Source organism: Bos mutus, chromosome 13 (assembly GCF_027580195.1).
Source record: "Bos mutus isolate GX-2022 chromosome 13, NWIPB_WYAK_1.1, whole genome shotgun sequence".
In the NCBI taxonomy this organism is placed as follows: domain Eukaryota; kingdom Metazoa; phylum Chordata; class Mammalia; order Artiodactyla; family Bovidae; genus Bos; species Bos mutus.
In genome coordinates, this window is record NC_091629.1 from 70416186 (window position 1) to 70488274 (window position 72089).

At 38.5% G+C, this 72089-nt stretch overlaps 2 protein-coding genes and 1 non-coding gene across 5 annotated transcripts; 1 reads left to right on the plus strand and 2 right to left on the minus strand.

Annotated features, from left to right (window-relative positions):
• Nucleotides 1-3349: 3349 nt before the first annotated feature.
• On the minus strand, nucleotides 3350-19853 carry THNSL1 (threonine synthase like 1). Of its 3 annotated transcripts, none has more exons than XM_070381948.1 (3): nucleotides 19393-19853; nucleotides 13521-13686; nucleotides 3350-12281 (listed from the first exon to the last, which is right to left on the minus strand). In XM_070381948.1, the coding sequence occupies exon 3, from the start codon at nucleotides 12231-12233 to the stop codon at nucleotides 9987-9989; it is 2247 nt and encodes a 748-aa protein (XP_070238049.1). In that variant the 5' UTR covers nucleotides 12234-12281; nucleotides 13521-13686; nucleotides 19393-19853; the 3' UTR covers nucleotides 3350-9986. The 3 variants fall into 3 exon arrangements, with proteins under 3 accessions (XP_070238049.1, XP_070238050.1, XP_070238051.1); XM_070381949.1 differs by having other exon boundaries at nucleotides 19635-19676; XM_070381950.1 differs by lacking the exon at nucleotides 19393-19853 and adding an exon at nucleotides 16352-16372.
• Nucleotides 19854-20042: 189 nt separating this feature from the next.
• ENKUR (enkurin, TRPC channel interacting protein) lies at nucleotides 20043-57924 on the plus strand. The gene is made up of 5 exons (XM_005905238.3): nucleotides 20043-20339; nucleotides 28870-29015; nucleotides 38249-38472; nucleotides 44230-44376; nucleotides 53879-57924. The coding sequence occupies exons 1-5, from the start codon at nucleotides 20254-20256 to the stop codon at nucleotides 54053-54055; spliced, it is 780 nt and encodes a 259-aa protein (XP_005905300.1). The 5' UTR covers nucleotides 20043-20253; the 3' UTR covers nucleotides 54056-57924.
• LOC138990586 (U6 spliceosomal RNA) lies at nucleotides 45672-45778 on the minus strand. The gene has a single exon (XR_011466713.1). It is a non-coding gene; the product is annotated as a U6 spliceosomal RNA (small nuclear RNA).
• Nucleotides 57925-72089: the final 14165 nt, after the last annotated feature.

Genomic DNA, 72089 nt, shown 5'->3' on the forward strand with positions numbered 1-72089 from the left:
CACATCCAGACATGACTACTGGAAAAATGGTAGCTTTGACTAGATGGACCTTTGTCGGCAAAGTAACGTCTCTGCTTTTTAATATGCTGTCTAGGTTTGTCATAGCTTTTCTTCCAAGGAGCAAGCATCTTTTAAGTCTTTAATCAGTGCTAAATCAAACCAAAGATTGATTGAAACAATTTCTGGATATAATGTCCATGTCATTCCACATCACTGACATTATGAGACACATTTGGGACCAATAAATAAATAAATAAATAAAACATAGTTTGAAACAAAAGTGTGCATTAAGATCATCTTGTCCCATTCTGTTTCAGTGTCAAAAACTGGCATTCATTTCAGAAATCAACCTAAAAGGATTGCAGGGATTCTTCATGAATATATTAAATCATTCTCAGGAAAGAAAACTACTACTGAAAAAAAATCAGTATTTTCCTTAGTTATCTCAAAATTTAAGACAGTGTCAGTAATAGCACCCTAAGAGTTGTTTTTGGTTTTTTTAAGCACACCACACAGCTTCTGGGATCTTAGTTCTTGGACCGGGGATTGAAGCCAGGCCCATGGCAATGAAAGCTCAGAGTCCTAACCCTGTACCACCAGGGAAGTTCCTGTTTTTTGATGTCTTTTTTAAAAAAATGACACCCTAAGAATAATGTATACCTTAAAAAATCTTCTCACACACATCATTTTATTAGATCGCTGTAACAAATATATACCAATTTTAAGATTAAGAGATTAAGAAATAGATTAAAAAAGAGACGCCTGTACAGATGAGAAAAGTACTCACTGATACTCTAATAAGAGTATCTTTTAAATGTAAGCTTAAGTACCCTAAGAGTTAAACAAATGTCTAATGCCTAGTTCTCTTACTATTGGAAGTGGAGATCACGACATGTGGGCATAGGCAGCACTAAAACATGGGGAAGTGGGGACACAGCGCTGTTCCATATCCATTTAGAGTACAAATTTCATGGGAATCTTTCAGCCATCTATCAGATTTCTGTCATCTTTTGTGATAACCAAAGCACTAAGATAACTCCTTTTAAAGGGAAACCATTTCCTGTGGCACTCGACCCTAGAAAACAAACAAAAATTTTGTGAGTAGATATTAAACAAAAATGGTACCCGCAGGGACTTCCCTGGTGGTCCAGTGGTTAGGACTCAGCACTTCCAGTGCCAGGGCACGAGTTTGATCCCTGCTCTGGGAGCTAAGATCCTGCATGCCGCATGGCGCCACCAAAAATAATAATAATAAAATAAAATTAGAGATTTTTAAAAATGGTACCCACAAAGAAACTGAAATATCCTATAATACTATGCACCTTAGGAAATGACTACAAGACAAAATGTTATATTACATGAAAAAGGCTGCCCAACAAGCTTAGAATTCAATCATTTATTGTGGTATCTGTTTTATTGTCCATTATCAGAATGAGGTGAATGAAGTATATCAAGAATTCAATTAACAAAGACTTCATCCTTTAGACAGTAATGTACTGATACTTTGTCAGATATCAAAGAATTTAAAATTGTAAAGAAATTTATAGTTAAAATTTTAAATGATAAATGTTTATAATAAAGCAAGATAGTATTTTAGTGTGTTAACTACAGAAGAACATATAAATGCTAAGGCTAAAATGAACAAGAATGGTGGTTGCTCAGGGGATAATTTAAATGAAATAAATTCTGATTTGCAAATTGAAAATGCTAACAAACAGATAGGTAGGATTTAGGAATGTTTTTAGTATAACATGATAAGAAAAGACAGGAGGAAAGAAGAGCAAGACAGGTTTGGGAGTTAGGGGAGAAATAGAGATGCACTTGTTTGGAGGTAAACTTCAAACCTTCACGTGCTTCCATTAGTAAGTGAGTCCGTTTACTTTCTCTTCTTTAACGAGGGTTTGGAGACTAAGATGTGATGGAATATTAGAGTGAAAATTAAATGTCCAGTGAGATGAGAAAAACAATCACCAACTCCTCTCCACTCTATTCATCACCAATTCTGCACAGCTTTCTATATTCTTGATTTCTGTGAATAGTAAAACCATCCAACTAGGTTATAAACCCTAATCCTTCTCCATGCCCCCTCCTTTAATCTGTCATCAAATCCTATAAAGCAATGTCCTAAGTATTTCTGGAAACTTCTCACTCCCTTAGGTTCCACCACTGCAGTCCATACTCGGGCCTCCTAATGAGTCAGGTCTGTGAGTCTAATCCCTTCCATCCACCCCACACAATTGCCAGCCCGATCTTTCTAAATCTTGTGTTGATTATTACTGTAAGTTTATGGCAAGTAAACTTACGTTACCATAGGTGATATCTCTTAGCTTTCAGACACATGAAAACTCATGGATCATGCCTGATTTTCTAGCTTCATCTTCACAGACCCATACATACACATTTTGTTCCAGGCAAGTTGAGTGATACATCCAGCACTCTGCACCATGTTGTTCCCTCTGCTCACCAATTCACCTATGTCAGCTGTCACCTAACCTTTAAACTTTGACTCATGTGTGAGCCTCCACCTAACCTTTAAACTTCGACTTGTGTGAGCCTCTCCTCTAGAATGCCTCCTTTGATCCCTCAGTCTGATCTTTTTCACTTCCATCCCATAGCCCCAGGTCTAAAACATGACCGTGGCCTGAAGTGGATTAGGGAAGAGCCAGCCAGGCAGTGGTCCAGGACACCAGTCTTCAAAAAGATTTACATGTTAGGAACACTGCAGGGCTTCCTTGGTGACTCAGCAATAAAGAATCCACCTGCAATGCAGGAGACACAAGAGACAAGGGTTCAATCCCTGGATTGGGAAGATCCCCTGGAGAAGGAAATGCCAACCCACCCTAGTATTCTTGCCTGAGAAATCCCATGGACAGAGGAGCCTGGTGGGCTACATACAGTCCATGGGGTTGCAAAGAGTTAGACATGACTGAGCACATTCACACAGGAATATTGCGGGAAGAGAAGACAGTGTTTATCAATACCATTGGTGCTTAGGATTACTGCAGCAAGTTTCTAGGAATTAGAGGGTGAGAAGACCCAAGAATATGCTTGAATAGCAATAAAGTGTTTCTAAACTGCCTTTGCCGGAGAAGGCAATGGCACCTCACTCCAGTACTCTTGCCTGGAAAATCCCATGGACGGAGGAGCCTGGCAGGCTGCAGTCCATGGGGTCGCTAGGAGTTGGACATGACTGAGCGACTTCACTTTCACTTTTCACTTTCCTGCATTGGAGAAGGAAATGGCAACCCACTCCAGTGTTCTTGCCTGGAGAATCCCAGGGACAGGGGAGCCTGGTGGGCTTCTGTCTATGGGGTCACACAGATTTGGACACGACTGAAGCGACTTAGCAGCAGCAGCAAACTGCCTTTGCAGAGAAGCCAATGGCACCCCACTCCAGGCCTCTTGCCTGGAAAATCCCATGGATGGAGGAGCCTGGTAGGCTGTAGTCCATGGGGTCGCTAAGAGTCAGACACGACTGAGCGACTTCACTTTCACTTTTCACTTTCATGCATTGGAGAAGGAAAAGGCAACCCACTCCAGTGTTGTTGCCTGGAGAATCCCAGGGATGGGGGAGCCTGGTGGGCTTCTGTCTATGGGGTCACACAGATTCGGACACGACTGAAGCGACTTAGCAGCAGCAGTAGCAAACTGCCTTTGACTGAAGTGACTTAGCAGCAGCAGCAGCAAACTGCCTTTCAAAGAGGATGTTTGGTTAGTTTCCATATTTTTGTTTTGCTAGTAAGGTTTGTCCTTGGAGTCGCAAAGAGTTGGACACAACTGAGCAACTTTCACTCACTTCTCTTTGCCAGAGCTGAGCTACTTAGGACAGCACAGGACAGCACAGGAGAGAGTCACCTCTGCTAGAAGGTGTCCCTCTTTGTCCTTCCCTGCAGTGTGCTTGTGGTGTGGGGGTCTGTGAGAAAATTGTAGTCATGCTCCAAAAGAAAAGTGCAACACATACGTAGAGAACATCAATTTGAATGGGAACCAAATATCTAATCAAATATCTAACTTAGCTTTCTCAGGGTACACCATGTTTCTGGCTGGTCCTGATGAAACTGTATTTACTGTATGCTCTGGTAGTAAGTTGAATTACTTACCTAAGTTCTCTGTAAGCTTCTCAGGGATTGAGACTCTGAATTTTTTGCTTTGTAACAAATCTGAAAAAGGTGCATATTCACCCCAAGTGTGTGCTCTTGCAGAGTAATGATCCAAAGATCAAAAGTTGGCAGTATATATTTAGCACTATTCAGAGAAGAATCACCTTGAGTCAAACAGGGAAGAATATTCTGTTTACTCAAGAGGTATTCTATGTTGTTGGATAAATCAGATAATTGTGAGTGAAATATCCCTGAAAACTATCCTTCTCTCTGTGGTTTGACTTCATATTTGCTAAATGAACTACAGTCTCCTAGATATCTTCATGTAAGGGATGAAGAATCTTGGGTAGAAAAGACCAAATCTGTGGTCACCGGAAAAACGCCAACAATTATAAATGTACATTTTAGTTTATATTAACTCTTGTGATTAGCAAAAGATAAAAATCTCTAAATCTGTGCAATTTTGTGTACATGAACAAAATTTAATTTCTGGACCTCTCACTCTGGAGACCACATCTAGGTACTCTCTCCCTTTCCGAGGCCTTGAGAAAAATCAAACAATTTGTAATCATTTTACAGATTACAAATCTCCTACATGTGGTTTTTCCCTCTTTGACAAGAATGACCTGCATATTTCAAAGGATATTTTAGCTTTGTTTTCTCCCTAAAATTTTGTTTCATTTCAGTATGACTTTTTTTTTTTTTTGGTATGACTTTTGGCCAGTAGAAATTGTATGCTCTTGACCCAATTTAAACTAATATTTTCCTTCTTTCTGCTGCCAGTAAAATAATTATACTCAACTTTTCTCAAGAGAAAGATGTTCTGTATTTCTTCATAGTAGGCTACAACACTGAAGGGGAGAGGGGGTACCTTTTGACCTGATGACTCTTTTTCTGGAAAATATACAGAATACTGTGAATAAATGCACTATTTAGATCTTTTAGGATTAAATTACATGACTTTAATAGAGAAGAACCCTACACAGATGTGAAATTTACAAGAAATGATGTATTTTCTGGTATGACCCATGTTGATTTGGAAGTTGTTTAAATATTATGTCAGTCAGTTCAGTTGCTCAGTCATGTCCGACTCTTTGCAACTCCATGAACCGCAACACACCAGGCCTCCCTGTCCATCACCAACTCCTAGAGTTCACCCAAACTCATGTCCATTGAATCGGTGATGCCATCCAACCATCTCATCCTCTGTTGTCCCCTTCTCCTCCTGCCCTCAATCTTTCCCAGCATTGGGGTCTTTTCAAATGAGTCAGTTCTTCGCATCAGGTGGCCAATGTATTGGAGCTTCAGCTTCAACATCAGTCTTTCCAATGAAAACCCAGGACTGACCTCCTTTAGGATGGACTGGTTGGATCTCCTTGCAGTCCAAGGGACTCGAAAGAGTCTTCTCCAACACCACAGTTCAAAAGCATCAATTCTTTGGCGCTCAGCTTTCTTTGTAGTCCAACTCTCATAACTATACATGACTACTGGAAAAACCATAGCCTTGACTAGATGGACCTGTGTTGACAAAGTAATGTCTCTGCTTTTTAATATGTTATGTAGGTTGGTCATAGCTTTCCTTCCAAGGAGTAGCATCTTTTAATTTCATGGCTGCAATCACCGTCTGCAGTGATTTTGGAGCCCCCAAAAATAAAGTCAGCCACTGTTTCCCCATCTATTTGCCATGAAGTGATGGGACTGGATGCCATGATCTTAGTTTTCTGAATGTTGAGCTTTAAGCCAACTTTTTCACTCTCCTCTTTCACTTTCATCAAGAGGCTCTTTAGTTCCTCTTCACTTTCTGCCATAAGGGTGGTGTCATCTGCATATCTGAGGTAATTGATATTTCTCCCAGCAATCTTGATTCCAGCTTGTGCTTCATCCAGCCCAGCATTTCTCATGATGTACTCTGCATATAAGTTAAATAAGCAGGGTGACAATATACAGCCTTGATGTACTCCTTTTCCTAATATTATGTCAGCCAACTATATTTAAAGCCTCAAAAAGATTGGAGAGAGTCCCAGAAAAAAAGGTAGCATCAAGAGCAAGTAAAATTATTTTCTGAAAACTTCAGCTATTTGATTTGAGCCTTGTAAATAAAATTCAAAACAAATAATTTCAGGGCTACATCACCAAATATAAGAATTGATTTAAGATAGCCCCTTGTGGATTTAAGTAATTTAAAATTATAAACCCTCCTAATATTTGTAAGTGAAACTCAACCTGCCATTAGCAACCGTGCATTGTATAGGCCATTACAATCCCAATAAAGTCTATGATGATAACTGAACAAGTAGTGCCATGTCTGAACATGGAACCTCAGCTCAAGACAATTGTTACCACCACTGAAATAAAGAAAGACCCAAGAACTCAGACAGCAATAAAGAGTTTAGATAGAAAAATAGCTGAACTGAGAAATACACCTTCTGTAGGAAGCAAACAACTTTTTGATACAGGCCTCTGGTCTAAATCTTGCCAACTGAGCAGAGGACTGCTGTACATGATGTTGGTTTGGTTTCCTATGTTTGACAGGTCCCTTCTCCATGACACTGACAGATCGCTTGGCTTTGCTTTCTTTGAACCAGAGGAGCTTATTCTACCTCTGATTTTAAAGGAGGCTATTTGTTTTTAAAGTTTTTAAAGTTTCAAAGAGTGGCTGGAATACACAGACAGGGCCCACACCAATAACTATTTCATACACAGGCTTTGATCATCAGGCTTTAATCATCTTCCTGCACAAAACTCTATTACTTATGTTCCCATGAGTTTGAGGCTCATGTGAAAACAGCTCATATGAAAACAGCTACTTCTTTTTCTTAATGCTTTAAGTAGTTTGAATTAGAAAATGTTTTAAGTGATCTAATGGATTGAGAGAAACAGTATTTGTTGTGATTGTTTTTGGAAGTGAATTGCTATTAAAATCTAACAGAAACTTCAAACAGAACAATTTATTACTTTCTAAAGTCTATTTTGATGAAAAAATATTTTACTATTTTCACTGATATCCAATTAAAAATCTCATTTCTTTTTTCTCAAAAATCTTACAAATTCACCATATTTTTGACATTGTAAAATAATTTCAAAGATTGGAAAAGGAAGAAATTACAACCATTGCTCAAGAACTGATAATTTTTCATATTATAAATAAACCACACATTTTTATTTTAACACAGCTAAGATATGAAATATATTTTTATATACCATTAGAAAGAATCACAGATGTTTGTAAGTTCATTTTCACTAGCCTTCAATACAAATTTTATGAAACAGTATACCTATTGGACACAAGTACAGATAAATATTAGACCATTTAAATGTCCACTAACATAAATGGATAGATTGTGGCATTCATTCTATAGAATATTATACAGCAATTAAAATTAATGAACTTTGCCTTCTGTCATCTGCATGGTTAAATTTTAAAATTACTGAATAAAACAAAGTCATGGAAGAATATGTATGATTCCATTTACATAAAATTTAAAAAGAGGCAAAACTGTACATATAAACAAGGAAATGATAAAGAGAAAATTTAGGATAGTGGTTACTTCTGAGGGAGAGAAGCAAATGTAATCAAATAGGAGCCACAACAGGTGTCAAACACGAGGCATGTTCTACTCCTAAAGCAAAGTGGGGAGCAGCACATTTATTTCTGTTTTATTACTCCTCCCTGAACAGTACACACACTTTACACATTCTGGAGAACACGAGAGGCAAGGAAGTGGAGACCACACACGTAGACAACTGTTTTCGAAGAGGCTTGGTCTTGAGTGGAACATAAATAAAAGAGTGAATGGTGGGGGAATGTGGATGTTGACTTGTTTTGCTCTTACACTTTTTAAGATGTGAAAAGAGAGCATCTGAATGGTATAGAAAGGAAGGTCCCGTGAGAGGGGAGAAGCTGAAGCAGCACTAGAGGAGAGAGTGGATGAAGCAAGTGATGGGAGTATTCCGACAGGATCAGAAGCTAAGACACACGGGAAGGAATATCATCCAATTCAATCCAGGGGAAGCAGGTGAGGAGACAAAGAGTCCAGCAGATTTAGACACTTGGTGAGAGGAAGCCATGTCTTCACTGATGGCTTATTTCCTCTTGACTGAGGCAAGGTCATTAGCTGAGAGGGAAGGGCTAGACTTGGTATTGAGAAAAAGTGAAAGCATGAAATAAGAGAACAAATGAACTGGAGATAAAGGAATGTGCTCTCTTGAGCAACTCACTGTACCTATTTCCCTTGTCTACCTAGAATGTACTTCCCCTTCCTTTTCACCTAGAAAATCTTGCTACCCTTCAGGACTCACAGAAGCTTCTGTGTCTTCTGTGACATCTTTTCTAATTGGCCCATGGTAATCCGACAGCTCTTGACTGTATCCCTTACTTTTTACTTTCTCATGAACTGTCTTGCAATAACTCTTCTATGTTGAACCTGATTCAATTTTACATATTGTCTCCTTCACTACAGTCTCGTGGGCAAAAATCATGTCTTTTAAAAACAAAATTGTCCCTCCCACTTTCAGAAAAACAGTGCATTCTCATACACACAGGAAAATTTACATGTATTTTCTAAACATATCGGTTATTGAAACACTTATCCTTAAAAGCAAATGATAAAATAACTAGGACATACATGAATAAGTGAACTTTGAATCCTCCATTATTTTCTGGTAACTGCTCTTGGTTTTCAAGTTTTGGTTTTAGAATGTACTTTTTAGAAGCTGGAGAGCCAAAGTTACCATAGTTGGTTTAATTTTTTAAATTTTTAAACAAATCATTTCTGCTCATTAAACTTTTACAATTTTTTCCTTGACAACCTGCAATATGTTTCTTTATGGAGGTAGTTCTCCCAGAAAATGAAACAGAATATTATCAGCAAAGACAAATTATGTTAGGAATGCCATCTTGTGGTTGAGAGTAGTCCATTACACTAACAGGTCCTTTCAGTGACAAATCTTTTAATTCAGAAATAAAACATTCAAGAAATTCACAAATGTAAATCATGATTATAATGTATTGTTACTACAAAGAAGGAAACACTAAATATGTGCATCAATTGTATGTACTTTTAGCTGCCAAAAAAGACAACGTTCACTGAAAGAAAAGACAATAGACAAATTATATAGGAATAGAGTCCAAATAATACAAGAAAACTGCTATAACTATAACCATACTTAAGACTATTCAAATACTCTGAATTTTGGAAAGCTTTTCTCTTGAAACAGATATGCAATTTTATTTCTGTATCTACTACTAGGTAGTTCTGTTGATGATCACATCCTAGATTTAAATCTTGTGTCTTGATTTTCAAACTACATCACCTTAACTATACACATCCCAAGGGGAGTGAAGGCTGGAACACTTATCTAATCTGGATGGTTTAGGATCCATTTAATTAATTATAGTCCAAAATGGAATTTGAGGAGAGTCAAAAATGCCAGCCATTTCTTAATAGATGTGTTTACTACTTCTTCTAAATAAGTTAACCATTAGAGTGTACATTATCTTTCTAGTCAATAAAGAACTAATAATGGTTACAGATATACTATGTAACAACTATGCTGAAATATTTTAAGTGTCAGATAGAGTACCAGACATTTTGGTCCATTTAAAAGTGGGGATGAGGGAAGAGAAACTGATATATCCCACATGGGTGCAGAGCACAGCACAAGGGTCCATGCATTACGCTACTTTCTGTCACTTCTAGATTAAGGATCCAAGAAGCATGTGTAGGGACAATGGACAGACCTAGAGATGAGGCTACTGAAATTCCAAAAGATAACAGATCTATATACAGACATACATATTCGCATAAAAAACAAAATGTTATTTGTACTCAAAATCAACTTTTGTGATTTATTACTGCATGCTTTTCACCAGAATTTTTTTTTCTTTTACTCAGAAAACTTTCCTATGAATTGATTTTGTGCAAGTTTTTCCACATAATTCTTCAGGACATTCACATCAGCTACACAGACCTGGTGCTCCATCTTCTCTTGCTGTTTTGTTCTCTCTAATAAAGCCTCGTGCGGTGGAGGTAAGGCATTGTATGAACTTAATAAGTAAACTTGACTTGATGAAGTCTGATTGATTTCTCTAATCTTTAAAGCCTGCATGATAGCAGGTGCAAACTTGGAGTAATGAGCTGTAGAGGATACAATCACTGGGCAAGTTTTGTCTTGCATTCTGTCTGCAACTACTTTCGCAATTGCAGTGTGTGGGTCCAGAATGTACCCCGAAGTGTTGTAGGTAGAGTGAATAGCTGCCAGGCACTCTCCCTCGGAGCACCAGTCGGCCACGAAATCCTGCTGAAGTTTCTCAACTAGGATCTTCTCTATCTGGAAGTGATGCTCCTCTTCTAACTGATTAAACAGTCTTCTCATTAACTGTCCATCTTTATTAGCCATCAGGTGTAAATGTCGTTCCAGGTTTGAAGATTTGAGGATATCAATTGCTGGTGAAAAGGTCCGTGCTAGTTTTCTTTCCCTTATATCATAATGTCCTGTTTTTATAAAATCAGTCAAAACATGGTTCTGATTAGAAGCACAGATAAATTTTCGAATAGGGACTCCCATGGTTTTGGCATACACTGCTGCTAAAATGTTACCAAAGTTTCCTGTGGGAATACACACATCAACTGGGCTTCCAAAAGAAATAAATCCTTGGCTAACGAGATCAAGGTATGCAGAAGCATGATAAACTACTTGGGGAAGCAGTCGGCCCCAGTTTATGGAATTAGCTGAACTTAAGACAGTTCCATATTCCACAGCAAGAAAGCCAGTAAAATCAGAATCTTGAAAAATTCTTTTTATAGATGTCTGGCAGAAATCAAAATCTGACTTGACACCTACCGCCCATCCATTTTCATTCTGACTGCCAATTATTTGTGCTTTTTGAAAATCACTGACTCCGTCTTCAGGAAAAAATGTGGCCACGGCTATTCTCTGCTTGTCATTCTTATTAAGACGACTAAAGCCATTTAAGACTGCACTTCCAGTGTCTCCTGAGGTGGCTACAAGTATCATAAAATTGCAACTTGGTGGAATACAGTGTGCAAAAAGATGGGGCATGAGCTGTAAAGACAGATCTTTAAATGATCCCGTTGGTCCATGAAACAACTCCAGGATGAACTGGTTGCCTGACAGGTGCCTGACAGGGGCGATTTTTGAGCAGGTAAAGTTTTCCCCATAAGCAGTTTCAATCATTTCTCCCAGCTTGGCAGCAGGTATGTCAGCAGGATGTATACATTTTTCCAGAAGTATCTGTGCTCTTTCTATGTATGTTGCTCCTACCAGGCTTTTCCACTCCCCACAGTTTAACTTTGGAAACTCCTTCTCAGGAACAAAAAGTCCACCGTCAGAAGCTAACCCCTCAATCACAGCTTCACTAAAGAATTTCGTTGGAATTTTCTGTTCACAGTCTTTAGGCCAAATGTGTCTTGTGGAAATGAATGTTTCTGAATCCACATCTTGGTATCTTTTAACTGCACTCAGCACTTTGTTGGCTACCTCCTCCGGGGAAGCCCCACTTTCACAAAAAACACGAGTATCGTACCACTTCTTATAGTACTGTCTTCTAAACTTCAGTAAGTCCTTCATAGAGGTTCCAGAATTCTGACCTACAATCCTATCTGTTTTCATTAATTTTAGACGACTGACTATATCTAGTAGAGGTACATCCAGATAAACAATTATTCCGTTTTTCTTTAGATGCCACATGCTAGCATCATGCATTGGGTTGGACCCAGTAAGGGAAATCACACTTCCAGATGCAGAGAAGTTTAACACGGCTTTTCCTTCCTCTTCTAAAAATTGCTCATTACCAACATCCTGCAATTTTTCAGACACACTCATATTCCAGGTTTTTTCAAGGATATCATCATCCACATCGATGACACAACAACCCAGTTTCTGGCCTATTATTCTGCCTACTGTTGTTTTCCCAGCACCGGGAGGTCCCATCAGGATAATATTTTTGTCTCCAACAAGAGAGTAGATGGAATGCCATGACTTCCTTAATTCTGCAAGTGCAAAGGTTCTCGAAAGAAATAGCTGTGGATGTTTATCTGTTTTCACATGGATGCGAGACAAGCATTTCTGAGCTATCTGTTTCAGAAGCTGACATCGCTTAAAGTGGAGCATTCTCTTTTCACTTTGCTGCCCAAGCCAAAAGAAAAACTGGCTTTGGCCCTTTTCAAAACATAAAGACAAGGAAAGACATTTAGTTACTAATTTCAATAGGCTTAACATACCAATAGGATTAAGTAGAATCATGCCCACAGTACATAAACTTAAAATTCTTCTGAATTTTATATGGCATTAAAAAATTATCCAAACCTAAATTCTCATATATTACATATTATCTTTTTAGTAATCTTTTCAAGTCTCAAGAAAGTGAGTAATCATTTGTAACTATGAGCAACAGAAACTTTATTCTGAGAATGTTGTATCATAGATACTTTTTTTAAAAAGATACTAAATCAAATTACTATTTCTTTTCCTATAATGAAAAATGTCTCATGGTTTGTAACCCAAGTAAATAAGGATTACTTGGAGTTGGGATGCTATATACTTGCAATTCAAAAAGCTGAATAGTCTCTGTATTTCTCATTAGTTATATGAACATGTTGATAGACTATCGTGTTACTCATAAATTTCTTAGTCAAAGAATTCACAACAAGAAACCAGAATAAAATATTTGCTTATACAATGCTTAAAGAATTTTCCAAAGAACAATTATATATAGAACAAAGGCATGACCTTTTCTTTCTTACATGCCTTTTACATGCATACTGTTAAAAATCATTCTTACATGTTTTTCATGTTTTTCACTAGCTTATAAAAAAAGCTAGTGAAAGATATAACATTATGTAAATACTTAAGAAAAATGGATAATCGACAACAAACTCAAAGGCTACAGATCTATAACTTTCTCTGACTCGGACCATCACGTTCATTTCTTTCCTATAAACATCACCAGTGGAGACACAACTCAAATCCCAGACTCCAGAGTGATAGCAAAAAAACCCTCAGGAATGTTTCCATTGATAAGAGGACAAATTCATGCTGGCATCTGGAGAAGCTCTGTAATTCCCCGTACTGATCAGATCCCTGTCTTTGGAAATACACTCACTGTTAAAACACCAGATGTGTGCCAGACAGGTGAGACGTTTAGTCATATGTAAAGTACAATTTAATAACTGCTACAATATTTATTTAAAGTGATTAGAGTAACTTTACAGGCATGTAGTGAGACTTTCCACATATTCCGTGGTACAACCAATAGGCAACTATTAAACATTAGATGGTGTGTTTAGACACGTTCCGAAAACTTTTCGTTCTTTACTATTCTGATCATTCATGCTACTCAAACTGTGTTTTCTAATAAAACATTTAAACCATTTTCAGCTTACACTGAATTTAACTTACAAGTTAACTTAGAACTGCTGGAAGAAGGGATGCATTTCCTTATTTGGCTTTTCAGCTGGTATATGCTTAACTCCTGCTGACTTGCAAACAAAAACACACAGGAACCAATCTGAGGTGAAGAGTTTGTGGATGCTGAAGCAAACTCAGTCTTTGCAAAAAGTGGAGTCTATAATGGAAAAAAATTGAAATTAATCATAACTGCATACTGTGTCATTAAATTCCACAGATAGTCTATTGTTAAAATGTCCAATTGGAATTTTTTAAGTACAGAAAAATAATAAACTGACCCTTTGCATGGTTCCCTAAAGCTATTATTGAAAGATTAAGATACTATTTTCCAATATGTGTATCTTACGATAAGAAAGAATTTTACTAAACAGTACTGAATTTCTGCCATCAAGCAATATACAAGATACTATAATGAAATGATAATGTAAGTTTACACAATGACATCTAAAATTTTAATGATTTAACTGTACGTTCAGTGATCAGATGGAAAGAAATCAGTGGACTAAAAAGTGTGAAGTAAGTATCTGAATTACTCTTTTAGATTGTTTATCCATCTGAATCATGATTTGGCTGTAATATCGACTATAAAGAGTGCAGATAAAGTGTCTGCCACACATGGGTACCTCTTGGCTATTTAAATGATTTATAATAAATTCAAACATATAGCATGGCGATAGGCACATAAGAATATTCATTTATATAGTAATATTAACCACTGTCACTCAGTGATAAAAGACTAAAAACATATAAATTGAATCAGAATATCTAGACACAGAACTAGGCTTTTTTTTTTTTTTTTTCATAGTTTGGTTTGTTTATAAACCTTCAGAGAAAACAAGGGGCTAGTGTTAGTCTGTGTTAGTCACTCAGTTGTGTCTGGCTCTTTGCGACTCTATGGACTGTAGCCCGCCAGGCTCCTCTGTCCGTGGAATTCTTCAGGCAAGAATATTGGATTGGGCAGCCATTCCCTTCTCCAGGGGAACTTGCTGACCCAGGGATTGAACCCAGGCCTCTTGCATTGGAGGCGGATTCTTTACCATCTGAGCCACCAGGGAAGCTCTTGTTTATAAACCTTCAGAGAAAACAAGGGGCACTCATCCATATTGGGCACAGGTTAATCCTTTCCCTGAAGTAAACAAAGGGTCAGAGAACTGTACACTTGAACCCCATCAGCAATTTCTTTTATTAAACTACTTTTATTCTGGTACTATTCTTTAACACTAATTATTTTGAGGACACTACATTAAGCAGCCTGCTTAATAGGTAGCTTTTGCTTATAATATCACAGAGTATCATCTTTTTTAGTTCCCAATGCAGAAATTTCTGACATCTGTATTGCTAATAATTGTGTATTACCTGAGTAGCTGGTTTGTTTTTATGGACACTAAATTTTTTATCTGATCTTTTCCACTTTAGGTTGGTTGCTACAATGCTTAACACCAACTTCATTAAAAGCAAAAGACTAACACAAGCGTTAATGCATGTTAACTTCACCTTATCCTTTGTAACCTTACTCTTCCTTTGTTTTATACGAATTCAAAGTAGAAAATTGTGACAGTTCAATTTATCAATTCAGTATCAATACTATTTCACCATAAAAATCTTCCTGACACTAGCTTATAAAGTGCTCTAACATGTAACAAATATTATCATTTTAAAGAAAATTAAAGAAGTTACATACTAAATTTTGTTTTGTAACATCCAGACACAAACTAATTTTAGGGTTTCAACATCCTGTAGGCCAACCAAACTGCAAGAGAAGATGGAATAATGCCCATGACATCTAACTTTTATCTGGAAACTGAATTTTTACTTAAGAGGTAATAGTCAGTACTCATTATTCATGGTAGTTAAGTCTATCAGGTCACCATGAATACAAATTAGTGAACACTGAACCACTGCTTCTGGGGGAAACACACTGTTCCTAGGTTCTTGTGAGCCTCTGGTTACAATATTTTTGCCAACTGATCAATACATAATGTTTTATGTGTGTTTCTGCTTAAAGACATCTTATTTAATATACACATAATGATTCACTACCACTGAACTCAGACTTTAATACATGCCTGAAGGAAACTTATCTAATGCACACATTTTCTCTGTAAGGCACATGGTGGCCTCACTGCCTTAGGAACACAAGGCAGCACTTCAGCCCTCTGCTTGGGGGCCATTTTAAACAAAACCAGCAACCAGAAGCACAAAAATGCAAAACATGTGGCCCTTAAATAGAATTCAAAAAAGACCCTTGTTTACAGTAGGAGCTGAAACAAGAAGGCAAAGCATCACCTTATTTGACCCCAATTTGAAACATGCATATCTCATGACTCAAATTTTTCACCACTCATGCATGTGGCCATGAGTGACTGCAGAAGTGCTGTAAGCATTAATTTGGGGTTATAAATAAATTTTAGCAAGTAGAATTCACAAATAGAGAACTTGTGAAAAGTGAGGACCGACTGCAAATCATGTTCCTTTATGATTCAAAGCCATATTATAAGGTGTTTTTCATTTACTTATATTTTAATATGTTTTTCAGTAAAGGGGTCATGAACAGGCAATTTTTCTTCAGCCAAAGAACAGAACTATTTCAAATTAAAATGGGAGTCAATCACATAAGAGTCAAGAAACAAAACCAGTACTTAAAGACCAAATCTCTTGACTGTAAAGTACTCAGGTTTTACTGAATTATTGATGTTTGCAAATAATTGGTGTAGACCCAAGTTCTATACAAAAGTATTTTAGTAAACTCTCTAATTCTTCAGGGGATGGACGATGTATACCACTCCATTACACATTAATAATTTTAAAACAGGTTTTCTTACTAGTCGCTTATAGTGTAGTTTTTTGATCCACTAGTTCCAGCAGATACTTCTTAGACATAAAAGACCTTATCAGAGACAAATGAAAAGGTAGTGATGTGTCAGTATCACAGCAAGAACTTTAAAAAACAGAAACAGAATGTCCACATGTACATATTAAATACTGTGTGACCTCGAGGTATGAACTTTAACAATTTTACTGTGGCAAGCTGATCAAAACTGAATATAGACTTCAAGGGAAAGAAAGTACAGAAACCACTTTTAACACATTTTAAAATTATTTTCTAAGAATGCTAACAAAGTTACATTTTTAAACAAGAAATACATATTACCTTTTAGCAAAGTATTTACAGTGATATTTTCCTGTGCTTACACTAGATGATTGATAATCAAAATTATAAGTGCATCAATTTTTACTTCCAAAATAGTCCAGAAAATTTCAATTCCATTATAAAATTACCTAGTTTTCAATACTTCTGGTAAACTTTCAAAATCTATTTAGTGAAAATGATTTAGCATTTGTCACCCATTTAAAATATTTCGTTTCACAATGAGAACTGGCTACAGTTCAATGAACTTTTGAAAATATTTGTGCAATGATTATACTTGTCATCCTGTCATCCTGTTTTAATACAATCTCTAATTAAATTTCTAAGAATGACTAAATCTAGTCCACTATTTTATGAAGAAAGATATTCTAAGGTTTTAAAATATTCTTAAAAATTGCTGCATTTTTACAGCAATGCTGTTTTCCCATAAGTAATAAGAAAAAATGCAAATATACTGGGATATAAACTAACCAGCAGAAGGTTAGAAGCTTTGCTTTTAATACGTAAAAATCCTCTAAACAAGCCCTCCAGGTAATTAGCTGACTGAAATAGCGTGGTGGAAGACCCACACTTCAGTGCCACGTGGTAATCACAGGGCTCTTACAATCATTTTCCAAATTCACCACTCATCTTTGCCTTTATTTTAGAATCAAAGCCAACTAAGCCTTTTCTGTTGTTAGTCTTTTGCTATTAAATATTCTCTTAAAGGTTTTGAATATCTTATTCAAATGATTAAGTACTCTTTGTAATTCTATAACTTAGAAAAATATTGTGAAGACTATGTCTTTAGAAAGGGTTTATTTTCCTCCCAGCTGTCCTATTTCTACTCCCACCTCTGACCATTTTATTCATCTAAGTATACTGAAATAATCCTTAGTAAAAAAAAAAAAAAACTAATTTGTATGTACAACCATTCATATAAGGTGTCCATGCAAACTATAACCCACAGGCCAAATGTAGCTCACCCCTGTTTTTGTAAATTATGTTTCATGGGAAAAAAACTTTGCTCATTCATTTTTTTTTTCCATTTCTTAAGTATTGTCTTTGGTTGTTTTGGAGCTATAATGGTAGTGCTTAAGTAGTTTCAGAAGAATACAACTCGCCTGCAAAGCCCTAAAATATTTATTATCGAGCCGTTTACAGAAAAGGTTCACTACCTCTGATGGCACACCAACACTAATTCTATGTGGACATACTGTACATAGGCATTTCCTTGAACAGGACTGCCATTTTGAGTGAATTAGAAAAATCAGGAACATATTCTTTGTAAACATGCTTTCAAAAGCCAAGAATTACAGACCAATACCTAAAGGGGAAAAAAGTTCCTTTCCAAATGATTTAACAACTTCCCTAAGACTGTATACTAAATATACTACAGTGAGACTTTAAATTCTGTTCAGTATTTTTAAAACCATATAAATACACTGACATCAGTGAAATTTCTGTATTCAGTAACAACAAAGTCAAGACTAACTGAGGCCAGTGGGTACTTACTACCTAGAGAAACCATGCTTTGCCCTTATTGGCTCTTTCAGGAACTGATAAACATAAAGAGTCCTTAAGTGTTCCTTCTAATTAGAAATGTTACAAACTTTGGCCAAGGACTGTCCATTTGGCTAACTATTATCATTCCAAGTCCTCGGTTCAAATCTTAGCACATATAGAGAAGAGAATTATTCTCTACACAAGCTAAGCAAAAATAACCAAAAACATGAAATACTCAAAAATGGAAAGGAAAAGGGCAAAGCGGCATATACATACAAATATTTTGTAAACAGAAAATCTGACGTGAAGAACAGAACCATCAACCCCAAGGTGCCATTCATCGGAAATAAAATGTTTGTTAAACGCCTGGGATAAAAAAATAGAAACCTGACCAACTGGATAAGAAAAAACTAAGTTTATTCTTATCTACTGAAATTCACCAAGAGCCCAAGATGATAGGCACCTACACATTCAGCAAACTTTGTTTTAGGTAAAAACTGGATTTATTTAGTGAGAAACGAAACTCTACAGACAGAGCATGGACCATCTCAGAAGGCAGAGCCAATAAACTCTTTTAAGTCAACCAAGCTACCATGCTGCTTTGTCTCCACCACCGGGCACCCTGGGAGTGACAGGGCCAAAACTGGCCTCTTATCTTCAAGCATCCTTACTCCCTTTGGGCAGACTGGCTTCTATAAGGTTGGTCAGAACCATATTGCCAAAATGTCTTTCAGAGCCTCTGGATTGCCAAATGAGAGTCTTTCAGCAGTCAATATGGGAATCGGTAGGTTCGTGGAAAACCACACGGATCAAACGGAATAAAACCGCTCCCAAGACTATTTTCAAAAAGGGACGCCAGAAAAAAAAAAGGGAGGAGCATAAAATTCAAAGGCCCGTTTAAAAGGATTCTTCTGGTTTAGGCTGCTTGCTTAGAAAACAAAGTCAAGCCCTAAGAGGAGGGGCCCGATAAAGAGGTAAACAGGGGGAGAAGCAGCGAGGCGCGAGAGGAAGGGAGACAGGTGGCCGAGGGGAGGACGAGGGGAGCTGTCCTGAGCGCTCGCACCGGGGGCCGCACGGCTGAGCGCGGGACGCAAGCGGCCGGGAAGGCGGGCGCGGCCAAATTGCTGGGATCACCGCCCAGTAGCGCACAGGGGAAGACACGAACCGGAAAAGGGCATGCGATGGGAACGGACTGATTCTACAGTTTCCCTTTCTCCTCAAATAACTCACCAAGGAAATCTCACTGAGAAGACGGGGGGAAAGGAAAGGAAATGGGAAAGAGCTTCCGGGAGCCGCCAGCGCCGCCTCGGGACACAGTCCCGCACCTCGGACTCCTGCCCCTGATGGCCCACAGCCCAGGACCCAGGCCTCGTGAGGTCCCCCTCGCCCCAACCAGCGCAGCGGCCTCTGCGCCTGCGCAAGGGCTGTCCTCCGCGTTCGCGCGCCACGCCCACCCCCGAGCTGCCCAGTACCTGGTAAGCGACTCGTCCTGCGCCTCACCCACTCGATCCTAGGCCCCTCCCTCCCTCGTCCTGTTCTTCACGTCGGACGTGCGTCAGCGTGGCCTCAGTCGCTCGCCCCGCTCCACAGGGTCACGCATGTGGATGAGAGTATCGTGTGACGCGTGCACATCGGCACAATTTCCCGTTTGTCTGTGGTAGAATTTATCTTTTTTTCCCAAATACACAGAGAAAAGAGCAACATTTTCAAGGGGACGCCATTTTCCACCCCTTTACTCCCAAAGGTACATATAAACTGTGGTTTTCACGTTGAGCTTCTCTGACAGAAAAGGAGCCGTTGCGAAAGGAAAGTTTGGAAAACTAGATTGCGACGCCACTTCCTCGTTGCCTAGTTACTGTTTCCACGGCAGTCGTGCTGTCAACAACGCTAAGCTAGCCCAAGAGTCGTAGAAGGGGTATTTTACTTTCTTGCCGAGAGAGGACTCGAAGAAGAGGTCGCGGGGAAATTGCGTGAAAGAAACGTTCGTTCCTTGAGAAGGCAAGAGGGTAGGAGAGGAAAGGACAAGCTGTGAAGAAAGGGATGGAGATATTGCTATAGTGAGAAAAAAGCTAAGTAGTTTTCAGGACTCGTATGGTGGCCATGGATCCAACGGGCCCTTCTGAGAGCATTTATAACCTCATACCCAGTGACTGGAAGGAGCCTCCACAGCCTCCTAGGTATGTGCGTAAGCAACGATTATCACTTGAAACAAGAATGGAGAAGAATTGTCCCATTTCAGGATTAAGTAAGCGTCGTATGACTTTCAAAACGAGATTATTTCTATCTCAGTGAAGTAGTCTTGGGTGATAGCTTCTTAAAGAAGGAGTTGCGAAATATAAGTATTTAGCTCTTCATAATTCAGGGAGATGGTGGACCAGTGCTGTGAGAGAGCCATTTTCTTATGTCAGCCTCTTGTTCATACGTGTGTAATTGTAAGTTAATTGTACGTGTGTGATATGGTATGCAACATAGCCTGAAATATCTTAGTGTTGAAAAAAGAGAAGTCACAATTTTATTATCCTGCATTAGGATACTTGATATCTTGTTTCAGGAATTCACTTTTGTTTCTGACTACACCACTGCTTTCTCTAAAGAAAGATAATACCCATTTTTTCCCGAGTATTGTCAAATATAAATTTCTGTTTCTGAGCCTCTCTCTCTTTTTTTTGATTGATGAAACAAATGCACAAGATAGTGCCTAAGGTCTTCTTTTGATCTGATAGTTGATATAAAGAAGAATGGATTGACAGAGACCCAAAAATATGTGATAGAGTTAAGATTTTTATATAGGTGTTAGGACCCCTTTAGCTCCCCACATTTTCAAAAAGGTACCAGACAGTAAACCTGTCAGTTACTCACCTGGAACTTAGCACTTACTTAAATCTCTGGGGACAAAAGAAGGTAAAGAATAGGGAAAATCTCATTCCTTCTAGGATTTTGCAGCTTTATCTTTCTCCTTTTTCTTGTTCCAAGTCAAAACTACATTGAAAGCACACTGGGCTAAAAACAAAAAAATTAGGCTCTGCAACTGATTGGTTTTGTGATCTCGAATACATTATTAAAATTTGTTTTCTGATCTGTAAAAAAAATTACATAAACTGGATAATCTTTAAGGTCTTTCAGATCTTAATTGTCAGTTTTCTTTTTTAGTAATTACTTGGAGTGCCTAACATCTTCAACAGGTGGACAGATCCTTCATTTTTAAGCCTGAGTATCTTTTTTTTAACCAGACCAATACCTATTTTGTTTTCCATTAACTTCTCAAAATCTAGTAGAGATTGGAAATAGGAATTCAAAGTAAGATTTGGTACAGTTTCAGAGTTTATGAGAAGTGTTCAAATTAACTATTGCTGAATGGAGTTTTAATCAAAAATTCCTGTATATTGTACAAGATAAAAGCTCCTCCTCTGTAACCCACTGGCAGATTATATTTTTCATAGAATCCTGAATTTGAATGTTAAGATAGTTTATTAAATAGGTGTTTTGTTTATTGGTAAATTTAAAAAGCTTTACTGTGTCTAGGTGGCTTTTTCAAGAAATTTTATAGGAAAAATCTTTATTTAGTTGGCAAATGTGTAATATCACCCTTGGGTAATGTTGCAGTGACAGCTCAAACTCCTTGGTTTACTCTGAAGAAATAAGTAGGAAAAACTAACTTATGGTGAAAAGAATAGAAGGCATCCAAATGTGATGCCAGAGAACTCTTTGTGTTAGGGTAAAGTCAACCTACACTGCCAGCAACAACCAAGAGGAGTTTTTAATTCGATAAGATGTCGTGCTTGCAAGACACTAATTTATAAAAAACAGAGCATAATAAAACTTTTAACCAATTCTCTGTCTCCACTGTAACACAAATTGCCCTCACAGTAACACAATCACCCTTAGCCAATTCCCTTATTAGTAGTAAGAATTCTTACTAAGAAAGAAATATATTAAGCTATGAGTCTTTGCATCACTGAGTTATATACCCAGTTTCAAGAAAGTTCACTGCAGCTCTTTGCAAGTCTTGAAGATGATTGTTCAGCTTTCACAAAGAGGCAGATTCCTTGGGGAAACCACAATTGATGGTACCTGATCTCCCATACCTCAGAGATTCCAGTCTCCTTGGGGAACTGACAGATAAACATTAAAGTGTTGGTTAACAATAAAACCATACATCGTTGAAAACCTTAATGAGAGATGCAGATGCTAAATGAGAATTTAGAAAATGGATATATGAAATCAAAGTGGGATGAAGGACACCCTCTTCCAGTTGAACTGTGAGCTATGAGCAGTCTAAAGTTCTACACGATTAAGAAGTGCTGTAATAATATTGGCCTGAAATTTTAAAACAAAACAAGCATATAGCAGTAGTTAACCAGATGTTCATCTAGTCGAATAGAATTAAAAAAAAAACTCAATGAAACATCAGATTGTACCAACTTTTGGTCTATTTCAAATAAATTGCCATGGAAATGTTTATCTAAAGACTTAATATGACTAAATATATCATGACTATTGGCAAGAAAATATAAGTATGGTATGTTTATTGAATATGACAACTTTAGCCCACATGTAATAAAAAAGTAGGACCAGTTGTCTGAGTCACCCCTAGATCTTTACAATAAAACCACACCATCTAGAAAATGGAATCAAATGCAACTATTGAAAGTGTAATGGAAGCAAGCTCAGTGTTCATCAATAGCTGAATGGATAAAGAAGATGTGTGTATATGTATATACACACATATACATGCAATGGATTGCTACTCAGTTATAAAAAAACATGGAATTTTGCCATTTGCAGCAACATGTATGGATTTGGAGAGCATTATTTTTTGTGTAATAAGTCAGAGAAAGACAAATACTGTGGCGTCACTTAAATGTAGAGTCTAAAAAATACAACAAAGTAGTGAAAACAAAAAAGAAGCAGATTCACAGATAAAAAGAACAAACTAGTGGTTACCAGTGGGGGTGGGGGGCAGGGAGAAGGGGGATACAAGGGTAGGGCAAAAGGGTTGTTATGGAATTATATGAAATGTGGGTGAAACTTGCATGATTTGAAAATTGTAAAGCACTATAGCATTGAAAAAATCTTTCATTCAAAAAAAAGTGTAAGTTTTACATATATTAATTATGAAAAGAAATCACACTATCAAGTTAAAATCAAGTTACAACTCATACATAGATATATAAAAATTTTTTTGGAAAATTGAGATTAATGGAACCTATTAATAGATCTTTATTCTTGTGTTATTGAGATATAATTGACATACACCATTATATTAGTTTCATCATTTTAAAAATTTGTAATTTGGAAAAAGTTATTATTCATATAGAATAAAATATCTTATTTTCTATGACATGGTAAGCTTTCAGTTCACACACAAAATAGTGGAATGAATCACAAGATGCAATTTTTAAAAAGGTGAGTATACACACTCCTTTTTACCTCAAAAAAGGTGATTAGTCAGATCATATATGCTAATTCCAGTTTCCATGGGAATTTGAAGGCACAGATTTGGATTGAACATTACTTCTTGAAGGTATCTAATGTGCTCATTCATTTTGGACTGTAATTAATTCCTAGCCATTGAGTTCAAAGTTGAGGAAAGTCTTCTAAAAGCAAGAAAAAATTTAATGTTTCTCCACACAAACTTATCTACATAGTAAGGTGAGAATACAAGTTACTAAAAGTGGTGTAGCTGAATTTCTGCTTCCAATCAAGAATGGAATTTACCCTCTCACCTTAAGCAATTAAAACACCAGGAAAATATATGTAAAACAATGGTTTTTTAGACACTGAACAATAAGCAGCACAGAACGGTCATCCCTAAGTGAAGGGAAACAAGACCTACAATTGTCCCAATATTCTCCCTGGAGAAAATCTCCAGACAAAAGTTCAGGAAAGAGAAATTAAAACAAAATTCAGCAGTTTCACTGAGTTAAAGTGACAGGATTCAGAATTTGAGGTCAAAGGGAAGTCGCTCAGTCATGTCCGACTCTTTGCGACCCCATGGACTGTAGCCCACCAGGCTCCTCCATCCATGGGATTCTCCAGGCAAGAGTACTGGAGTGGGTTGCCATTTCCTTCTCCTTGAGGAGGTCAAGCCATATACAATTCATAGCACAGAGTACTGTAGAGGAGAGAACTGCATAGATAGAAAATTATGGAAGTATACAGGAGGATTTCCCTGATGTCTTTGGTTGACAGTCCACATGTATGATGAAACTACCAAGGCCAGAGAAATAACCAACAGAAAGCAGCAGAGCCAGATAAAGTTTATGTTCCCACCAACCAGAGTGAATCTCATAAGATACAGGGGATTGAGTGCTGTACCAGGAAGTAGGACCGACTTAGAACTGGACTAAAAGTTTCTAGTCCCAGAAATATAATATGTATAACCAAGAGAAAAATCAGTCAATACAAACAGACAAAGAAACAATATCAGAGAATTAGTAGACAAGAACATTAAAACCACTATTTAAAATATTTTCATGTGTTCCAAATGCAGATGAAAACATGAGCAAGACATAGAAATAGAAGGATAAAAAAATTAAGTTGAATACATAAATAATACTATGTCTAAAATGAAAATAGTATACTGAATGGGGATAATAGCTAAGACACTGAAGAAAAAAATATTTTTGGATTTAAAGACATAAAACAACACAAAATGAAAATGAGAGGGGAAAAAAACTGAAAAGGAATACAGAATCAGTGAGCTGTTGACCACATCAAGCAACCTAACACAAGTGTAATTAGGATCCCAGAAGGAGAGTAGACAGATAAAGAAGAAATATTTGAATAGTGGTCAAAATTTTTATAAAATTAATGAGATCTTTAAATCTACAAATCAAAGAATCATTATGAACCCCAAGAGGGAAAAGGAGGAGTTGTAAGAAGAGAAGAGGGAAACCATTCCAAGGGGAATTAACATAAACTTTCCTAAAACCAGTAATAAAGAGAAAAATACTAAAAACAGCCAAGGAAAAAAGAAACATTGCATACAGAGGAAGAAGGAAGGTCAGCAAATATTTCATCAGAAAACACAGGAAGCCAGAAGTTTTAAAAGTCCATAATGCACAAGAAAGTGGTATGAGCTGGAAATTTGGATTTGCACAATGACATAAAGATTACATAAAATGGTAAATATGGCTTCCCAGGTGACTCGATGGTAAAAGAATCTACCTGCCAATGCAGGTGTCACAGGAGACAAGAGTTTGATCCCTGGGTCAGGAAAATCCCCTGTAGGAGGAAAGGGCAACCCACTCCAGTATTCTTGCCTGGAGAATCCCATGGACAGAGGAGCCTGGTGGGCTACAGCCCATAGGGTCACAAAGAGTCGAACCCAACTGAGCATACACACACACACACAGATGGGTAAATGTTAGTTTTTTTTTTTCTTTTTAAATTTCGTTACAATATACTTAGGTTTTTAAGGGGAAAATAACCACAATGAATTACAGGTTTTATAACACTCATAGAACCCTAGGATAAAGATGGGGGAGGGGTAGAAGCTTTTGTGAGGTTCTTATATCCTGTAGTATAATAATACTTGTAGTATAATAATACTTGAAGGTAGACTGTGATGAGGTAAACATATATTGTAAACCTTAGAACTTCTACAAAATAAAAACAAAAGACAGCACAAAATAAGGAAGAACCAGCAATGGGATATGTAGAAAACAATAGCAAGATGGAAATTTTAAATACAAATACATTTTAAAAAATCACATTAAATGTCAGTAGTCCAAACAATTATGAAACTGTTAGAAAGGATAAAAATTCTGTGTTCTCCATAAGCTGCTGCTAAGTCACTTCAGTCGTGTTCAACTCTGTGCTACCCCACAGATGGCAGCCCACCAGGCTCTGTCGTCCCTGGGATTCTCCAGGCAAGAACACTGGAGTGGGTTGCCATTTCCTTCTCCAGTGCGTGAAAGTGAAAAGTGAAAGTGAAGTTGCTCAGTCGTATCCAACCCTCAGCGACCCCATGGACTGCAGCCCACCAGGCTCCTCCGTCCATAGGATTTTCCAGGCAAGAGTACTGGAGTGGGGTGCTATTGAAAACCCCCTTAAAAAATAAAGACACAGAAAAAAACTCAAAGAATAGACAAATATTGTATTATCATAAAGGAATACTGGATTGGTTATATTAATATCAAACAGTAGATTTTAGACTATAGAATTTTAAGAGGGATAAAGAGTATTACTTTCTAATAATGAAGTGATCAGTTTTTTAAGAAGGTATGCTAATTCTAAAGGCTGTGTACCTAGGAGCTTCAAAATACATGAAGCAAAAGCTGACAGAACTAAAAGAAGAAATAAATCCACAATTGTAATCAGAGATTTCAACATCTCTCTTTCAATGATTATTAGAACACTTGAAAATAGTATCCAACCTGTTTTGTCCTGTCAGTTATAGAACACTCCAGCCAATAGCGGCAGTTGTTGAATAGTGGTCAAAAGTTCTATATACACTTCCTTTTCCAGTGTATATAGAACATTTACCAAGATAGAATGTGCTTTGTGTCATAAAACAAGTGTCAAAAAACTTTAAAGGATTGAAATTTTACAAACTATATTTTTTTAACCATGATAGAAATTAATTGGAAATCAGAGAGGTATCTGGAAAGTCCCCAAACAAGCATAACACATCTAAACAAACTTCTAACACAAAGAAGACATCAGAAGGGGATTTAAAAGGTTTTTGAGCCGAATGCAAATGGAAGCATATCATATCAAAATTTGTGCTATGCAGCTATGAAGCAATGCCTAGAGGGAATTTTTGTCTTCTATTAGATAAGTCATTTCAGTCACTCAGTTGTGTCCAACTCTTTGCAACCCCATAGACTCCAGCACACCAGGCTTCCCTGTCCGTCACCAACTCCCAGATCTTGCTCAAACTCACGTCCATCGAGTCAGTGATGTCATCCAACCATCTCATCCTCTGTCATCCCCTTCTCTTTCCACCTTCGATCTTTCTCAGCATCTGGGTCTTTTCTAATGAGACGGTGCTTCGCATCAGGTGGCCACAGTATTGGAGTTTCAGCTTCAGCATCAGTCCTTCCAATGAATATTCAGAACTGATTTCCTTTAGGATGGAGTGATTGGAGGGACTCTCAAAAGTCTTCTCCAACACCACAGTTCAAAAGTATCAATTCTGTGGCACTCAGCTTTCTTTATAGTCCAACTCTCTCATCCATACATGACTACTGGAAAAACCATAGCTTTGACTAGACAGACCTTTGTTGGTGAAATAATGTCTCTGCTTTTTTTTTTAATTTATTGATTTTTTTATTGAAGGATAATTGCTTTACAGAATTTTGTTGTTTTCTGTCAAATCTCAACATGAATCAGCCATAGGTATACAATATATCCCCTCCCTTTTGAACCTTCCTCCTATCTCACTCCTCTAGATTGATACAGAGCCCCTGTTTGAGTTTCCTGAGTCATACAGCAAATTCCCGTTGGCTATCTATTTTACATATGGTAATGTAAGTTTCCATGTTACACTTTCCATACATCTCACCCTCTCCTCCCCTCTCTCCATGTCCATAAGTCTATTTTCTGTTTGTTTCTCCGTTGCTGCCCAGTAAATAAATTCTTCAGTACGATTTTTCTAGATTCTGTATATATATATTACAGTATAATATTTATCTCTCTTTCTGACTTACTTCACTTTGTATAATAGGCTCTAGGTTCATTCACCTCATTAGAACTGACTCAAATGCATTCCTTTCTAATATGCTGTCTAGGTTGGTCATAGCTTTTCTTCCAAGGAGCAAGCGTCTTTTAATTTCATGGCTGCAGTCACCATCTGCAGTGATTGTGGAGCCCCCCCAAAATAAAGTCTCTCACTGTTTCCATTGTTTCCCCATCTGCTTGCTATGAAGTGATGGGACGAGATGCCATGATTTTTTGAATGTTGAGTTTTAAGCCAGCTTTTTTACTCTTCTCTTTCACTTTCATTAAGAGGCTCTTTAGTTCTTCTTCGCTTTCTGCCATCTGCATCTGAGATTGCTGATATTTCTCCTGGCAATCTTGATTCCAGCTTGTGCTTCATCCAGCCCAGCATTTTGCATGATGTACTCTGCATATAAGTTAAATAAGCAGGGTGACAATATACAACCTTGACATACTCTTTTCCCAATTTGGAACCAGTCTGTTGTTCCATGTCTGGTTCTAACTGTTGCTTCTTGACCTGCATACAGATTTCTCAGGAAACACATATAAGTATATATGTTCAAAGTCAAATAGCTAAAATTGTACCTTAAGAAACTTAAAGAGAAAAAACTCCAAATAATGAGCTATAATAATGATCAGTGCAGAAATCATTGAAATGGCAAATGTGAACATTAGAGAAGACTTATAAGCAAAAGAAAAAGAACAAAAGAGAGAGAGAGGAGAGACATACTACCAATATCAGAAATGGGAGAGGTTACATCATTATAAATGCTACAGATGGTCAAAGAGTAGTAAGTAAATACTATGATCATCTTTATCCTGGCACTGTTTTATTAGAGTAAAACTTTAATCTAGCTTGCGTAAGCCTGATGGACAGGGCTCAGATAATTATGCTTAATGGCTATCTCCAATTGAATATAAATATATATTATAGAATATAGAATATAGCTATATGTAAGTTAGAAATGTGTATATCCTTTTGAAAACTTTATATGGTTTCTATTAAAGATATACATGCTACAGTTTTTTTTTTATTTTTAGGTATGTATCAATTTTTAAAGCAACTGTAAAAGATGACATGCAAAAATTTAAAACTGCGATGAAAACTATGGGACCAGCAAAACTTGAAGTACCTTCTCCAAAGGATTTCCTGAAGAAACACTCAAAGGAAAAAATTCTACCACCCAGTAGGTTTTATCACTTTTTAATTTTAAAAGTGTTTACGGGTAATTTAACTACAATTATCTTGTCTGTGAATATTAAATGTTCACAGTAATAACAACTTTAGCTCATATTAAACAGAATTTTAGAGGCTAGGAAAAAGCAGAAATCAGGAATATAGTACGTTCACCGTAGTATTCCTAGCAGCATTATTTAGTCAAGACATGGAAGCAACCTAAGTGCCCATCAGCAGATTAATGGATAAAGAAGTTGTGGTATATGTATACAATGCAATACTGCTGCTGCTGCTGCTAAGTGGCTTCAGTCGTGTCCTACCCTGTGCGACCCCATAGACGGCAGCCCACTCAACCATAAAAAAAGAATGAACTATTGCCATTTGCAGCAACATGGATGGACTTGGAGGGTATTATACTAAGGGAAATAAGTCAAAGATGTAAACTTTTTGATGTCACTTATATGTAGAATATAAAAGAAAACAAACTGGTAAATATAACAAAAAAGAAGCAAACAGAGTAAACTAGTGGTTACCAGTGAGAAGAGGGAAAGGAGAGGCAATAAAATAGGGGATTAAGAGGTTCAAATTATTATGTATAAAATAAGATACAATGATACATTGTATAACAAGTGATACAGTCAAATTTTATAGTAATTATAAATGGAGTATAACCTTTAAAAATTCTGAATCACTATATTGTATACCTGTTATTTATAATATTACAAATCCACTACAATGAAAAAATGTATTTTAAAAAATTCTCAAAAACCCCACTATGTAGTAGAAAAAGAGAGTCAGTTCAGTTCAGTTGCTCAGTCGTGTCCTACTCTTTTCGACACCATGAATCGCAGCATGCCAGGCCTCCCTGTCCATCACCAACTCCCGGAGTTCACCTAGACTCATGTCCATCAAGTCAGTGATGCCATCCAGCCATCTCATCCTCTGTCATCCCCTTCTCCTCCTGCCCCCAATCCCTCCCAGCATCAGAATCTTTTCCAATGAGTCAACTCTTCGCATGAGTTGGCCAAAGTACTGGAGTTTCAGCTTTAGCATCATTCCTTCCAAAGAGATCCCAGGGCTGATCTCCTTCAGAATGGACTGGTTGGATCTCCTTGCAGTCCAAGGGACTCTCAAGAGTCTTCTCCAACACCACACTTCAAAAGCATCAATTCTTCGGCGTTCAGCCTTCTTCACAGTCCAACTCTCACATCCATACATGACCACAGGAAAAACATAGCCTTGACTAGACAAACCTTTGTTGGCAAAGTAATGTCTCTGCTTTTGAATATGCTGTCTAGGTTGGTCATAACTTTCCTTCCAAGGAGTAAGCGTCTTTTAATTTCATGGCTGCAGTCACCATCTGCAGTGACTTTGGAGCCCCAAAAAATAAAGTCTGACACTGTTACCACTGTTTCCCCGTCTATTTCCCAGAAAAAGAGAGTAGAGAATGCTAAATTTCCTTCCCCAAAGACTTTCCTTTTGAAGGTGTAAGCATCTTGAACTATATCTTGGACTATATGATAAAGCCCCACCTCGAGCACCACCCATCATCTTCAGATCTATCCATATGACATCAATAACAAGCAACAATTATAAGAGTTCTAAACCCCAAATGGGCAAAATTGCTTGGCCTCTGAACCTTATCTAGTCTTTTTTCCAGGAAATGAAAATACAACCATTGCTATCAGTTGTCAAAGCAATGACCAGTCTCATTTTAGCTTTGAGTATGGGGCTTTAAATTTCTCAGATCTCGAAGACCATTAGGACAATGAAAGAACTGGATGTAATGGAAGAGGCTTCCTGAATGAGAATCAGTTTCTTGGGCATGCTACCTGTGCAGCCACCCTGGGCCCCATGCTTCAAAGGATCCCACACTTGGTTTAATGCTCTGCTTTTGTCATCTTGAAATTCCTAATAACTTTTTATCAAGGAGTCCCACATTTTCATCTTGTGCTGGGCCTCACAAATGATGTAGTCAGTTGTGATCATAAAGCACATGGATATTGGGGGAAAGGCCATTAGAAAAGTGGAGAATAGATGAAAAAGGATTTGTGACAAGTATGCATGAAGCAGCTTCTTCCCATCTTGAGTATGTCTTCCCTGCTGGTTTTGGGTAATAAACACAAGAGGGCAATGAGTCTATGTCTTTTAAAAAGTTAGCCTCTTCCCATCTTCTTGGATCAAAGAACTAACACAGTATGTCAAGCCCAGTGAGGGTATCACCTTTTGACAAAAATGTGACTCCTTCTCCCTATGGCAATGGTTTGTGTCCCACAATCCTCTCATAATCCATATGCCATGATAAAGGATGAGGGCATTATTAGGAAAGATGGAAGAAGCAAGTATGAAAATACAATATTAATGTTTAAATTCAGGTCTTTGAAAGTCTCTTGTCTTTTCCTCGAGTGTTATTTTGCAATGCACAGCCACTCAAGAATACTGGAAAATCTTAAAATAGAATTTAATTCCTTAAGTGCCTTAGGACCAGTGATATTACTTGAGTCCTTATGAATACTCACCAAAGTTAAGCATATTACATAGCACAACTACCAAACTGTAAATCCTAAGTTTCAAATAAGAAAAAAGAGATGAAGTCTGTCTCTCCTCTTATAAACATTATAAGGTAGTTCAGTTCAGTTCAGTTACTCAGTCATGTCCGACTCTTTGCGACCCCATGAACTGCAGCACGCCAGGCCTCCCTGTCCATCGCCAACTCCCAGAGTTCACCCAAACTCACGTCCATTGAGTCGGTGATGCCATCCAACCATCTCATCCTCTGTCATCCCTTCTCCTCCTGCCTTCAATCTTTTCCAACATCAGGGTCTTTTCAAATGAGTCAGCGCTTCACATCAGGGGGCCAAAGTATTGGAATTTCAGCTTCAACATCAGTCCTTCCAATGAACATCCAGGAATGATCTCCTTTAGGATGGACTGGTTGGATCTCTTTGCAGTCCAAGGGACTCTCAAGAGTCTTCTCCAACACCACAGTTCAAAAGCATCAATTCTTCGGCACTCAGCTTTCTTCACAGTCCAACCTCACAACCATACATGACCACTGGAAAAACCATAGCCTTGACTAGACGGACCTGTGTTGACAAAGTAATGTCTCTGCTTTTTAATATGCTGTCTAGGTTGGTCATAACTTTCCTTCCAAGGAGTAAGCGTCTTTTAATTTTATGACTGCAATCACCGTCTGCAGTGATTTTGGAGCCTCCCAAAATAAAGTCTGACACTGTTTCCACTGTTTCTCCATCTATTTGCTATGAAGTGATGGGACTGGATACCATGACCTTAGTTTTCTGAATGTTGAGCTTTAAGCCAACTTTTTCACTCTCCCTTTTCACTTTCATCAAGAGGCTTTTTAGTTCCTCTTCACTTTCTGCCGTAAGGGTGTTATCATCTGCATATCGGAGGTTATTGATATTTCTCCCGGCAATCTTGATTCCAGCTTTTGCTTCTTCCAGCCCAGCGTTTCTCATGATGTACTCTGCATAGAAGTTAAATAAGCAGGATGACAATGTACAGCCTTGATGTACTCCTTGCCTATTTGGAACCAGTCTGTTGTTCATGTCCAGTTCTAACTGTTGCTTCCTGACCTGCATACAGGTTTCTCAAGAGGCAGGTCAGGTGGTCTGGTATTCCTATCTCTTTAAGAATTTTCCACAGTTTATTGTGATCCACACAGTCAAAAGCTTTGGCGTAGTCAATAACGCAGAAGTAGATGTTTTTCTGGAACTCGCTTGCTTTTTCAATGATCCAGCAGATGTTAGCAATTTGATCTCTGGTTCCTTTGCCTTTTCTAAAACCAGCTTTAACCTCTGGAAGTTCACGGTTCACGATTGCTGAAGCCTGGCTTGGAGAATTTTGAGGATTACTTTACTAGCGTGTGAGATGAGTGCAATTGTGTGGTAGTTTGAGCATTCTTTGGCATTGCCTTTCTTTGGGATTGGAATGAAAACTGACCTTTTCCAGTCCTGTGGCCACTGCTGAGTTTTCCAGATTTGCTGACATATTGAATGCAGCACTTTCACAGCATCATCTTTTAGCATTTGAAAGAGCTCAACTGGAATTCCATCACCTCCACTAGCTTTGTTCTTAGTGATACTTCCTAAGGCCGACTTGACTTCACATTGCAGTATGTCTGGCTCTAGGTGAGTGATCACATCATCATCATCTGGGTCGTGAGGATCTTTTTTGTATAGTTCTTCTGTGTATTCTTGCCACCTTTTCTTAATATCTTCTGCTTCTCTTAGGCCCATACCATTTCATCTTTGCATGAAATGTTATAAGGTAAAACAAACACAAAAATTCATTGGCCTTAAGAATAAAAAATTTGGGGTTTTACAAGAGCTTTAAAGGTCCATCAAAATAAGATAAAATAAAAGCCCATGCGGTGAAACAACGTTTTAGGTAACATAGGCCAAACAGCTACCAGTCTCTTTGTGCATATACTGCCATTTTGAACACAGTAACTTCCTAGACACACTGAAAAATACCTACAAGGTATATGAACATTTCTCTGAATTCAAGTAGTGGAACATCTGCATGACTACGAGACCCTGTTGATATTGCAATTTTGTTATAGCCTAAAGTGAAAAGTGAAAGTCAGAATTGCTCAGTTGTGTCTGACTCTTTGCCACCCCATGGACTATACAGTCCCTGGAATTCTCCAGGCCAGAACACTGGAGTGAGTAGCCGTTCCCTTCTCCATGGATCTTCCCACCCCAGGGATCGAATCCACCTCCGACACTGCAGGTGGATTCTTTACCAGTTGAGCCACCAGGGGAGCCCAAAAATACTGGAGTGGGTAGCCTATCTGTTCTCCAGCAGCTCTTCCTGACCCAGGATTCGAACCGGGGTCTCCTGCATTGTAGGCAAATTCTTTACCAGCTGAGCTATCAGGGAAGCCTAGAAAGAAACCAAATCATTTGGCTTTCGGATTTGGCAGTCAATTGTGGTCGTAGAGAATATAGATATCAGGGGGAATAATTTGTGACTAGACATCCTCACCCCTTTTTCCAAACCTCCCCACATTGTCTGCAAAGAGTCAGACATGCCTGAGCGACGAAGCAGCAGCCCCATTGCCATCCTCCACTCTTGTGTTGATAGACGAGATGATGCTTAGGTAGATACACCATACAGTAAGATGGGGGTAGGCTTTAGGCTTCATCCAGCGCACAACCACAAAGGAAGATTTATAATTTACTTACTCAACTGCTGCTGCTGCTAAGTCACTTCAGTCGTGTCCAACTCTGTGCGACCCCATAGACACAGCCCACCAGGCTCCCCCGTCCCTGGGATTCTCCAGGCAAGAACACTGGAGTGGGTTGCCATTTCCTTCTCTAAGGCATAAAAGTGAAAAGTCAAAGTGAAGTCACTCAGTCGTGCCTGACTCTTAGCGACCCCATGGACTGCAGCCTACCAGGCTCCTCCATCCATGGGATTTTCCAGGCAAGAGTACTGTAGTGGGGTGCCATTGCCTTATCTGACTTACTCAACTAAGAATGAGTTATCAGTCTTCCTAAACTGTTGCTTTATTTTCTGAGAATTCACTTTTGCCTCTTAAATGCATTTCTAAAGCTTTAGTTAAGGAAGTCATCTGCATGCACTTTCAACTCATAATTAAATTTGGCTTCTAAATATTTCTCATGTGAACTTATAAAAGCCTCTGGTTTTGAGTTGAAAGAGACACATGTACCCCGATGTTCATCGCAGCACTGTTTACAATAGCCAGGAGATGGAAGCAACCTAGATGTCCATTGGCAGATGAATGGATAAAGAAGTTTGGTACATATACACAATGGACTAATTACTCAGCTATTAAAAAGAATGTATTTGAATCAGTTCTAATGAGGTGGATGAAACTGGAGCCTATTATACAGAGTGAAGTAAGTCAGAAAGAAAAACACCAATACAGTATATTAACACATATATTTGGAATTTAGAAAGATGATAACAATGACCCTATATGTGAGACAGCAGAAGAGACACAGATGTAAAGAACAGATTTTTGGACTCTGTGGGAGAAGGCAAGGGTGGGATGATTTGAGAGAATAGAATTGAAACATGTATATTATCATATGTGAAAAAGATCGCCAGTCCAGGTTCGATGCATGAGACAGGGTGCTCAGGGCTGGTGCACTGGGATGACCCTGAGGGATGGGATAGGGAGGGAGGTGGGAGGGGGGTTCAGGATGGGGAACACATGTACACCCGTGGCTGATTCATGTCAATGTATGGCAAAAACCACTACAATATTATAAAGTAATTAGCCTCCAATTAAAACAGATAAATTAATTTTTTTTAAAGCCTCTGGCTTTTTAGGCAAAATGGTTATACCATCCTTACTTGGGTATGTTTCAGTTCAGTTCAGTTCAGTCGCTCAGTTGTGTCCGACTCTTTGCAGCCCCATGAATCACAGCACGCCAGGCCTCCCTGTCCATCACCAACTCCCGGAGTTCACTCAGACTCACGTCCATTGAGTCAGTGATGCCATCCAGCCATCTCATCCTCTGTCGTCCCCTTCTCCTCCTGCCCCCAATCCCTCCCAGCATCAGAGTCTTTTCCAATGAGTCTGTTTTAGTAGATGGGAAATATTTGGGTTGTAACAGGTTTATTCTCTGCTCCAGGCTTTGTAAGAACTCCACAATTCAATTTCTGACAATTCACAACATCTCAGTAGTATGTTAAATAGGAAGAAGATAACTATTTTTGTAGGTCAAGAACAAGAAACAGTTTTACATATTGTTCAAGCAAATACATACATCGTAGTCTACACATTACATTTTTCCATCCCCCACTATCATGTAAACTCCATCAGAAAGGGGGCTTTGTGTCCTTTGTTCACTGCTGTACCCACAGTTCCTAGAGCAGTACCTGGGAACATAGTATTCAGCAAAAACATATTGCATGAATCAATGACTAAGTGAATATTGAAAGCTTCCTATATAATATTTGTGGGGGGTATAGAATTATCAGGGGTATATTGGTTTGCTAGGAGAAGGCAATGGCACCCCACTCCAGTACTCTTGCCTTGAAAATCCCATGGACAAAGGAGCCTGGTAGGCTGTAGTCGATGGGGTCGCTAAGAGTCGGACACGACTGAGCGACTTCACTTTCACTTTTCACTCTCATGGACTGGAGAAGGAAATGGCAACCCACTCCAGTGTTCTTGCCTGGAGAATCCCAGGGATGGGGGAGCCTGGTGGGCTGCCGTCTACGGGGTCGCACAGAGTCGGACACGACTGATGTGACTTAGCAGCAGCAGCAGCAGGGCTGCTACCCTAACGAGTATGTGCGTGCTAAGCTGCTTCAGTCATGTCTGACTCTTTGAGACGCTATGGACTGTAGCCCTCCAGGCGCCTCTGTGCATGGGACTCTCCAGGCAAGAATACTGGAGTGGGTTGCCATTTCCTTCTCCAGGGGATCTTCCCAGCCCAGATCGAACCTATGTCTCTTACTGTCTCCGGCATTAGCAGGTGGATTGTTTACCACTACTGCCGCTTGGAAAGCCCCATGGAGTAGCTTAAGTAGAAATTTATTTTGTCACAATTCTGAGAGCTAGCATCGAAGATCAGGGTGTTTCCCGGAATTATGTGACAGTCCAGTGGTTAGGACTCTGTGCTTCCATTGTAGGGATTATGGGTTCAATCCCTGGTCGGAGAAACAAATCCCACATGCCTCAAGGTGCAGCCAATAACAAACAAAAACACCATCAAGATATTTACAGGGTTCATTTCTTCTGAGACCTCTCTTCTTGGCTTCTAGATAGCTATCTTCTCCCTGTGTCTTCACATGGTCTTCCTTCTGTGTTTGTGTCCGAATTTCCTCCTTTTATAAGGAGATCATTCGTGGAGAAGGCAATGGCACCCCACTCCAGTACTCTTGCCTGGAAAATCCCATGGATGGAGGAGCCTGGTAGGCTGCAGTCCATGGGGTCGCTAAGAGTCGGGCACTACTGAGCGACTTCACTTTCACTTTTCACTTTCATGCATTGGAGAAGGAAATGGCAACCCACTACAGTATTCTTGCCTGGAGGATCCCAGGAAAGGAGGAGCCTAGTGGGCTGACATCTATGGGGTCGCACAGAGTCGGACACGACTGAAGCGACTTAGCAGCAGCAGCAGTAGCACCCTGATGCCTTCATTTTAACTTAAATCCCTCTTTAAAACTATGTTCATCTACAGTACCGTTCTGAGGTACTGGGCTTTAGGGCTTCAACATATGAATATGGGGGTCAGGACACAATTCAGCCCATAACAAGAGATCAATCCATTTCATAGACCTTTAATAATAAAATACTGTTTTTTTTCTTATAATAAAGGTTATATAAAATGATTTAAAAGTTCAAACAGTACAGAAATGAATAAAGACAAAGTACCTAGTAGTTGTGTTTGGGGTTAAGATTTGAGTAAGGTTTTGTCAAGATAGTTGTTGCCTTTGGTTCTGGGAAATAAAATGTAATTATTTTACATTTTAGCTTTTTGACAAACCACTTCTATGTGGCTGTATCAAAACAGGTGAGTCAGAATGGTCAAGTCAAAGAGACTGTGTAGAAACAGCCAGTTTCATCTGCTAATTAAGAGAATGTGGAATAGGGAAATAAGGTAAACTCTGGATAGTAGTTATTTAAGGAGGTGAAATGTAATCAGCGAGGAGTGAACAGGAAACCTCAACAGTATTGGTAATCTTTATTTCTTAAGATGCATGTTGGAGGCACAGCTATTACATGATTTTTATGCCTTGTAATAATAATCAATGATAATCATTGTAATGATAATCTGCAAAAAATTTCACAGATTCTTGGACTTTCAATACATCAAGTTTGATTTCTTTACTTTGTGATTTTATAGTAACTTTCCTGTGAAAATGATTATTCATAATATTGAAAGTACTCAGAAAAATGTTTTCATGTTTCTTTGAACTTTTTCAATGGGCAAACTAAATATTTGTTGAAATCTTTATAAGAAAATATTTTCATAATAGCTAATAAAAATGTATTAGCTCACATATGATTTAGGGAGTTTATTTTCTTCCCTTAGATTTTTATATTGTTCTTCAACATATTGATTATTTCACATTTAATATTTTGCATTTGTGATTACTGATTTTTACCTTAAATATTTGAATATATTTTTAATACAACTCTAATATACTAATGGTAAAATATCTGGATGTTATAAATAGTACTGAGTAGACATGTTTATGGTTTAACATTAACAATGGAAACGTTATGTCTAACAGAAAAAAAGTTTGAATGGAATGAGCGCAGAAAGCCACCTGTGCCATTGAGGACTGACCATCCAGTCATGGGAATACAGAGTGAAAAAAATTTTATAAATACAAATGCAGCTGATGTCATTATGGGAGTGGCTAAAAAGCCTAAACCAATTTATGTTGACAAAAGAACTGGAGACAAGCATGACCTTGAAACTTCAGGACTGGTTCCAAAGTACATCAATAAAAAGGTAGCCTTATGATAGATTAATAAAATCTGATATGTATAAAATAGATAACTAATGAGAACCTACTGTATAGCACAGAGAACTTGACTTGATGCTCTGTGGTGACCTAATGGGAAGGAAATCCCCAAAAGAGGGGATATATGTAAACACATAGCTGATTCACTTTGCTATAAGACAGAAACACAACATTGCAAGCAACTATACTCCAATAAAAATTTGTTTTAAAATTAAGTAGTATTGTGGATATCAGCACAGTATTATAAAGCAATTACCTTCTAATAAAAAATTATAAAAATAATAGAGAAAGAAAATAGAATTTTTAAAAAAAATTCAAGGTGAAGATTTGGCATAGATTGATCTATCACTCAACTAGCTAGTTAGCTCTTAATAGTAAGCTTTTAGCAAGCTGACAGCTAATGTACACGAAAAACAATGAACAAATTCACTAAACTTGGTTATTTATAAGATAATTATCATTTGTTTATATCTTTACTTGTCACATATCCCTATCAATTAAGATGGCAATTTCATGTATATACTTTACTGACTTTGTCTACAGAGACCCAGACTCAGCATTTCACATAGTGTTGCCTATAATTTAAAGTATTAGCAGTATTTCAAGATGATAATGCTTCTTCACATTAAAAACCTCTTCAAAGTTATGGTTCAGTAATTTCACCTTTTTCTCCTATTACTGCAATAGTTCATCTTAGCTTCCAAAAGAGAAGATCTTTCATAGGATGACCAGCTGTCCAGTTGCCCGGGACTAAGTTTTCCCCAACATGCAGGGCTTTCAGTGCTAAAACCAGAATGGGGAAAATTTTCAAGTAATAAAGTGTTATATAATTGACTACTGTAATTTTTAAAAAGACCTGATATTCAAATTATTCATAAAGATTCTATTATTACTAACGGTGCTTTCTGACAAACTCATAGTTACCAGTGGGAAGTGGAAAAGTAGAGGGGATTAAGAGGTACAAATTAGTATGGATAAAATAAATAAGCTACTAGGATATATTAAACAAGTAAGCTACAAGGGAAATATAGCCAACATTTTTAAACAGCTTTAAATGGTATATATAGTCTATAATTTATAAAAATTTTGAACCATTATGTTGTACACCTAAAACTGATAATACTATTGTAAATCACCTTTACTTCAATTAAAAAACAGTGCTCTCACTGAACAAATTCTCTAGATTGTCAATGCTCATTCCCCTGAAGTCTGCATTTGGTCCAAATCTAGTATGGTGAAAGTACAGAGAATTTGGAATGAACAACAACATGTAGTTTAGTAAAGGAAAACTACAGTTGTTTTCCTTAATTTCAGTTCTTAGTATATTTAAGAATTAGATCAGATCAGATCAGTCGCTCAGTCGTGTCCGACTCTTTGCAACCCCGTGAATCGAAGCACTCTGGGCCTCCCTGTCCATCACCAACTCCCGGAGTTCACCCAGACTCACATCCATCGAGTCAGTGATGCCATCCAGCCATCTCATCCTCTGTTGTCCCCTTCTCCTCTTGCCCCCAATCCCTCCCAGCATCAGAGTCTTTTCCAATGAGTCAACTCTTCACATGAGGTGGCCTAAGTACTGGAGTTTCAGCTTTAGCATCATTCCTTCCAAAGAAATCCCAGGGCTGATCTCCTTCAGAATGGACTGGTTGGATCTCCTTGCAGTCCAAGGGACTCTCAAGAGTCTTCTCCAACACCACAGTTCAAAAGCATCAATTCTTTGGCGCTCAGCCTTCTTCACAGTCCAACTCTCACATCCATACATGACCACAGGAAAAACCATAGCCTTGACTAGACGAACCTTTGTTGGCAAAGTAATGTCTCTGCTTTTGAATATGCTATCTAGGTTGGTCATAACTTTCCTTCCAAGGAGTAAGCATCTTTTAATTTCATGGCTGCAGTCACCATCTGTAGTGATTTTGGAGCCCATCTCTAAAAGATACTCATTTTTGGTGAGGTGGAATTGTCACTAGAAGCACAGTCATTATTGTAAATCTGGAAGGAATAACCTTTCAGAATATTCTAGGATTTAGTTATTAGTTTACGTTATCTTGGGCGTCCGTGGTGGCTCAGCTGATAAAAAATCTGCCCACAATATGGGAGACCTGGATTCGATCCCTGGGTTAGGAAGATCCCCTGGAGGATGGCAAGGCAACTCACTCTAGTATTCCTGCCTGGGAAATCCCATGGACTGTATAGTCCATGGGGTCGCAAAGAGTCGGACACAACTGAGTAGCTTTCACTTTCACTTTACATTATCTTTGTAACAGAATGAGAGAAATGAAGAGGAAAACAACTTTAGAACTGTCCATCCTATCAGTGTAGTGTAAATAATTCACAGTACTATTTCAGTTTGAATATATTCACTTGTGTATGGTTTGGAGTAAAACAGACCTTGAAAGTACTGAACAATAGTCTTTTCAGGACCTTCATTTCTATCTGAAAAGGTGCTTATCAGATAAGCATATGATTTCATTGCTGAAAATTATAGAAGCATGGGTTTAGCTGTTTAAATGTAGAAGTTTAAAGCTTAAAAAGCTTATGAAAAGAACCTTACATGAAACCTATTTTACTTTGCATGTTTATCAAACACAAAAATGCTGGAAACACACATAGTATGAGTACAAAATTCTAAAGAATAGTAATGCATAATAATGAGCGTGCTTAGTCACTCAGTCGTGTCTGAGTCTTTGTGACTCCATGGACTGTAGCCTGCCAGGGCTACAGAATCCCCTCTGTCCATGGGGTTCTCCAGGGAAGAATGCTGGAGTAGGTTGCCATTTCTTTTTCCAGTACATAATATAATGTGTGCGTGCTCAGTTGCTTCAGTAGTGTCCGACTCTTTGTGACCTTGTGGACTATAACCCACCAGCCTCCTCTCTGTCCATGGGATACTTCAGGCAAGAATACTGGAGTGGGTTGCCATGCCCTCCTTCAGGGGATCTTCCCAAGCCATGGATTGAACCCACATCTCCTGTGGCTCCAGCCTTGTAGGCAGATTCTTTACCTCTGAACCACTGGGGAAGCCTATGCTTAATAATAACTTGTGGCAAAAAAGAAAGGAAGAGGAAAAAAGAAATTGTAATAGTGATGGTTGAGGGGCTTGCATTAAGGTTATCTGGTGATCCACCATGATGAATCCAATGCCTGTTCACAATCAAAACAGGATCCTCAAGGCCATTGTTAGAGAAAAACTACTTAGTCCCTGAAAAACCCCTGATGCTCAGTTGGCTAAGACACCTCAGTAGGAGTCTGGGAGCTGGCAGCACACGCCAATGAAGATTTCAAGCTTCTCTTTGATACTTCCTCCTTCTATGGCCCCTGGAGGCTGCTCAGACTTCCTGTCCCATAGGGTGTTGAAAAGCAGAAATTTCATTCTCCTGGCTTTTTAAAACCATTTCCACCATCATTTCTCCACCATCTCACACACACACACACACAAAACACCCCTTCTCCTTTGACGATCATGCTGTGTGTCCCCCTCCTCATGGCTGCATTCTGGGTAAGCCGCCCACTTCGATACATTTTCTGCCTTGAACAGGAAATTGAGTCTCCATCACAGAGACAGAAAAATGCTAGGTTAGTCTACCTGAGCTTGTCTACCAAGCAATGCAGATTCTCTGCTCCAATGGCACCCCACTCCAGTACTCTTGCCTGGAAAATCCCATGGATGGAGGAGCCTGGAAGGCTGCAGTCCATGGGGTTGCTGAGGGTCAGACACGACTGAGCGACTTCACTTTCACTTTTCACTTTCATGCATTGGAGAAGGAAATGGCAACCCACTCCAGTGTTCTTGCCTGGAGAATCCCAGGGACCGGGGAGCCTGGTGGGCTGCCGTCTATGGGGTCGCACAGAGTCGGACATGACTGAAGTGACTTAGTAGTAGTAGTAGTAATACTCTTGGTGGCTAAGCAGTCAGAGCTCGGGAAGGACTAACTCAGCTTACTTTCCACTTACCAGAGTTAAGTTTTAAAATCTATTATTGTTAAGTGAGACAGTAGGTCCTTTTTAGGGTGATGCCATTTTTTAAAAATGAGCGAACCTCATGTTTTAGTTCCAAGTAAAGTATTGTGTACCCATTTGTGCCATGAGGGCAATTTGTGTTAGCACAGTGAAGCATGGATGTTGGCCTGAGTTATACAGAGATAATAGTAAGACAGCATTTCAAATTCTAACTCTGCCACTTACTTAACTCCATGATTTTTTTTAACAAGTTATTAGATTTATCACAGCATTGTGATGATTAAATGATATAAAATATATTAAGCACTTGACACAATACCTGGCACCTAGTAAAAATTCAATGATGAGTGGATATTATAATATATGCAATTATTAATATCAATAGTATGCATTAGCTCTCAGTGATCCAGCACATGAGAATATTTCAGATCACTGCAGCTTTTCCTCATCTGTGAGGCAGTTCTTTTTCTTAAACAGAATATGCCACATATAATCTCTTGTGATGACACAGAATCATCATTATGAACCTCACTAATTGTACTGAGCTGAAAAGAGGTGTTGCTCTCAGTGTTTCCTGAAGTGGACTGAACTGGTTACCATTGAACTAATTTACCCAGAGTACTAATAACTAAATGCTCAGAGTACTGAGCTCTTAGTGTTTATCTGTATAGTGCTTTGCAACTTTCCAGAGCACATTTATATTAATAGCTAAGGTTTCTATCCCTTGTTCAGTCAGGATTAGGTTGGGTTATGCTGTGGCTAACAACCCCCAAACTTAAGTAACTAAAAGTAACTTAAGTTTTAGTGCTTCCTTGTGCTGCATGTCCTTTTGAGGGTTGCTGGGAGCTCTACTTCCAGTCCTCATTCCAGGACCCAGCAACCCAAAGCATACCAGAGAGAAAAAGAACATCATACCAGAGAGAAAAAGAACATGGCAAGTCATCCATTAGTTCATAAGATTCAAAAAGGACAGAAGTTACTTGCACTCGCACGGGATAATGCTGGTCACATGGCTACATCTTACTTGAAAGGGGAGCAGGGAAGTATTGCCTCCAAGGAGAAGAACCAGGATATTTGTGCATAGTTTCAATGACTCATATCTCTCAACAGCTGCTTCCTCAGAGAGATCTTCCCTGACATTTTATCTCAATTAGTTCTCATGACTCTCTTTCTTCTTACTGTATTTATAAATGTTATTTTATAATCTCTTTTTGATGAGCTTTTCTCCCCACAGAAAACACATTCGGTGAGGACAGAAACTGCCTTTCTTATTCACTAGTGTAGCTGCCACCAAGTACATCCTCAAATAGTTTTTTTGGAGAATGAACAGGGGAGTAGTTCTGTGTCTCTGCACAGTGGTATCAACACATTCACTAACTTGAAAGAATCACAGCTGATTGCTTCACTGTCAGTCCTTATAAGCAGCCCAGGAGCCTAAAATTGTATTTTGTATTTCCAAAAACAACCTTAGGGGCCCAAGTCAATTTTTTTTTCTTAAAGCAGATGTGCCTAGTAGTTTTAAGAATCTGTTTTTACAATGCATTAGAAGCATTTATCTTCTTTAAAAAAAAAAAAAAAAAAAAAATTATGCAAAAGAGACCTCAAGATAAAAGCTACTAGTTCCCAATAGGAAAAACAAAAAAATCACTGACTTGTCAATTTGCAGTGTTTTGAGCAAAGGCTTTAAGTCTGTAACATCTCTTTTGCTCCTAATCTTTGCTTGGTATGTACACATATACAAGATAACTTTCAGGATTTTTTTTTTTCTGAAAAATCTTTGTAAGGATTATGGTGTCACACCTGAATATATATGTAAGCGAAACGAGGAAGTAAAGAAAGCCCAAGAAGAATATGATAACTATATCCAGGAAAACCTCAGGAAAGCAGCTATGAAAAGGCTATCTGATGAAGAAAGGGAAGCAGTTCTGCAGGTAAGCGTTCTGTAATTCACGTCTGTGTGGAATTCTTTGGAACATTTCTGAAAGGAGGGCCTAACATCAATGATCATTAAGCCCAGCACTTTGATTTTTGAAATCAGAACACTGTCTTTTGGTTACAGTGACAATTACATGCAGCAAAGCTGTTTCTTTGGGAAGAGCAAAATGTTGTAATATAAGGATTGTTGAATAATAATTCTTTTCTGACTGAGTGAGCTTCTGTTTTTTTCTGAGTAGTGTCATAAGAAAGTTCACTTTCTCCTTCAGTGAATATGCATCAGTTCAGTTCAGTTGCTCAGTTGTGTCTGACTCTTTGCAACCCCATGAATGGCAGCACGCCAGGCCTCCCTGTTCATCACCAACTCCCAGAGCTTGCTCAAACTCATGTCCATTGAGTGGATGATGCCCTCTAACCATCTCATCCTCTGTCATCCCTTTCTCCTCATGCCCTCAATCTTTCCCAGCATCAGGGTCTTTTCCAATGAGTCAGCTCTTTGCATCAGGTGGCCAAAGTACTGAAGTTTCAGCTTCAACATCAGTCCTTCGAATGAACACCCAGGACCAATCTCCTTTAGGATGGACTGGTTGGATCTCCTTGCAGTCCAAGGGACTCTCAAGAGTCTTCTTCAACACCACAGTTCAAAAGCATCAATTCTTCGGTGCTCAGCTTTCTTTATAGTCCAACTGTTACATGAATATGCATAAATAAAGCAAAAAAGCATTTTTATTTCCATTCCCATGGCCCTGAATTTTTCAAAAATAATATTCATAAAATAGATATTTTTCACTAGGTGGAGCTCTAGAATAATTGAAACTGTCCTGTCCCTAGACCAACTTTTTTTTTCTTTCTTATAAGCAAATGTCTAGATTTTAAAATAACCAAGTGTTACGTTTTACCTATGATTTCTTTATTTTGACTAAAATAGACTTAAAGACACTTATGTTGGAGTTTTTAATGCAAGACTTTTATCTGAAGCATTTAAAATATTTGGGGGATATGAACACAGTTGCTCAATCATCTTTAGAGAGTATTTAGTAAGCATCTACTTATATTCTTCTAGAGTCATCCTGTCTCTTATAGAGGTAAAAATAGTACTTTATTCCTTGTTTTGTTACTGTGAAAACTTTCTACAAAACAATTTCTAGTGACCTTTTTAAAACAGAAAAAAATATATTTTTACATTAGTTTCTATCAAAAAAGGGATTCATATGCTGTTATAAATTCTTAACATTTTATCTGTCATCATAATCATCAATAAACATTTATTTTTATTTATTTATTTATTTTTAAAAATATGGAATACTTCACAAATCTGTGTGTCATCCTCGCACAGGGGCCATGCTAATCTTCTCTGTATCATTCCAGTTTTAGTATATGTGCTGCCGAATCGAGCACCAATGAACATTTATTAAATACCTGTTCTGCATAGAGTATCCGGAGAGGGCAATGGCACCCCACTCCAGTGTTCTTGCCTGGAGAATCCCAGGGATGGAGGAGCCTGGTGGGCTGCTGTCTGTGGGGTTGCACAGAGTCGGACATGACTGAAGTGACTTAGCAGCAGCAGCAGCATAGAGTATCATGCTAAGCCCCAAGAGTCATAAGAAAATTTCTGCTCTGAATAATGTTGTGATTTAGTTGATGAGAGGTGCTCTGTATATGTGTACATACAGAGATATGTGTCTATGTATAGATCATGTTTTATAAGGTTCCCAGGCATGAACATCCACTGCGAGATGTAGGTAGGTCTTTAGCTGGGCCTTAAACTACAAAGTAAGAGAGTGTCCCACTGGACAGGAGTGGCCTGCGGGCAGGAACCAAGTCTCTCTGTGGTCAGCAGTCTCTGCATTGTCTAACCTGGTGCCCGGTGTAAACCCGGATGATTAATAATAGTGCGCTGGAAAGAAGAAGGGAGGACAGGCAGGCAAGAAGGCTGGCAGACGTGGCTGCCTGTCACTTTCAGGAAGAGCTCTGCTCTTGGTTCCGTCCCTCCCTCTTACTCTCCTTTCTTCCCTCCTTCTTTCTGACTCTGCCATTCTTAAAACTTATGTGCTTTTGTGAAAGCCATTTTGTATCTAAATAATGCTGAAAGATAGGAAAAGAGAGGAAGAACTTCCCTGGGAAGGAAAAGGCTCTTTGCTCAGGCACCTCCATAGTAGATCAGCAAGCCTTGGCTTCCTAATGTGGTCATGCCGTTTCTTTGCATACACTCTGATGGACAGTAGCTGACCCCACCTTGGATGCCTTGTTAGCCTGAGTAGTGTAGCTGCCATGGTAACAAAGCCACTGGCTCTGTTTCTAACAAGCCCTGAACACTGCTCCCTCCCCTGGTTGAGCTGTGTGTCACTCTGTGACAATATGTTCACATGTCCCCAGGTAGGATTCATTCTGCTTGTTCTTTAGAATTACAGTCCCATTATCCAGGAAGGAATCATCTGGCCTAAAGATTCCAAACTTCTCATTTCCCAGGTGAGGATATAAAATGCAAATATATTAAATGGGCTCTTTTGTTCATCCATCCATCCATTCATCTCCTGAACATCTACCATGTTCTAGGCCTTCTACCCAGCCCAAAGGATACCATTATGAGCAAAATAAATGTGGTCCTTACTTTCAGGGAGCTTGGAGTTTGGCTTACATTTGCCCTGGTTCACACAATTAACAACTAGCTAAAGAGGGGCAGCTTCCCTGGTGGCTCAGTGGTAAAGAATCCACCTGTCGGTGCAGGAGATGCAGGTTTGATCCCTCAGTCGGTAAGACACCCTGGAGGAGGAAATGGCAACCCACTCCAGAAATCTTGCCTGGAGAATCCCATGGACAGAGGAGCCTGACAGGCTACAGTCCGTGGGCTTACAAAGAGTCGGACAGGACTGAGCAACTAAAGGACAGCAACAAAGAGGGACTAAAGGCACATCCACCAGTCCCCGGGGAGGTGTTTTCTCACCACATAGCACACACGCGCACAGAGTATAACAGCGGGAAGCTCTATCCACCAGGGATTCAGGAAACATGCTGGACAGGGATTCTGAAGAGAATTTACAAAGGAGCTACTTACAGAGGTGAAGCAGCGCTAAAGGGAACCAGTGGGGAACATTGAGGCACCCAGGACTAGGGACAGTGGGAATCACCACCACCCTAGGCTGGAAAGACAGGGGCTGGAAACAGCATTACCAGAGCCAGGTGGGAGCTGGAGCCTGGAAGAGGGGTCCCTGATGGGCATTGTAGTCACAAATGGAAGGGCCAGTCGTGTCCAGGTGACATCGAGGAGGGGGAAGAAATGCCCCAAGCTCACTTTCCTCCCACCAGTGCCCTCCGTGGCTGAACTCAGGCAGCGGCTGGGGGCAAACACTGGGGAAAGAGCAGCCCACAGGGATTAATATTCTCCCCCCTAACACCTACCACCTAGTTACAGAGCAGAGCTAGAAGGTAAAAAACGGATGGGGGTGGGGTGGCAGCAGAGGAGCCTGGAGCTGAAGACACTTTTTACTATTTTGTGACAGCTTCTCCCTATATGAAGTTTCCCCAAAATTAACAACATTGCTTCAGTATCAGACCAGAAGGAAGGAAAATTAAGATATAAAAATAAGGGAAAATCAGGTTTGCTGCAGTGCATAAAAGATTTTTTTTTTAGATGAAATAACTAAAAAATAGCAAAGAGGTTATTTCAATACAATCTGAAATATTAATCACATTTAGTTCCCATACCTAGCAGTTGACTTTGAACCAAATGTTATTGTACAAACTAGAATATAAAGCAAACTCTCCTTTAAAAAGAAATACTGTGAAACGTATAGCTGCTGTGACCACAAGTAATAGGGAAATATCACCCAAGGAGCTTTGAAAAAAACCTTTGATATTTCAAAGTGTATAAATACATAGATTTCACCTCTGCAGTGGGTACCCCTGTAGAGCACTCTGGAAACACATTTCCCATTTCATAATGAAAGGCTATGGAAAAATAGAACTCTTTTGAAGACTTCTTTTTGGAATACTTCTCAAACACTATTAAGAACTGTGTTTAACTCATCCCCCTCTTTTTAAAATTTAAAAGATATTTTTCCTTCTGTCTTTTTTCTTGATGTAATCTCTCTCAAGAAATGTTCAACATCTGTAGCCTTTTTTCTCAACAAATCTTCTCTATAAACTGTGTCCAATCCTGTAGTCATTTTTATCTTAACATGGAAATAAACCACTTTGTCCCCTGAAAAGTTTACAAGATTGTATTTGAGGGCTTATTATGAAGGTATCGTTATGTAAGACAGTTCTAATTCCCTCATAAATCTAAATGTATAGCTATGCTTTTTAAAGACTACATTTTCTTTCTTTTTTATAATCAATAATTTTAAATTATGCCACTCTTGATCTCTGGCTCAGTTCAGCTCAGCTCAGCGCATTCGCTCGGTCGTGTCCAATTCTTTGCGACCCCATGAATCGCAGGCCTCCCTGTCCATCATCAACTCCCGGAGTTCACTCAAACTCATGTCCATTGAGTCAGTGATGCCATCCAGCCATCTCATCCTCTGTCGTCCCCTTCTTCTCCTGCCCCCAACCCATCCCAGCATCAGAGTCTTTTCCAATGAGTCAACTCTTTGCATGAGGTGGCCAAAGTACTGGAGTTTCAGCTTTAGCATCAGACCTTTCAAAGAAATCCTAGGGCTGATCTCCTTCAGAATGGACTGGTTGGATCTCCTTGCAGTCCAAGGGACTCTCAAGAGTCTTCTCCAACACCACAGTTCAAAAGCATCAATTCTCCGGTGCTCAGCTTTCTTCACAGTCCAACTCTCACATCCATAGATGACCACAGGAAAAACCATAGCCTTGACTAGACGAACCCTTTGTTGGCAAAGTAATGTCTCTGCTTTTGAATATGCTATCTAGGTTGGACATAACTTTCCTTCCAAGGAGTAAGCGTCTTTTAATTTCATGGCTGCAGTCACCATCTGCAGTGATTTTGGAGCCCAAAAAAATAAAGTCTGACACTGTTTCCACTGTTTCCCCAGATGCCATGATATTAGTTTTCTGAATGTTGAGCTTTAAGCCAACTTTTCATTCTCCTCTTTCACTTTCATCAAGAGGCTTTTTAGTTACTCTTTACTTTCTGCCATAATGGTGGTGTCATTTGCATATCTGAGGTTATTGATATTTCTCCCGGCAATCTTGATTGCAGCTTGTGCTTCTTCCAGCCCAGCGTTTCTCATGATGTACTCTGCATAGAAGTTAAATAAGCAGGGTGACAATATACAGCCTGGACCTACTCCTTTTCCTATTTGGAACCAGTCTGTTGTTCCATGTCCAGTTCTAACTGTTGCTTCCTGACCTGCATATAGGTTTCTCAAGAGGCAGGTCAAGTGGTCTGGTATTCCCATCTCTTTCAGAATTTTCCACAGTTTATTGTGATCCACACAGTCAAAGGCCTTGGCATAGTCAATAAAGCAGAAATAGATGTTTTTCTGGAACTCTCTTGCTTTTTCCATGATCCAGCGGATGTTGGCAATTTGATCTGTGGTTCCTCTGCCTTTTCTAAAACCAGCTTGAACATGTGGAAGTTCACGGTTCACATATTGCTGAAGCCTGGCTTGGAGAATTTTGAGCATTACTTTGCCAGCGTGTGAGATGAGTGCAATTGTGTGGTAGTTTGAGCATTCTTTGGCATTGCCTTTCTTTGGGATTGGAATGAAAACTGACCTTTTCCAGTCCTGTGGCCACTACTGAGTTTTCCAAATTTGCTGGTATATTGAGTGCAGCACTTTCACAGCATCATCTTTCAGGACCTGGAACAGCTCAACTTGAATTCCATCACCTCCACTAGCTTTGTTCGTAGTGATGCTTTCTAAGGCCCACTTGACTTCACATTCCAGGATGTCTGGCTCTAGGTCAGTGATCACACCATCACGATTATCTTGGTCATGAAGATCTTTTTTATACAGTTCTTCTAGGACTTCCAATACCATGTTAAATGAAAGTGGCGACAGTGGGCATCTTTGTTTTATTCCTGATCTTAGAAGAAAAACTTTTAGCTTTTTACCATTGAGTATGATGTTAGCTATGGGCTTGTCATATTTGACCTTTATTATGTTGAGGTATGTTTCCTCTATGTGTACCTTGTTGAGAGTTTTTTAATCATAAATGGAAGCTTAATTTTATCATGCTTTTTCTATATCAATTGAGGTGCTCATATGATTTTTATCATTTATTTTACTAATGTAGCATATCACATGGACTGATTTGTGGCTGTTGCACCCCTAGAATAAACCCCACTTGATTACAGTACCAGCATAACTTGTCTTATTGTACTTCGTTTTATTGTGCTTCACAGACATTGAGATTTTTACAAATTGAAAGTTTGTCATAACCCTGCACTATCATATGATGGTTAGCATTTTTTAGCAATATAGTACTTTTTTATTAAAGTATTTGTTTTTTAAGACATAATGCTATTGCACACTTAATAGACTATGATATGGTGTGCATGTGTGTGCTCAGTCGTTCAGTCATGTCCGACTCTTTGTGACCCCGTGGACTATATAGCCCATCAGGCTCCTCTGTCCATGGAATTCTCCAGGCAAGAATACTGGAATGGGTTGTCATTTCCTCCTCCCTAGATTCCGACCCAGGGTGGGTTGTTTGTTTTATTGAAGTGGTCTGGAACCAAGTCTGATATATCTCCAAAGTATGTTTGTATATGGTTCTTTTAATGGATTGTTAAATTCAGTTTGCTAATATTTTGTTGAGGACTTTTGCATTTATGTTCCAAGGGATATTGGCCTGTAATTTTCTTTTCTTGTGGCACCATGGTCTGATGTTGGTACAAGGATCATGCTAGCCTCATAAAATGAGTATGAAAGAGTTCCCTTCTCTTCTGTTTTTTGAAGAGTTTGAGAAGGATTGGTAAAATTCTTCTTTGAGTGTTTGGTAGAATCCACTGTCTGATCTTGAACTTTTTATTTGTTGGGAGGTTTTTGGTTACTAATTTAATCTTCTTAATAGTAATTGGTCTGTCCAGATTTTCTCTTTCTTCATGATTCAGCCTTGGTAGGTTGTATGCTTCTGGCAATTTATCTGTTTCTCCTAAGCTTTCCATTATGTTGGCATATAATTGTTCATAGTAGACAACATGATTCTTTGTATTTCTGTGGTATCAATTATAATATCTCCCCTTTCATTTTTGATTTTATTTATGTGAGTCCTTTTTTTTCTTGGTGAATCTAGCTAGAGCTGTGTTAAATTTGTTCATCCTTTCAAAGAACCAGTCATTATTTCACTGATCTTTTCTATTGTCTTTTTAGTCTCTATTTTATTTATTTATGCTCTAATCTTTGTTATTGCCTTCTACTAACTTCGGGCTTTGTTCTTCTTTTTCTGGTTCCTAGAGGTGTAATGTTAGGTTGTTTATTTGGGATTGTTCTTGTTTCTCAAGGTAGGCATTTATTACTATGAACTTCCATTTTTGAACTGCTTTTGCTGAATCTTATAAATATTAGTATATTTCCGTTTTAGTTTCATTCAAGGTATTTTTAAACTTCTCTTTTGGTTTCTTCTTTGACCCATTGATTGTTCAGTATCATGTTGTTTAATCTCCACCTATTCATGAATTTTCTGATTTTTTTCATATGGTTGGTTTCTAGTTTCATACCACTGTGATCAGAAAATATATTTGATATGATTCAGTCCTCTTAAATTTTTTAAGACTTGATTTATGACATAATATATGATATATTCTGGAGAATATTCTATGTACACTTGAGAAGAGTATGCTTTTTTAGTCATTTGGATGGAAAATTCTTTACATTTCTGTAAAATCCATCTGATATAACCTGTCATTTAAAGTCCTTCCTTACTGATTTTCTGTCTGGATGATCTTTTCATTAATGGAAGTAGGGTATTAAAATTCCCCTTCTATAATCATAGTGTTGTCTGTTTTTTGCTTTAAATTTGTAATATTTGCTTTGTATATTATGACGCTCCTACGTTGGGCTTCCCTTGTGGCTCAGCTGGTAAAGAACCTGCCTGCAATGTGGGAAATCTAGGTGCAGTCCCTGGGTTGGGAAGATCGCCTGGAGAAGGGAAAGGCTACCCACTCCAGTATTCTGGCCTGGAAAAATCCATGGACAGTATAGTCCATGGCATCGCAAAGACACAACTGAGTGATTTTTACTTCACTCACTTCACATGTTGGGAACATAAATATTTACAGATGTTATATACTCTTGTTGTATCAACCGCTTTATCATTATGTAATGCCCTTTTTCTCTTACTACAGTCTTACTTTTAAAGTCAGATTTTTCTGACATAAGTATATCTACCCCAACCTCCTTTTGGTTTACATTTGAATGAGATATCTTTTTCCATCTGTGTGTCAGGGGTCATAATTTCAGGGCAATATTCCATTTTGTTTTTACTTTCCATTTTTGTGTAAATAACATGATTGGTATACCCATTGTGAACAATAGAAAGCATTAATTTATAAAATTTCATTGCATGAGTTCAATCAGTTTGATCATTTTGTCAGTGGGGTTTCTAGTGCATTGTGATAAGAAATAATAACTAAGCAGAGATGGAAATAACCATTATTGTTCCTAAAGAGATTCCTAATTTTGAATTTGTTGGTTTCTGAGAACATTAAACATTAACTACCTTATTGAATTGGTGGCTCAGATGGTAAAGAATCTGCCTGCAATGCAGGAGACCTGGGTTCAATCCCAAGTTGGGAAGATCCCCTGGAGAAGGGTATGGCAACCCACTCCAGTATTCTTGCCTGGAGAATCCCCATGAACAGAGGAGCCTGGCGGGCTGCAGTCCATGGGGTCGTAAGAGTTGGGTTTGACTGAGCGACTAAGTGCACACACATACCTTATTGAATTAGCATGACATTTCAGTCATTTGTAGAAGAGATTAATGGAAAGTATAGATCTCTTAACTATGTGGAGGAAGAATTCTTCCTGATATTGAAAACACATAAAAGATCATCTCTTGTTAATTTGAATTTCATCATTTTATACCATTCCATTTAGTCGAATACAAGAAAACATGTCCATGTATGTCAGAATCTAGTGTTTTGATGATTTCTCTGTTGAACTAAAATTTTTTTAAGAAATAATTTCCTGTTCAAAAAATTTTTTTTTGCTTGGGGATATCAGTTCTAAGTTGTTTTTACCAAAGCATTTGCTAAAAGCTTAGTTTCATACCACACATAATTCCACATACATGTATTTGATGGTAAAAACAAGTACAGTAAGATTAAAAACAAAGAAAATAAATACTCCCAATGGGAAATGAGCACACAATCAAGGATAGGGTTTGGCCTCTATACAGTCTGTCTTGTTACTATGGCCAAGAACTTGATAAACACATATCATTTTTTAGTTATTTAGTTATTTAGTTATTTTTTGTCAGTTTTCTTTACCTGTTTACATTTTTCCTCCCAGTGCAATTTTCTTTGTGATTTACTCTGCTCCTGTGGTTTGCTTTGGTATATACAGTTTTCTTTACGATTTGCAGGGGCTGAAAAAGAACTGGGAAGAGGTGCATAAGGAGTTTCAGTCCCTCTCGGTCTTCATTGACTCCATACCAAAGAAGATTCGCAAGCAGAAGCTGGAAGAAGAGATGAAGCAGCTGGAGCACGACATTGGTGTCCTTGAAAAGCACAAAGTCATTTATATTGCTAATAAGAAATAGTGGATTTTAAAAAATAAAATCATTTTAGCACATGGAAAAAAAACACAGAAAACATAAAAATGAAACCATAAGTTTTTTCAAGGAGGAAAATACTATGAAGAAAAAGTCTTTACCAAAATGCTTAGGCAGTTTTTAAAGAAAAATTGGATTATTTACTTACATAGAGAACACAATTTTTTTTTTACTAGCATCCAGGTTTCCTTGTAACCTGATTAAAATTTGATTTTAGATTTTCCAGTTCTATAGCATAATTCATTATAATTATGTACTTGTTTCAGATAAACATTCATTTCTGGGCCCTGAAAAAGTCAGCACTTAGAACTTCACATTTTTTTCTTCACTGTGTTAATACAAGAAACACAAGGTTAAAAACTGTAAAGTATTTTGAATTAGAAATAACTGTGTACTCCGTGTACTTTTACTACTCTGAAGTGTTTTCGACATGTTGTTCCAAAGATCCACAAATTACATGTATTCTCTGGTAGCCTGTGTCATTTGCAGCTATTCACACATATTAATATTTTCAATATCCATAATGTTATATAGGCTGAGAGGCTTACATTTGAAGGAAGAAAAATTAAGAAAATAACATAAAATCAAGGAGAAAACTTATAAATTGCATCACTGAGGATTGTTAAAGAGAATCACCTTCTTTCTGACATTCGACTTTCAAAACCTGTTATTCTAGGTGCCTTATATTCCATATTTTACTATATGTATTTCACTAATATGGGATATTACTTTTACTTTCTGGCTTTCTCTATTTTGTGAATTCTAGTATTTCTATTTGTAAGGTTACATAATTTATTAAGCAATAAGTTTATGTAAGTAGAGCTGTCTTCAACTCAAATGAGCCTATAAGTATCCGAGAAGGAAAAAGATTATTTTATGAAATCTTAAATTATAGAAATTTGGTAAAATACATGAAATTACAAAATATCAGAGCAATAACAATTTCTACTACTTACACCGATTTTTATTCTACAGACAACACCAGGGGGAAAAAATGACAATTTTTTTCAAGCTTTTTCACAAGCACAGAATTTGGGAGCATTGTAGAAAAGCTTACTTTAGTTAAAAATTTTTATATACAAATATTTTTGAAAACACTGTAAAATTTTTGTCACATCTGTGTATAGGCATCATTTCTTTATTCCTTTATTACCTTAGGACAGATGTAAAAAAAATATATAGCTGACCCTTTAACCATACAGGGGCTAGGGGCACTGATCCTCCACCCAGTTGAAAATTTGCATATAGCTTATAGTCAGCTTTTTGTCTACTTGGTTCCTCCATGTTCGTGGTTTTGTACCCTCAGAGTCAACCAACCACAGATCATGTAGTACCGTAGTGATTACTATTGAAAAGAAACCACATGTAAGTGGACCCACACAGTTCAAACTCATGTCATTCAAGGGTCAACTGTATATGATAAATTCTCACTTATCTAGAATTTTCTTCCTTTGTAAAACAATAATACACCATTGTCTGGGGACTTCCCTGGCCATCCAATGGTTAAGACTCACTGCAGGGGTCGTGGGTTCAGTCCCTGGTTGGGGAAGTTCTGCATGCTGTATAGTGCAGCCAAAAAGAAAAAAGAGAGAGAGAGAGAACTCCATTCTCTGTATACACCACATTTTGCTTATCTATCCTTCTGTAGATGGACACTTGATTTGCTTCCATGTTTTAGCTGTTGTAAATAATGCTGCTATGAACACGAGTGTACAAATATCTCTTCAAAACCCTGCTTTCAATTCTTTTGAGTGAAAGTCTGAAAGTAGATTTGCTGAATCATATGGTTATTATATTTTTAAGTATTTGAGGACCTATCATACTCTTTTTCATTGTTGCTCTACCATTTTGTTGTTTTTAGCCGCCCAGTCATAACCAACTCTTTGCAACCCCATGAACTGCAGCACACCGGGCCTCCCTGTCCCTCACCATCTCCTGTAGTTTGCCAAAGTTCATGTTCATTGCATCAGTGATGCTGTCCAGCCATCTCATCCTCTGATGCCCTCTTCTCCTTCTACCCTCAATCTTGCCCAGCATCAGGGACTTTTCCAATGAGTTGTCTGTTCGCATCAGATGACCAAACACTGGAGCTTCAGCATCAGTCCTTACAGTGAATATTCATTTTACCTTCCCACCAATGCTGTACAAGGGTCCCAATTTTTACACATTCTTGCCAACACTTGTCTTTTCTGTTTTTTGGTAGTCGTCATACTACCAGTCCCACTAATAGTTGGGAGGTGTTACCTTATTTTAGTTTTGATTTGCATTTCTCTACTGATTAGTGATGTTAAGTGTCTTTTCTTGTGCTTATTGTTGTGTGTGTTTTGTGTGTGTGTTCAGTCGTGTCTGACTCTTTTGGGACCTCATGGACTATAGCTCACAAGGCTCCTCTGTCCATGGGATTTCCCAGGCAAGAACACTGGAGTGGGTTGCCATTTCCTTCTCCAGGGGATCTTCTTGATCACAGGAAACAAACCTGTGTCTCCTGCCTTGCAGGTGGATTGTTTACTGCTGAGCCATTTGTATATCTTCTGTGGAGAAATGTCTCTTCAAGCCCTTTGCCCATTTTGTAAATTGGGTTGTTTGGTTCTCTGTTGTTGAGTTTTATGAGTTTTCTGTATATTCTGGGTATTAATCCTGGGTCAGATATAAGATTTGCAAATATTTTCTTCTATGGGTTACCTTTTTACTTTATTGATAGAGTCTTTTGATATACAGAAATTTTCCGTTTTCATGAAGTCAAATGTGTCTGTTTTTTCCTTTGTTACCTGTGCATTTGGTATCATATCCAAGATGGTATCACTGCCAAATCCAAAGTTGTAAACATTTTATCCTACACTTTTTTCTCCCAAGAGTTTTATTGTTTTAGGTCTTACATTTAGGTCTTTGATTCATTTTGAGCTAAGGTTTATATATGATGTTAGATGGGATCCAGCTTCATTCTTCTGTATGTGGATATCCAGTTTTCCTAACACCATTTATTGAAAAGTCTGTCCTTTCCCCATTGAGTGGTCTTGGACCCCTTGTCCAAAACAATATCACCATATATGTAATGTTTTATTTCTGGGTTCTCTATTCTATTCCATTGGTCTATATGTCTGTTTTATATGGTATCACACTATTTTTATTACTGTAGCTTTGTAGTAAGTTCTTAAAATTGGAAAGTGTTGAATCTTCCAGTTTTGTTCTTTTGTGAGATAGTTTTCGTTAGTCAGAATGCCATGAGATTCCACGTGAACTTAGGATAGTTGCTTCTATTTCTGCAAAAAGGTCAAAGGGATTTTGATAGTGATTGAATCTGTAGATTGGTTTGCGTAGTATTGACTTTTTAGTTAAGCCTTCCAATTCATGAACATGGGATGTGTTTCCATCTATTTTAATTTCTTTCAGCAACATATTTCAGCAATAATTTTCATTGCACAAGTCTTTCACCTCCTTGGTTAAGTTCATTCCTAAATCTATTGTATGCTATTGTAAACAGAATTGTTTTTGTAATTTCCTTTTCAGATTGTTATTTTTGGTCCATAGAATACAATTCACTTTTGTGCATTGATCTTATATTTTGTTGCTTTGCTGAGTGCATTTATTAATTATAATAGTTTTTTCTTCTGTGTATTAAATCTTTAGAGTTTTCTACATGGACTGTCAAATAATCTGCAGATAATTTTACTTTTTCCTTTCCAATTTGGATGTCTTTATGTCTTTTTCTTGCCTAATTACTCTGACTAGAACTTTCTGGGCTTTCCTGGTGGCTCAGTGGTAAAGAATTCACCTGCAGTGCAGGAGATGCAGGAAACGCAGGTTAGATCCCTGGGTCAGGAAGATCCCCCGGAGTAGGACATGGCAACCCACTCCAGTATTCTTGCCTGGGAAATCCCATGGACAGAGGAGCCTGGCAGGCTACAGCTCATAGGGTCACAAAAGAGTCGGACATGACTTGGCAAATAAACAACAGAACTTCCTAATTCTAGTCAAACATCCCTACCTGGTTCTGGATCTTAAGGGAAAAGCTTTCAGGTTTTCATGATGATGTTCATTGTGTGTGCTAAGTCACTCAGACTCCTTGTTACCCTATGGACCATAGCCCACCAGGCTCCTCTGTCCATGGGATTCTCCAGGCAAGAATACTGGAGTGGGTTGCCATGCTCTCCTCCAGACCATCTTCCTGACTCGGGTCAAACCCTTGTTTCTTCAGTCTCCTGCATTGACAGGTGGATTCTTTACCACTAGCACCACCTGGGAAACCGTGTTTTTAGTATACAGCTTCCATTATGTTGAGACAAGTTCCTTCTATTCCTAGTTTGTGTGTGTGTGTGTGTGTGTGTGTGTGTGTGTGTGTGTTTATCCTGAAAAGGTGTTGTGAAGATCACTTTTTAAACTAAGTGATATCTCTCAAATGATCAGTGCATTCTATCCTAGTTACAAGCTATATGGGAAGAAAAATCATAATCAAAAAGGTATCTTGGCTAGAACAGAGCAAAAAAACAAAAACAAAAACAAAAATCTCTTTAGTTAACAAAGCTCATTCATTCTCATTCAACAAATACTGTCTGCTACAGATGGTGACTGCAGCCATGAAATTAAAAGACGCTTACTCCTTGGAAGGAAAGTTATGACCAACCTAGATAGCATATTCAAAAGCAGAGACGTTACTTTGCCAACAAAGGTTCTTCTAGTCAAGGCTATGGTTTTTCCAGTGGTCATGTATGGATGTGAGAGTTGGACTGTGAAGGAGGCTGAGTGCTGAAGAACTGATGCTTTTGAACTGTGGTGTTGGAGAAGACTCTTGAGAGTCCCTTGGACTGCAAAGAGATCCAACCAGTCCATTCTGAAGGAGATCAGCCCTGGGATTTCTTTGGAAGGAATTATGCTAAAGCTGAAACTCCAGTACTTTGGCCACCTCATGCGAAGAGTTGACTCATTGGAAAAGACTCTGATGCTGGGAGGGATTGGGGGCAGGAGGAGAAGGGGATGACAGAGGATGAGAGGGCTGGATGGCATCACTGACTTGATGGACGTGAGCTTGAGTGAACTCGGGAGTTGGTGATGGACAGGGAGGCCTGGCGTGCTGTGATTCATGGGGTCACAAAGAGTTGGACAAGACTGAGCGACTGAACTGAACTGAACTGATTAATCAGAAACAGTTCTGGTTTGCTGGGTAGAAAAATGACTATGTTGGAAGACTATAAATATAAATGTATTTATTTATATTGAAATTGAAACTAATTGAAAGAAAAAAAATAACAGGAGGCTATTTTGCAAAGGAATAAAAAGGGGGCCCTAAATTAGATTTTGTAGTTAAGAGGCTACACTTCTGAGGATCTGACATTTAAAAATAAACTAAAGAATGAGTAAAAGTTGGGAGAGATGGAGAAGAGAAATACTGTGGAGGGAAAAAGAATGCACATGAAGAGAATAAAATGTGTAAAGGATCTTGGATAGGAAACCCTCAACCCATAGGAGGAAGGCAGTCATTAGGGCTGGAGTGTACTTAGAGAAGGGAGAAAGATTTGGGAATTTTTTTTGGTACCTTTTTTTTTTTGGTTGTGCCTCTAGATCCCCTGGAGAAGGGAAAGGCTACCCACTCTAGTATCCTGGCTTAGAGAATTCCATGGGGTCCCAAAGAGTCAGATACGACTGAGCAACTTTCACTTTCAATTTCACTCAGCATGTGGGACCTTAGTTCCCAGACCAGGGATTGAACCTGTGCCTCCTGCATTGGAAGCACAGTCTTAATCACTGTACCATCAGGAAAGTCCTGAGAAGGGAGGAATGTGCAAGGTGAAGATGAAGAGACAAACAGGCCACCGATGTGTTTTAAGTAGGGCAGTGGCACAATGCAAGAAGTATTTTTCAATGATCACTTGCTACGTGGATTGAAGTGGAAGAATGACTGAATCTGGGGAGACTATCATAGTCTTCCAAGTAAGGAAGATGGTGACATAGATCAAGACTTGAGTAGTGAAGACAAAGAGTAGTTGTTGGCTTCCAGAAATACTGAGTTTCCCTGGTGGCTCATACAGTAAAGAGTCTACCTGCAATGCAGGAGACCCAGGTTTGACCCCTGGGTCAGGAAGATCTCCTGGAGAAGGGAAATATTTAAAAAATAAATATGTAACCTGATAACAGATTCAAAGAGGAAGAAGAGAGCAGTTTTAAGAATGACAGTCACATTTCTGATTTGAGCAACCGGGCAGTGAGGATGCCGCTTTCTGAGTTGGAAAAATCTAGAGGGGTAGTAGATTGGAGGATGCTATGGTAAAGAATCAAGAATAATCTTTACTATTGTTTCTTTCATTTCTTTTTCATTTATTTCTGCTTGGATCTTTATGATTTCTTTCCTTTTACTAATTTTGGGTTTTTTGTTTTTTTTTTTTTTTTTGGTTGGTGTTCTTTTTCCAGTTGTTTTAGGTGTAAAGTTAGGTTGTTTGATGTTTTTCTTGTTTCTTGAGGTAGGATTGTATTGCTATAAACTTCCCTCTTAGAACTGCTTTTGCTGCATTCTGTAGGTTTTGAGTTGTGTGTTCATTGTTACTTGTTTCTAGAAATTTTTTGATTTCCCTTTTGATTTCTTCTGTAACCTGTTGGTTATTTAGAATAAAAATAAAAGCTGGTTCTTTGAGAAGATAAACAAAATTGACAAACCTTTAGCCAGACTCATAGAGAAATAAATAGATAAAATCAACAAATCAACAAAATTAGAAATGAAAAAGGAGAGGTTACAACAGACTGCAGAAATACAAAGGATTATAAGAGACTATTATGAACAACTATATGGCAATAAAATGGATAACCTGGAAGAAATGGACAGATTCTTAGAAAAGTTTAATCTTCCAAGACTGAACCAGGAAGAAATAGAAATTATGAACAACCCAATTACAAGCACTGAAATTGAAGCTGTGATCAAAAATCTCCCAAAAAGCAAAAGCCCAGGACCAGCTGGCATCACAGGAGAATTCTATCAAACATTTAGAGAACTATTGCCTATCCTTCTTAAACTCTTTAAAAAAAATCACAGAGGAAGCAATACTTCCAACCTCATTCTACAAGGCCACCATCACCCTGACACCAAAACCAGACAAAGACATACACAAAAGAAAAGAATATAATTTTTGACATGTATTTTTGATAATCTTGTAACATCTAGTTAGAAGTTGAGACAGATATTTGAGTCAGAAAAGAGATCTGGGGTAGAATCATAAATCTGGAAGTTTAACAGCACGTATGAGATCACCTGGGACAAAGTAGTGAATGTGCTCTCAGCAACTCTTGCATTTAGAAGTCAGATGGGAGAACAGGAAGACACAAGGGCCACTGAGTGGCCCAAGAGGTCAGAAGAAGGAAGGAAGCCAAAAAAAAAAAAAAAAAGAGTACCCTTCCCCCCAAAAAACATCTTCTTGTCATAATAAAAACATACTGAGTGAGGTCATTTTTTCTTCACACATAATGTGCTTGATGACAAAGAACTGAAATTAGCCACAGACTAAGTTAATGCTAATTATCCCTGAAAATTAAAAATACTGCTTCACAAGATCGGTGTAAAAAGGCCATGCATATATTAATTTTTAAGCAGTACATGCAGATATGGCCTTCAGATGAAGACTTTTTATTCTAAAGGATGCTGCATCTATAGGAAATGAGACTAGATGGGAGTTTTTTTTTTTTTTTTTAATCTGCCTTCACTTAGGCAATCAGATGAGTGTTGCCTGTGAAGCAAGAATATACACATATCTAAATGATCCTGCTGATGTGGAAAACATCTGTGGAATTCTTTTGTTATAAAACGCATTCCTCTCACCCCTGAACCTCTACCACCAACTTCTTTGCTGAGACAGCCAGTGCTTTCAATTTTTTATGTACCTTTTCAGAAATATTTTATGAAAGCAAATGAATATATGTATGTATATATACGATGTGTGTATATATATATGATGTACATACATATATATATATATAGATGTATATATGTATATCACACAATATACACCTAATTTTATATAGTATATATACATATATCTTTCACTTCTTAAAACTCAAGAGCACACAATAACGCTTGCCTTTTTCAGTTAATAAGCTCATTTTTATCAACATAATGTTCTTCACGGGGCTTCACTGGTGGCTCAGTGGTAAAGAATCTACCTGCCAAGCAGGAGAGGTGGGTTTGATCCCTGGGTCAGGAAGATCCCCTGGAGAAGGAAATGGCAACACATTCCAATATTCTTGCCTGGGAAATCCCATGGATAGAGGAACGTGGCAGGCTACCGTCCATGGGGTCGCAAAACAGTCAGACACAACTTAGCAACTAAACAACAACAAAAACAGTCTTCATTCCTTTTTGTAGATATATGGCATTAAATTGCATGATTGCATATATTTTTATCAGCACTCTTTTGATGCATATTTAAGTTTTTTTCACTTGAGTTGTTTTCAATATTTCCTATTAAAAGCAATGCCTAAGTAACTGAGCATGAACATACACCATTTTACACATTTGGCTATACTTACAGAAAATCATTCCCAGGAGTGAAACAATTAGGTCAAAAGGTAATAAAATTTCTAATTTTATTAGAAACTATTTTAAATTTTGCTCTCTGTGTGTGTGAGAGAGAAAATAGGTGATGTATATACATGGTCTGAAATTCAAAATTCATAACTACCCAAAGGTGTGTAGCCAAGAATTAAGTCTCCTTCATGCCCCATTCCTACAGCCTCTGAATCCCGTCCCCAGGAGCAACCACTGTAACCAGACTCTTGTGTGCTTTTCAAATAGTATTCTAGGCATATGTGTATAAAATACAAGTAACGATATATGTATCTATAGGAGAATTAGTCCAATTTGACAGATATGTGGTTTTTTTTTTTTTTTCTGTCAATGGGGATCAGAAGACTCTTGCCAGGACTTCCCTGGTGGTCCAGTGGCTAAGACTCCTCATTCCCAATGCAGGGGGCCTGGGTTCGATCCCTTATCAAGAAACTAGATCCCACAAGCTGCAACTAAAGATATCTCCGCAGGCTGAAACGAAGATTAAAGATCCCATGTGCTGCAACTAAGACCTGGTGCAGCCAAATAAATAAATAAAATTTTGAAAAAGGAATTCCCTGATGGCACAGTGGATAAGAATCCACCTGCCAGTGCAGGAGACATGGGTTCGATCCCTGGTCCAGGAGTGTTCCACATGCCACAGCAACTGAACCTGTGCACCACCACCATTGAGCCCAAGTGCTGCATCAACTGAAGTCCGCACACCTGGAGCATGTGTTCCACGACAAGAGAAGCCACTGCAACGAGAAGCCCATCCACCAGGATGAACAGTAGCCCCAACTGTTTGCAACTAGACAAAGCCCACACAAAGCAATGAAGACCCAGCACAGCCAGAAATAAAATTTTTTAAAAAAGAAACTCTTTCCAAGAGAGATGTCATATAGTCAGTGGAAACACTTTGTAAGTAAGGAATAGCTTTTTTATTGTCCCGTCATTCATTACCAGCCACATGCCATCAATACTGTAGATTCCGTCAAGAAAACAGGTTTTCTTGACTTTTATTGTGTGTTCATTTTGAATGGAAGAGAGGCCACAGACAAAGGAACTTGTCCTGTCCTCAGCCACACCATGCTGAACTCCCAATCTCGATTCATTGCAACCACCTGACATTTCTTTCATCTTCCTATTGGTGGGGGTGTGTGTTGTCTACTGACTCCTGTGTTTTGTGTTTTTTCTCTTTCTTAGAAAAACACCAGAAGCCTACACATTTATAACTTTAGATTGCAGGCCATGTTCGGAGAACCTTCCTTAACACTATTCACTCGCATCTTTCTGTGCAAACTGTACTCCCCTGGCCTAAGTTCTTCTCTCTCCTAGTATCTTGTTAAAAGCAACAGGGAACAGTCAACCTACCAAAATATTCTAAGATTTTACAAACAGTCCCCTTTCAGAATGTAGCTAAGTCATGTGGTTTCTTTTCTGTTACAAGAGACAATTTTACCAGATGTTTTCCCATGGAATAATGAGGGTAAACAGCTTCCCAGCCTGCCAGAGAATTTTTTCTGTCATCTCTATGCCACCCTGTTCATAACTGTTAGAAGGAATTGGGCCTTTCTAGGGCTCAGAAACCTGTTAAGTCTTACCTTTCATAGGATTCCATTCCAATAATGACTCTTGTATTTTTAAGTGGACATAATAACCAGATACCACTCTAATGGCAGAAAACAAAGAGGAATTAAAGAGCCTCTTGATGAGGGTGAAAGAGGACAGTGAAAAAGCCAGCTTAAAACTATTCAATGGCATCCAGTCCCATTATTTCATGGCAAATAGAAGGGAAAATGTGGAAGCAACTTTCCTCTTCTTGGGCTCTAAAATCACTGCAGATGGTGACTGGAGCCAAGAAATTAGTAGATGATTGCTTCTTGGAAGGAAAGCTGTGACAAATGTAGACAGTGTATTAAAAAGCAAAGACACCACTTTGCTGATAAACGTCCATGTAGTCAAGGCTATGATCTTTCCAGTAGTCATGTTTGGATGTGAGAGTTGGACCATAAAGAAGGCAGTGCCCTGAAGAATTGATGGTTTTGGATTGTGGTGCTGGAGAAGAGCCTTGGGAGTCCCTTGGGCAGCAAGGAGATCAAACCTGTCAATCCTAAAGGAAATCAATCTTGAACACTTCTTGGAAGGACTAATGTTGAAGCTGAAGCTCCAATATTTTGGTCACCTGATGTGAGGAGCCAAGTCATTGGAAAAGACCCTGATTCTGGGAAAGATTGAAGGCAGGAGGAGAAGAGGGTGACAGAGGATGAGATGGTTGGACAGCATCACTGATTTCAATGGGCATGAACTTGGGCAAACTCTGGGAGCTGGGGAGGAACAGGGAGGCCTGGCATTCTACAGCCCATGGGGTTGCAAAGAGCTGGATACAACTTGGCGACTGAACAACAACAATAACCAGTTTAGTATTACATGCTCAAGGCCCCTATTCACCAATAGAGTTCAAAGTTTCTTTTTGGCAAGAGAAACAACAGAACAGAGGGACCCAGAAGCTATCTACTTTCCTTTCTGTCTCCTGGCCTTTCTGAGGAACCTACAAAGGATGAACCTTAATCTTGTGCAATTCCCACATGTATGAGCTGTGCTTTTTGGACTCGTACAGGTTTCTTTTATCTTTATTGGCTTTGAGGAGACAAATTTTCTCCTGGGTAAGCTCTATGGCTGTACCCAGCCAAGAGGCTAGGCTTCAGGCCCAGAGCACCCTAGAGGTCACATGTAGTTCCATCTGGACAAACGCTTTACAACAAATGCCCTGGCTTCTCTTCAGAATTATTGAGATGACAGGCAACTTGCCACCCACGTGGGAAGATGGTGTCCAGCATCAACACAAAAGCCTTATAGGATATGGGTGGTAGAAAGAGTGAGACTGGTGATTTAGGCTTCAAATTATAACTTTATCTTAGAATTTGGAACACTATCTTACTATATCATTAAACTGCTGTAGTTCTTTTGTAATGTACACCAAAGCCTTTCCAGAAATCACAGTGACACACCCTTTGGGGATTTAAAATACAGTAGTAAAGCTTAAAAGAGTCTCTTTCTTCTAAGGGTATTTTATAACATAAAAAATGAAGAATGTGCCAAGGTTCCAGGTTTTTGAAATTTCTAGTTATTTTGATATTAGCCAAACAAGTTGATGACAATTGACCCATTACTTTTAAAAGTTGAATAAAATGGAAACTTTTCATACAGTAAGAAATCTAAGCCAAGGGCCTTAAAGTGAATAATCCTTTTTGTGAAAAATGCATTCATCTTGTGTTTCTAGTAGTATCTCAATAGTTTATTTTAAGCAATTATCTGGCAGAGATCACATGACACTTTGGGTATTTTTTAAGACTGAGGTATTTTTCATATAAAAGGAATTTAATTATATTAAATGTTCTGATTGATATTATTATAATCCCTTTAATACAAATATTGAGGTTAATTGTCTTAAATAGTTTAAATGGTTAGATACACACTATTGATACTATGTGTAAAATAGATAACTAATGAGAACATACTGTATAGAACAGGGAACTCTACTCAGTGCTCTGTGGTGACCTAAATGGGAAGGAAATTTTAAAAAGGGAGGATATATGTATATATGTATACTTTTATGTACCACTAAGGAAGGAAAAAACCCTAACAATTAAACTGTCACAATGCTTTCTTATTACTTAGAATTTTTATTTCACACTTGGTGAAATAGCTCTTTTCACCTCAAGATGGAATTTTTTTCCTATGTATTCACATGTGACATAAAAAGACTAAGGTTAAGGATTTTTACCATCTTATGTGCTGTCAGTAGTGTTGGTGATACATTCCATATGAGAGGACCCCAACATTGTCTTCGAGATTTTATTTCAAGCTACTGACCCTTCTTCTGCAAGAGCTCATGATAATGGTTTTTCCTCCAATGGCAAGCATGTCCTTCAACTAATATCAAAATTTGCCACTCTGCTATTCCCATGCTTTTCTGCACACACAAAAGTTTTTCACGTCCAGGACGAATAGTAGTATCAGTTCAGTTCGGTTCATTTCAGTCGCTCAGTCATGTCCGACTCTTTGCGACTCCATGAACTGTAGCACGCCAGGCCTCCCTGTCCATCACCAACTCCCAGAGTTCACCCAAACTCATGTCCATTGATTCAGTGATGCCATCCAACCATCTCATCCTCTGTTGTCCCCTTCTCCTCCTGCCTTCAATCTTTCCTAGCATCAGGGTCTTTTCAAATGAGTCAGCTCTTCCCATCAGGTGGCCAAAGTATTGGAGTTTTCAGCTTCAATATCAGTCCTTCCAATGAACACCCAGGACTGATCTCCTTTAGGATGGACTGGTTGGATCTCCTTGTAGGCAAGGGACTCTCAAGAGTCTTCTTCACCACCACAGTTCAAAAGCATCAATTCTTCGGCGCTCAGCTTTCCTTATAGTCCAACTCTCACAACCATACATGACTATGGAAAAACCATAGCCTTGACTAGATGGACCTTTGTTGACAAAGTAATGTCTCTGCTTTTTAATATCCTATCTAGATTGGTCATAACTTTCCTTCCAAGGAGCAAGCGTCTTTTAATTTTATGGCTGCAATCACCATCTGCAGTGATTTTGGAGCCTCCCAAAATAAAGTCTGACACTGTTTCCACTGTTTCCCCATCTATTTGCCACGAAGTGATGGGACCGGATGCCATGATCTTCGTTTTCTGAATGTTGAGCTTTAAGCCAACTTTTTCACTCTCCACTTTTACTTTCATCAAGAGGCTTTTTAATTCCTCTTCACTTTCTGCCATAAGGGTGGTGTCATCTGCATATCTGAGGTTATTGATATTTCTCCCGGCAATCTTGATTCCAGCTTGTGCTTCATCCAGCCTGGCGTTTCTCATGATGTACTCTGCATATAAGTTAAATAAGCAGGATGACAATGTACAGCCTTGACGTACTCCTTTTCCTATTTGGAACCAGTCTGTTGTTCCATGTCCAGTTCTAACTGTTGCTTCCTGACCTGCATACAGGTTTCTCAAGAGGCAGGTCAGGTGGTCTGGTATTCTCATCTCTTTCAGAATTTCCCACAGTTTATTGTGATCCATACAGTCAAAGGCCTTGGCATAGTCAATAAAGCAGAAATAGATGTTTTTCTGGAACTCTCTTGCTTTTTCCATGATCCATTGGATGTTGGCAATTTGATCTGTGGTTCCTCTGCCTTTTCTAAAACCAGCTTGAATATCTGGAAGTTCACGGTTCACGTATTGCTGAAGCCTGGCTTGGAGAATTTTGAGCATTACTTTACTAGCATGTGAGATGAGTGCAATTGTGCAATTGTAAACATCAGTTAAACTCAACAAATATACAGTCAACAACAGACAGAACTCAGTTGAAGTAATGACCAAGTTTGCTTATGTGTGTATAATGAAACAGAAGTGCACCTGGTTGACAATGACTATGAGATAGCATGAGTTCTAAGGCAGCCTCATTTCAGGGATGTTCAGATGTGAAAACTATGCATCTTATTATTATTATTTTACTTTTTGGCTGCACCATGCAACATGTGATATCTTCATTCCCTGATCAGGGATTGAACCCACATCCCCTGCATTGGAAATGTGGAGTCTTAACCACTGGACTGCCAGGGAAGTCCTGAAAATATATATCTTAAAATAGATGTAATATAGTAGTAGTCCTTCTACTAAAACATCCCCCATTTCCTCGATGGTACCTTTCTTTTAAAACCTAGCTCAAATCCAGCTCGTTGTAGAAGCACCCACAAATATTACACCACTCAACACATCACACTGCTCACAGAACCCTATGTATCCACTTACACAGTGGTATGTCACATTTGCTCTCTTTTTCAAAATAAACTCTTAGGAACCAGGCTGTAAGAATCCTCTTTGATATTGCTTAGCATGGCTTTCAGCTAAGACCTGGGGTGATGCCCTCCTGGGAAATTCAAGGAGCATAAAAAAGCAGTGGACATAAAAGTACCCACTTTGATGGTTAGTTTAGCAAACTTACAGTTTGATCATTGAATGTGCAAACATTTTCCCTTATATTATAGCTCTTATCCTCGCCCTGTAACACCTACCTATTAAATCCACAATCTGTTGTGTTTGACTTCCAACCAATGTTTAATTTGTGTAGCTTAGATATTTCTGTGGAAATTTCCTACCATGATTACTCTACCATCTAACGGAGAAAGAGTTCTGTTCCTATGGTAACTGTTGTCGAACAGTGCATACTTACTATACCTCTAAAATATGCAGCCATCCTTATGGGGATACACATCATCTTGAAAGGATTTTCCCCCTGCAATAAACATTGATTCCCGCCCCACCCCCCCACCCCCACACATTTTCACCTGATTTCAAAATAAAACTTTTTAAGAATTGCTAAGGAATAGTTTGAGGAGATGAGAACCATGGATGATTCGGGCCCCTGCAGCTGTCACGGGAGCAACACAGTCCTTGAGTGGCCTCTGGGAACATGTACCCAGTCCCTCTAAGGCTGTATTTCTCCTACACTCTGTTTTCCATGTATCATCATGTTTTCTGTGTTTGAGATGTTGCTATGCAAAATGATATAGAAGAGTGGTTGTTTTTTTTTTTTTCCTAAGGCAATCAAACTCAGCAAATGCAAGATTAGAATGATGCAAAAGTTTCTCAGAAAAAGTTTAGAATTCCTTGAGGAATGATCTAAGAATGTTCACGATAAGAAAGAATAAATGTTGATAATGGCCTGAAATGTCATTCCACATGGTAGTTAATCAGTTCCAGGGTTTCTGTAACTATTGGTATTGCTTAAGCCACAATGTTAAGAAGGTTTTGTATTTGCATTTTTGCAAGCAGGAGACTTTCTCCATCTTTTTTCTTCAAATTCATTAGCCTTAGGACTCCCCTGGTGGTCCAGTGGTAAAGAATCCACTCTTCCACTGCAGGGGGTGTAGGTTCAATCCCTGGACGGAGAACTAAGATCCTGCATGGCTCATGATGGAGCCCCCCACCAAAAAAAATTAATTAGCCTCTCTGCTATAGGGACTTCCCTGGTGGTCCAGGGGCTAAGACTCCACACTCCCAATGTAGGGGGCCCAACTGAAGCAGTTAGAAGGCACCTAAGTTGGTAGGGCAGCATAGGGGATTGATAAAAAAAAAGGTGGGTGTGCAGTTACACCATTCGTAAGTCCAGGGGGAGCCTGGACAGCAGAGGAGTTTATGAAGGATCTTAGCTGCTTGATGAGTGAGGAGGTGTCAGCATCTGTGTAAAGAGGTCGGCAGGGGACACAGAAGGTGTTTCCTGCTTCTGAGTTTGCCATGCTGCTGCTGTTGCTAAGTTGCTTCAGTCGTGTCCGACTCTGTGCGACCCCATAGATGGCAGCCTACCAGGCTCTGCCATCCCTGGGATTCTCCAGGCAAGAACACTGGAGTGGGTTGCCATGCTGGCTCTCAAGCCCTCATTTTTGTGCCATCTCAGATCTCATGGACAGGAGCACCTCAGAAAAACCCATTTAATGCTTGTTTTCCTTGTTCATCAGCCCCAGCCAGAAAAGGATCATTGTCAGAGAGAAAGAAAACAGAGTTCTTCTTCATGGGCCTAGGAAAACCTTGCTCCCTATATCTGGATAAGTAGGAAGAAGGAATGGGAGCCTGAGATCTTAATAGCATGTTGATTTAAAAATCTACCAGGAAACATTTTCCACCAATATTTTCCATGCTTTTGGTGTCCCAGTGATGATGTAACTGATGACCAGAAATACCAGAAGCCAGGTCTCTGGTTAAAATATTTTTAAAAAATTACTTATCACTTATATATATAAGAATGTATCATTTTACATTTTATTTACATTTATTTAATGTAATTAATTACATTTAATTATAGTTAATTAATTACATTTTATTTACATTTAATTAATTAATGTATCACTTTACATTTGTTAATTTATTTGGCTGTGTTGTGTCTTAGCTGCCACACACAGGATCTTCATTGCATTATGCAGGGTCTTTCCTTTTGGTGCACAGACTTTCTAGCTATGGTGCTCAAACTCCAAAGTGTGAGCTAAGTAGTTGTGGCACACAGCTTAGTTGCTCCATGGCATGTGGGATCTTACTTCCCTGACCAGGGATCAAACCTGGGTCCCCTGCATTGCACAGAGGGTTCTTAACTACTGGACCACCAGGTAAGTCCCTCTTATATTTTTAGGCTGCAGCTAATTTATTTCAGTCTTGGGCATGTGAAGCCATGATTATTGGGTCAACTGGGAGGTGTATGTATATATATATATATATATATATATATACACATCTATTTCTATATATGTATATGTGTTATATATATACATCTATCTATATCTCTCTGTATATCTTTATATATATTAACTATATATATCTATGTGTATATATATAGAGAGATGTATATATATAAAAAATATATATATACATATATAAAAATAGATATTTCACACAAAAAGTGTATATATATAGATGTCACTACTATCCAAATAAAGGCATAAAGGAGGGTCAGGATCATAGTGAGACTGAGAAAAGTCTCTTGTAAAATTTTTGTTCAACAATCTAAATGTAGAATTAAGCAAAGAGTAACACAATGAGAAATACTAGGGCTTAACCAAAAGAAAGAAAAGACACAGAATTCATGATCTTTCATGCCTTACCTCCATGGTGAGTATTCAGCTCATTTGGAGGTTTATTCCCCTTTGTAAGAGCCAAAGTCTTTCATCATTTCTGGGCATAGCAACCCTCAGAGGCAGACCAGGTGGTACCAGCTGCACGTGATGAAAGAAATCCCACGCTTTCATTGTGTAGAGTAATGACAGAGGAATGGGCAGTCCAGACCAGCTGGATCCATTTCACTCTTTCAAGTGTGCATGCACACACACATACACACGCAGAGCAGAAAAAGAAGACTCTGAATTTGTAGAGGCAGGTATTGACCTGCTACCCAAAGGTCTAATATCTTCTGGGTCTGTTATGGTAAGCAAAGCAGCAGGTCTTGCTCATAGTAAAGAGTAAATTTGTTTATAAAATTAGCCAAAAAAAAGCTAAATTATTACATGACTCCTCAAAGCCATGAGAAGAAAAAAAAAAAAAAGAGAGAGAGAAACAGAAGTATTGCCACATTTTCTTCTCTAAAGTAGTAGTAATAGTAAACATATATATGGCAGCTACTAAGGTGTGCATTGTTCTAAGTGCTTAATGTAAATAAACTCACTTCATGTTCATAATGGTAAAGAATCCACCTGCAATGCAGGAGACCCAAGTTTGATCCCTGGGTAGAAAAGATCCCCTGGAGAAGGGAATGGCAGAGGAGCCTGGTGGGCTACAGTCTATGGGGTTGCAGAGTCAGACATGACTGAATAACTAACACACACACTCACACACAATGCTCATAAAAATCTTTTGATTATAGCTCAGTATGATTTTCCTCCTTTTCTAGAAATAGGGAAATTGAGGCACAAAAAGGTTAGATAATTGTCCAAGATCTCACCATTACTGACT

Coding starts and splice junctions, on each gene's coding strand:
- THNSL1 (XM_070381948.1), bottom strand. CDS start 12,233: ATGCTCCACTTTAAGCGATGTCAGCTTCTGAAACAGATAGCTCAGAAA.
- ENKUR (XM_005905238.3), top strand. CDS start 20,254: ATGGTGGCCATGGATCCAACGGGCCCTTCTGAGAGCATTTATAACCTC. Junction 38,473..44,229: donor CAAAGTACATCAATAAAAAG/GTAGCCTTATGA, acceptor AATCTTTGTAAG/GATTATGGTGTCACACCTGA. Junction 44,377..53,878: donor AAAGGGAAGCAGTTCTGCAG/GTAAGCGTTCTG, acceptor TACGATTTGCAG/GGGCTGAAAAAGAACTGGGA.